The following is a 71183-nucleotide window of genomic DNA, read 5'->3' as shown; positions in this document are numbered from 1 at the left end:
GCTCTCTGCTCAGCGGGGAGCCTCTGCCTTCAGCCCGGGTCGTGATCCCAGAATCCTGGGATCCAGCCCTGAGTCGGGCTCTCTGCTCAGCAGGAAGCCTGCCTCCCCATCTCTCTCTGCCTGCCTCTCTGCCTGCTTGTGATCTCTGTCTGTCAAGTAAATGAATAAAATCATGAAAAAAAAAGACTAAGGAATGGGCTTAACCTGGAGGAAGTTCGGGCTACAAAGGAGAAAGAGGGAGGGTGTCGACTTGCTTCAGTTATTTGGGAACTAGATTTGTTCATGTGAAATAACTGAGGAAGGGAATGGAGTAGGAATGTAGTCTTCAGGACTGTTGTTCTGAGGGGCACATACACAATGAAAATGGCTTGGAAGATAGTGAGATTGAAGGGCCCATGTGACAGCCAAGTGGAGAAGATGGGCCGGCAGCAGGGTATTATGGGGCTGAGGTTCAGAAGGACAGTCTAGGGTAGGGGCCTGCTAGGGTAGAGGCACATTTTTTTAAAAAGATTTTATTCATCTATTCGACAGACAGGAGTCACAAGTAGGCAGAGAGGCAGGCAGAGAGAGAGAGAGGAGGAAGCAGGCTTCCTGCCGAGCAGAAAGCCCGACGCGAGGCTCGGTCCCAGGACCCTGGGATCATGATCCGAGCTGAAGGCAGAGGCCTTAACCCACTGAGCCACTCAGGCGCCCCTAGAGGCACATTTTCGATGAACCCTGGAGGCCACAGAAGACATGGCATCACCTAGGCAGTATGATAAGGAAGGTCAGGGAGGAGCCCTGACCAGTTCCACCAAAAGGAATTTTCTATGAAGAAGGAGCCTTAGAAGAAGAGGTTAGAGATCAGGCACCAGGAGTCACATTTGCCAAGACGCATTCTATTGCAAGGAACAGAAACTTGATCTGGGAGGGAGTGAGTATAGCAAAGAGGGAACAGGATGCCCACTAGGCTTCACCTGCTTGTACTTAAAATGGCACAAGGAGCCATTCCCAAATGATCTGTTCCCACTAAGGGCCAAGCACTATTCCAGCCACTAGCTAAAAATGCCCAGGATGTACAAAAGATGGCAAGACAGGCCTTGCCATTATCACTAGCCAAGCCACAGCTCCTCCCCTTCCACGCTTCTCTCTACCAGGGAAGGAAGGAGAGCAGGAGTTGGTTGGCCCATGGCAGAGGACTGACAGTGGAGCTTCCAAAGAAGCCCCAAAAGAGTACACAACTTTCTCCTGAGCCAGTGTCCTTTAATTTTCTCAAAGAAAGTATAGTAGTGAGAGGACCTCAGGGAGGTTGCACTGGAGGAAGGGAAAATTAAATCGAGTCTGATACTGGCATTTGAATCTGCTCTCAGTTTTAACAACGGAAAGAGAAAAGAAACTTCTGAAATCTGCCCAAGATGCTATTAATGCATGGAACAAGCCTTGCTGACATAGCTCTCTGTCAGCAAGGGCGTGGTTCGTGATACCCAAATAACTGACATTTATTTAATGCCTTTTATGTTGGACACTGTGCCCAGAAGTGTACCAAAATCATCTCAGTTCATCCTCAGGACAGCCCTATGAGATAAACAGTACGATTTTCCTCATTTTACATGTGAGGAGTCAAAGGCCCAAGGTCACGCAGCTAACAAGTGGTAGAGTTGGACTCCTAACCTCCACTTCTATTAGCTCAATTAGCCAGTAAGTGCAGAACCAGGTTGGGGGTGTTTGTGGGAACTGCACTAGTCATACCACTAGTGATACTAATATTTATTTGGGGGTTACTATGTGCCAGACACAATGCTAAGTGCGTCTGTTACTAGATGTCCTGGGAAAATCCTCTTGAGGGCCTTTTTTTCAACCATTTTGTAAGGAGACTTTCTTCCTTTGGTCAAAAGTAAATTATTGGAATTGTGCAGGCCTTAACTAGAAGAGAGGCCAATGCAACTTAAGCTTATGCTGGAGTGTGGAAAGCCACAATGGAAAGAAACCATGTAATTGGCTTTTAGCAGGATATTTCTAGAAAGATCAGATAACTTGCATTTGGGCATCCCAGCCTTGACCACATGGCTGCTTGCAAGGAGAGAGAGAACTATACATGGTCCAGATGATGACACTGACGCTCAGAGCCATGAGGTCATTTGTCCAAGGCCTCTCCACTCAGGAGTGAGTGAACCTGGAGAGCAATCCAAGGTAGCCAGAACCCTTCAGAAAAACACCTCTGCTGGGTCTCACTAACTTTCTCCAGGAGACTCAGCTGTCTGGCTCTGAAAGCCATACAAGGGCAGAGCCTTAACCCACTGAGCCACCCAGGCGCACCTAAGAGACTTTATATTCTACAGATTCTACTTCCTCCGTCAGACTGAAGGTCAAAAGTTGTCTTGAGAGGGACCTTTCTGAAGGTGCGGGGCAGGAGTAGCAGGGAAAACCTTTGGAACATGCACATGTCCAGGCTTATTCCCAGAGTCCCAAATTCTTTGAGATGAGGTTTGACTATTCACATTTTTAGCAAACGTCCCCAGAGGTTCAAGTGTACTCCAAAGATTAAGGACTGTGGCTCCTGAGTAAGGCACCAGGGTGGGGTAGGGAGTTTCAGGAGAGTAATGCAGGGGTGGGGCTGGAGCGTTGTAGGGCTGGGAAACTTCCTCGACCAGGTTTGTCAGCCTTGGGTCCTGGGGCATGAAGGTGTCAAGGATACCAAAGATAGGAAGGTAATTGAGGTATGCTATTTGAAACACATTTCATTAGAAAGTTTGACTGTTGGTGTGTTATTACTCTCAAACCGAATATCATCATTTACATTAATATGAGTTGACCCTGCAAGACTTGATTTGCAAAATTGCAGGATAATCTAGAAGTTGGAAACAAAATACAAATTCATAGAAAAAAATGCAACTTAGAAAGGTCCAAGTAGTCTTATAAACTTTTAAAAATTGAATCAGCAATTGAAAGTCCTCTGTCCCAGAGTTGGTTGATTTTACACACCATCTTGACTAGGCTACTTTCCCAAGTTACTCAATCACTCTTCTAGGTGTTGTGGAGGCATTTTATTGATGTGAGTAAAGCCATAATCAATTGACTTTAAGGGAGATTACATTGGATAATCTCGGTGGGCCTGATTTAATAACACGGAAAGGCCTTAAAAGCAGAACTGGAACTATCTAGCAGGAGCTGAAGCTGCCATTCCTAGTAAGCCCCCACCATGATGTAAACCATCCTGGTACTAAATCTCTTTATATAGCTACTACTGATTCTGTTTCTTTGGTTGAACCCTGACTAATGCACCTCCCCACAAAACAATTTTTATATGTAGTATTTTCTGTATTAAAATATTTAAAATATTTCAACTTTCCATTATGATTTTTCAACCTATACTTATTTAGAAGTATTTTGTTTAATTTCCAAACATGCCAAGATTTTCTAGCTATGTTTTTATTTTCACTGTGTACCTTATTCACATTGTTGTCAGAGGGTCACAGGTAAGCCTGGGAAATCATATGATTTCAATCCTCTTCCCTGTAGATATCTTTTGAGTTTTTCATTCATTTCCTGAAACATAGTAAATGTAGTTCTTTTATAGTATGTGTCTGATGAGGAGCGGTGTCACAGATAAGCCTGGGAAAGTGACTGACAGCTGAACTGTGGAGCTAATGTCTCTCTGTGGAACTAGGGCATGTTCCTAGGGGGTCAGTGTTCCCCACCCATGAATTACTTGCATGCTATCTTCACCAATTTTTGCCATATCTAAGTACCATATATATAATTATTTACTTAAAATGTGTTATTTAAATTGACTCTCCTTAAAACTCATATTTAACATAAAAGGCAAAGCTTATGTTGCTATTGCAAATAGAAAACTAATCATTTGTCATAAATTGAAGGTAGCCATAAAAAGAGACATTACACTAAAAAGAGAATAATACAACACATTATCTAAAATATTGTAGTTTTATGACTGCTTTAAGGCTGAGACCTGCTCTTTTATTGTGAAAATAGAAGACTTACCAAGTGTTGGAGGACCTAATGAAATGCTAGCACCACAGGGAAAGGATGGACTTTCCAATAAACATTATGTATAACATGATATTAAAAACACTTTTCTTGTCATTTTGTAATCATCACTGCAAAAATCATCAATGAAAGGGGCAAGGCCTGTGAAAATTATTTGCATGGGGGGGAATGTAACTATGCAGGGGAGAACTTGGCCATCTTTTTGACTGGGTAATCAAAATTAACATCATCTAGATGACACCCGTACAAGGACACGACATCACTTTACTGGGTACTCATATGGAAAAAAATGTCCATGGATCCTGCCATATATCACACAAAAACTTCGTTACAGGCAGATTGCAGATCTAAATGTGAAAGGTGAAACCACAAGCTTTTATTTTATTTGAATTTTTAAAGCAGGCTCCATGCCCAGTGTGGCGCCCAGTGTGGGACTTGAACCTGAGCTGAGATCAAGAGTCAGATGCTCAACCTCAATCAACTGAGGCACCCAGGCATCCAAAACAACAAAGCTTTTAAAAGAAAAACAGGAGGTTGGTAGGGAGATGGGGTAATTGGGTGATGGGCATTAAGGAGGGCACGTGATGTGATGAGTACTGGGTGTTGTATGCAACTGATGAATCACTAAATTCTACCCTGCAACTAATAATACGCTATACGGTAACTAAATTGAAATTAGAAAATGAGACATTCAGCAGAGCAGACTGAGGAAACAGTATGATAGGATGAATATTTCAAAAAATATTATATATGTTAGTAGAAAGATGCTTCTAAAGAAAGAAAGAAAGAAAACCAGGAAACTATCTCTGTGAACTTAGAGTGGCCAAAGATTTCTTAGACATGACACAGAAAGTGATAAATATAAAATAAAAATTTGATAAACTGAACTACAGGAAAACAAAGAACTTCTGTTCTTGAAAACATACTGTTGAAATGCAAGGCCACCCCAAATATTAAGGAAATCTTCACAATACAGAAATCCAACACAATACTCATCCAGCATACAACAAACAAACAGATAAACAACTACTATAAATCAACACTAAGGGTAGGCAAGCTGAAAGGAAAGCAGGCAAAAGATCTGAATGGGTGCTCGGTTTTAGTAGTTCTTAGGAAAATGCCCATTAAAGGCATAAGAGCTAACATTTAAAAGACAGAGAATACCAAGTATTTGTGTAGTGAAGTCTTCTCCCTTGCTCTGTATCTCTCATTGTGACTATAGTTGGAGCTAGGGTCTTTACAAAGGAGAGGAGATTAGGACACAGACATGCATGGAGGGAAGACCATGTGAGTCCACAGAAGAAACTGGAAGTGCTGACATCTTCCTCTTGGCCTTGTAGTCTCCAGAACCGTGAGAAACTAAATTTCCGTTGTTTAAGCCACACAGTCGATGGTAGCACTTTGTCATGGTAGCCTGAGCAAACTACTCCACACAATTTCATAAACACGTTCGACAAAAGGCACACACAAGGAATATCCATAGCAGCACTACTTATAATAGCAAGTCATGGGGTCTCCAGTGTGGAGGGACAGAAGCCAGACATGGAAGTTTCTTGATCCGGGTGCTTTTCCATGGACATGCTCTCTGTGTGAGCTGCGTTCAAGCGGGCACTTATGTATGGCACGCATATTCTTTGTAGTGTCTATTTTGCTTTACTACAAAGTTTAAAAACATAAAAGCACCCCCACCCGCCATAATCTGAAGGAATCGAAGAGAATTAACCAGGAATGGCCTGTCTTTATTTGTTATAAGTACCACTGATAGTAAGTCCCTGGTGGGACACCAAGAGGGGGAGGGCAACGGGCAGCCTTTGCCTGGCGTTCAGTGAGAGATGGCAAGAGCAGACTGCCTGGCTCATGGAGCCCCTGGCTGCTGGGCAGAGGACAAAGGGGAGCCCACATACAGGCAGGGAGACCTGGGATGAAGCTGGTTTATGTCATCCAGGTTAATCAGTGGCGTAGCTGAAGGCAGGACTCCAACCTTTGTCCCCTGGTACTGTACACCACAGCGCGCCCACTATTCATGGCGGACCCTGGTGTGGTGTGGACAGCCCAGCCCTGCCCCTTCCCACCATGCCTTGCAGGCCTTGGTCTGAAACTCTCCCCACTCTGACTTGGAATGGGTTCTTGTCTCCAGGCCTTGCAAGCAGGTACTTGCCCAGCTCAAGTACTGCTCATCTGCTGGGGTCCTGAATATAAAGGGTAAGGGGATTATTCTCCTTGGTTCTAGAAGGAAGGGGATACAGAGGCCCCGGGGGTCAAAGAAAGAGCCCCACAGGTTTATTTTGTGGAAAATCTGAAGATATATCCAAATTTTTGCAGGCTTTTGTTTAGAACTCCCATTAAGAGCATTTCAGTTATGTGGGAGAGTACCGGGGTGTGTAGTTCAGACATAGACACGGACACACACACACACACACACACACACAAAGTTGCAGAACCCCTTTGTGTCACACAGTCCTTTTCTGAAGCCCATGGAGCTGAGGAGGGTAGAGGGCCCTCCCTAATCAGTGTTCTGTGGGACAGGCATAACATGTTAACACAAGACGAGGCTCACAGCCCAGGAGTCACCAGACTGCCTGTGGCCAGATCTGGGCACAGAATGGAAATGATGTCACTAGAGCTTCACATTATTTCATCCAATTAACTGAGAGTTAATTAGCATGTCCAAAGTGCTTTGAAGCTGAGGAGCTCTGTTTATTCACGATTGGGGCGAGCGCGGCAAGCTCAGAGAAGCAGCTCAAGGAGCGCGTCATTAGAATGGGAAGATGGACAAGGCTTCTGCTTCTGTCTTGCTCTGAGGAGCTAGAGGACATTTGTGCCTCTAGCACAAATGTGTCTGTAGGAGTGTTCTGGGGCTGCCACAATCAAATGCCACACACTGCTGCTGGTTGAGGGACTAAGAAACATTTATCCTCTCACAGCTCTGGAGGCCAGAAGTCTGAAATCAAGGTGCCCGCAGCGCTGTGCTTCCTCCAGGGGGAGATCCTTCCTACGTCTTCCAGATTTCAGCCTTCAGTGTTGCCCCGGCTCGTGGTCACATCACTGCAGTCTCTCTCTCTCTCTCTCTCTCTCGCGTTCGCATACCTGTCTTCCCTGTGTCTGCGTCCCTATTTCCTCTTCTCATGAGGGCACCATCATATTGCCTTAGGGCCCACCTGAACGACTCCATATTAATGTAAATGATAAAATTCAATTGGAAAACAACAGTAGCACCACTAGAGTCTTCTGTCCAGCTCTTGACAGAAGACTTTGATTCACTCCGTCACTGAAAAAGATCAGAGGGAAACTCAAAGGCATGAAGCACTCATTGGCCACTAGAGATCAGATGGGCACTGTTATGGGTTGCATTATGTCCCCCAAAAGATGTGTCGATGTCCTAATTCCCAGGGCCTGTGAATGTGACCCAGTTTGAAAATGGGTCATTACTGTTTTCTCATTATTGCTGGGTTCCCGCTGGCTCTGTGGAGACTCCTGCTGGGGTGGGGACAGGTAGGGTCCAGGATGCCAGAGCCTGCGCTGGCACTGCAGGGGTCCCAGGGAGGTACCAAGCAGGCACTGCCTTGGAGGACTCCTTAGTGTGGAGGGAGGCAGGTATAAGAGCCAGGAATCTTGCGCGAGTACCATCAGTGGAAGAAGCCCTAGGCAAGCCCCAGTGGGAGCCTGGGAGAGAGCAGAGCAGGAGCTTCACCTGGTCTGGCCGCCCACCCAGTAGAGCGTTGTAGGACTCAGCCAGAAAAAGACGGCAGGAGGCATTCCAAGGAGAGACCCTCACACGCTGCCATTAGCAATGGCCTTCTTAGCCCATGTGAGCCCCTTTAAAGCTCCTGAACAGACTACCCGTGAAGCCCCCGGCCCAGAGGGGCTGTAAATGTTAAAGGTTATCTTGGGCCCCTCCACACTGAAAGCAGCTTCTTAGCATTCAGCGGTCTGGCCAGAACTGACTTCAGAGAAGACAGCGATCAATCAACTGTTAACAGGTAAGGACCTCGGGACACTTGGTTCTGCAGTAGCATGGTGTGCCCCCTCCTGCACAGCCTACAGTGACTTGAGGCCTTACATCTAGTCTCTGCCTCTCTCCCAGAGTCTAATCTCCCAGGCTCGGTCTCCGCACCACCTGGGCCCACGTTGGGAGCCCGTTTGATTGACCGACTATGGTTAGACGATCTCTGGGTGGCCTTACCTTAGTTTCTGAGTTCCACTTCCCTAAACACTAATCCCAGCCCCAAATACAGCACAAAGAGGCATGTCTAAATCCTGCTTCCTCTCCTACCAGGAAATGAGACCCAGTCCAGGCCTGGAGGCAGTGCTGGGACCTAACATTTGCTCGCCTGGGCCACTGGATTCTCAGACCTTTCTAAATCCGCCCTACACATCCACCCACATTTCTCAGCACCTTCTAAGCCGGCACCTCCTATTAGTGACCTCTGTACAGGTTTTGTAATCATCAGCTGGTGCCAAACTAGCCCGGTGAATTATCTGAATAGTATTTGGCAGGCAGGGCTGTAGGGATGCAGCAGTTTGCTTGAAGCCCTGGGCCTGTCAGAGATAGGCTGGAGCATTGGCACTTTACCTGGGGGCCCGCCTCTCCCTGCCGGCTTGGTGAGGGGATGCTCCTCCCTAGATTCATGATTGTTGAGCCTGTTGGGACTTGCCTGTCCTCTGGCCCCTTTCCAGCTGGAGGCCTGCCTTGTAACCAGGCCCCGATACCTTCCACAAAGACTTCAGACAGAACTCTATCTGGCCAATGCCTTAGCTAGTCATCTCACTATCTTGCCCTTGGGTTTGGATAGAGGCTCATACTTGACAGGTTCTGCTAGGCAGGAAAGAGGACCAGGAAACTCCTGCTCTGCTGAAAAGCCCAGAGCCGTGCTTTTCGACATCTCATGTACCTTATTAGCCACGGTGGCAGACTAAATAATTGCTTCCCCAAATGCCCACCTCTTGAGGAGGAGATGTCCTGATGGAAGTGGGGATTGGGGTGATGCGCTCTGAAGATGGAGGAAGGGGCCACGAGCCTTGAACTCTTTCCACCACCCAAACACAAATGCCACCATGTCACTCTTCAGAGGGCAATGAAATCCAAGCTCCTTGACCCCTGCAACCTCATCTCCCACCATTTCCTGTCACAGACCATGGTGGTTCCCTTGGCCTGGAAGCCGGAATGCCATTCCTTATCTTCTCAAGCTGGCCAAATTGGATTCACCCTGTTTTATTTATTCACTTATTTTTTGAAAGTAGCCATCCTCATGGGAGTGGGGTGGTATATTATTATGGTTTTGATGTCCATTTCTCTGATGATGAGTGATGTTGAGCATCTTTTCATGTACCTGTTGGCCTATCAGCCACTCTTAAGCAGAGTTGGCAAGCTTTTTCTGTAAGGGGGAAGGTAGTAACTATTTTAGGCTTTGTGGGTTACGCGATCTCCATTTGCAACTGGTCATCTCTGCCATTGCACCATGGATGTGGCCATAGACAGGATGTAAACCAAGGGGTGGGCTTGTGCCAGTAACATTTTATTGAACAAAGCACAGGCAAATATGATTTGACCCCAAGTCCAGTTTGTGGACATTTGCTCCCAAGGCAAAGAACACTTGGGTTATTACTTTTCTCTGTGGGTCACTTCTGTATTGCTTTGGACTTAGCAGGTGCTCAGTTAATATTTTCTGAACTGATGGTCTCCACAGAGAATTGAAGGCAGTGGTGTGTGTGTGTGTGTGTGTGTGTGTGTGTGTGTGTGTGTCCCAGCACTTACTAGAGAAGACATCTCATAAGAGTTGCAGTACAGGGAAAGGCTGAAAGGCATTCGCCCTCTTCCCCCCTTTTCTCTCCTACCCAGTTCACTCAAGGAAGTTTTCTGGGCTGAAGGATCTAATGTGAGCACACGTCCTGGGGGCTGAGTGGGTAAAAGACCTGACCGAGGGAAGGCTTTAATTTGGGTCCACTATCATTCAGGGTCTTCCATGATTGGCAGCTAGGCGGTGCTGGGGAAAAGGGGGGCACGCTGCTGATGGAAGGGTTCTAGTGTCTCTGAACAAGCCTCGTTTTTGTCTCCATTCCCAACTCTTCTTTATGCCCTTTCAGTCCTTCGTGTTGCAAAGTGTCTATTTAGAGCCTGTGTCCCTTCCTCCCCAGATGAGCCCCTTTGCTCTGTCAGCTTCATAAATCTAGATGTGTGATGTGGGGTGCACTGGCCTGAGGGATAATTCCCTTGGTCACGACTTCTCTCTTGAGTTCCCCCAGTTGGTCATTGTGTTAGTAGTTTTCTTCTCTTAATGCCCTTTCAGTCTGGTCCCTCTTACTGGGCAGAGAAACAAATCAAAAGCCCCTGGTCCTTGAGGAATGCAGTGGCTTGTTGGAGATCCAGACAGCTAAGCCAGGGACTAGTGGCAATGCAGGGCGGGCTCTGTAGGAAGCCAGAAGAGGGAGACTATGGGGATGAAGCTGTGAGGAGTAAATGATGTTGGAGATGACATGTGAAAGAAAAGGAGGCTTCAGGCCCAGCAGCGGATACCCTGAGGTGAGCTGTGCAGAGGAGAATGTAGCTGAGAAGCCATGAGGAGTTTCTAGGCTAGCCCGCCGGCGTTAGGTGGAGAGAGGAAGGCAAGGACCCCCAGACAGAACAGCTGGCCACAGCCACCTCTTGGTCCATGACCACATGCACCAGAAGATGCTAACGAAGCCTGGGATCCAGACTCTGGCCACGTCCCCCTCAGCCTGTCTCTCTTGGACCCTTCCTCAAAAGCAAGCTTCTCTACAGCTGTTGGCACTCACCCCACTGACTTGAATCTATGAGGCCACAGTCATCTTTGAAAAGCTAATTCGAGCTCCGTGCCTCTTCTGACAGAAGACACACACAGATGCCCCAAGGCTGTGTCCAGTTCCTGGGGTTCACAGGCCTCCTAATTCTACATATGAACGCCAGGCCTGGAATCTTTGCTCTAACCAGTCCCACTGGCTCTTCCCTTCTGTTGCTGCTGTTATGCTGGGATTTCAGTAGAGGCAGGTGGTTACCCACATTTCTTGAGCACCCACTCTGTGGGGACACTGGTTGACTCTGCCCTCAAGGAGCTCCAGGCCTGGCGGGGGTGGGAGAAAGTACAGGGAGGGAACACTCTAAACAAAGCAAACACTGAGAGCAATAGCCTGGGAGCCCAGAACAAGTAGATGATTTCCAATCGGGACGATTAGGGTAGATTTTTGTGGGGAAAGGGATCGGGCCACTCTGTGTTTGGGGACGTAGCAAGGAGAGGACATGGCAGGCAGCCAGGGCAACCCGAGTAAGGGGATGTCCGACAAGTCATGAGCAGTTTGGCTGGCGCAGAAGGTGTGAAACCAGTGGAAGCAGCTGGAAAGGCGGGCTTAGAACAAGCTGTGACAAAACAGCTGCAGAAGGTGTTCGAGACAGTTGGAACGCACTGAAGCGATTTTGACAGAGGAGGGACAGATCTGGTCTCTTTTGGGAAGGGCAACCTGGAGATCCACAAAGGCTGGATCAGGGGAGGCAGACAGATCAGCTTGGCTGTTCCAGTACACCTGACCCCGGCGCAGATAGGGCCAGGAGCCGAACTAGGTCAGTATCAATGGGGAGGGGAAGGGATTGAAATAAGAGACCTCCCCAATGAACACGCCGAGCTGGACGTGGACTAACCCTCAAGCCGGCAGACAACTGGCTTCCCTCCAGCCTGATTCTACAGGTGGGTGTGACGCGGAGGCGGTTGGCGGGGGGGAAGGGAGGTGCCGGCCTAGGTTACTTCTCCAGGATGTCATTTTAGGGAAGTGTGCAGCAAAGTCATCAGCCATCAGACAAGGGGCAGGTTGGAGTGGCCTGGGGACTCAGGCTGGTGAGTGGGATGAGTTCAGTCTTGCAGTGGCTGCGGCAAGGTTCTAGCTGGACTTGGTGACCTGGAGGGAGTTGGCTTCGGTGGTTTGGAACCATGGGTGGGGCCTGTACACAGAGCGGCCGGCCCACGGAGCCTCCGCCAATAGGTCTGGGCAGTCAGACTTTCTCCAAACAGATGGGGGTGACACAGGTGTGAGTCAGGAACGCAGGGCAGAGCGAGGAGCGGCCATAAAAGCTGTCTGGGGGAGGCAGGGTGTTTCCACTGCAGTATCGGCTCCAGGCTGTGCCCGTTTCTTCCCCACGGCAGCCCAGGCAGTGCCCTACAGATGTGCAGAAGGACGGGCTGAGGAACGCCTGGGTGGCTCAGTGGGTTAAGCATCTGCCTTCGGCTCGGGTCATGATTCCAGGGTCCTGGGATCGAGCCCCGCATCGGGCTCTCTGCTCAGCGGGGAGCCTGCTTCCCCTCCTCTCTCTCTGCCTGCCTCTCTGTCTCCTTGTGATCTCTGTCAAATAAATAAATAAGTAAAAAAAAATAAATAAAATCTTAAAAAATAATAATAATAAAAAAGGACTGGCTGGACGGAACAAGTGAGCAGACAAAAGGTTCCCCGAGGTAGAAGATGTGAATGGACTGGCCCATCCCTCTTAAGTAGAGGCAGCTGCTAGCATTCCCCGAAGACGGCTGGAAGGACGGAGCGGAGGGCACTTTGGTCTGCCGGCTTCGCTTTTTTAGGCCCGAGCCTGTGCTCCTCGTAGCTCTGAGAGCAGAGTGTAGCAGTCCCATGGCCTGGCCTCCTCGGAGGGAATCAAGCAGTGAGCGCGGAGTCCTTCTACTTCCTGGCCGCACCATCATCACCCAGACCTTTGTCACTTCCTATCTGATCGCCCAAGCTCCCACACAGGGTGGCCACAATACGTTTCTTGATGTTTGCCCTCTACTGTGTAAAGCGTCAGTACTCTCCCATGCCTACAGGAGACAGTTTAGTCCTCTTGGCTCGGCAGCCCTCAGCCCCGCGTATCCGTTCAGCCAAGCCAAACTTCCACTGCTCCACGCCCCCCTTCCCCAAGCCCGGCTGGTCACTCCTGTGCTTCTCTGGACCCGAGGAAGAAACTGTAATAAGCCTCTGACTCTGAACCCGACCTTTCAGCCTGAAGTGCCACCTACTGACTCAGTCCGATTCAGCGCTGTCATCTCCTCGTTGCAAGCATCTTTGACGGTTTTGCCTGGAGGCCGTAGCTCCCCTCCTCAAGCTTAGACCACCTTGTCTCAAGTATCTCATTTTCGGTCTGGTGTTACAGGGGCCTGTGAACATACCTTGGGCTCCTCAATTCTAAGTACCTTAAGGGCAAAGACCCTGTCTGACTTTTCTAGCTGTGCACCCCTGCCCCGTCCGCTTAGCACAGCAGCCCCCAGGCAGGTGTGATGCTGGTCACACACCTCACGGCACGTACAGTATCTTCACTTTCTTCCAGTTTCCCCGGCTGCCTCGCCACCCCTAGGCAATGGCAGAGAAGAGAACAGAAGTCTTTCACATTACATTTCCATCAGTCTGGGAAGAAACCGGGTTCTTTTATTTATTTCTTTTCAGCGTAACAGTATTCATTGTTTTTGCACCACACCCAGTGCTCCATGCAATCCGTGCCCTCTCCAATACCCACCACCTGGTTCCCCCAACTTCCCACCCCCCGTGAAACCAGGTTCTGTAAGCAGAACGTCACCAGAAAATAGAGAACACCGCATCTTGTGTGCTTTGCCTCTTGGAAACTGGCCTGAAGGGGTCTATGAGCATGAGCTGCAGAGAAATTGTCCTTTCTGCATCATCTCATGGGCTTTCTGCCCAAACGCCAGTGGCTCACTGTCACCCAGCCCCATGCCCCATGTTAGAAGAGCTACACAGCAGAAACGGCAAGCCACTAGGGCACACTACCTTGCAACTAAAAGGGACAACGGGTCTCTGCTGATAAAGAGATGTGTGGGGGTACCTGCGTGACTCAATCGGTTAAACGTCTGCCTTTGGCTCAGGACATGATCCTGAGGTCCTGGGATCGAGCCCCACATCGGGCTCCCTGCTCAGCAGAGAGTCTGCTTCCTCCTTTGCCTGCCACTAGCCCTGCTTGAGCTCTCCCTCCCTCTTGCACCTGCTGGCAAATAAGTGGATAAAATCTTTCAAAAAAAAAACGGAGAGACGTGTCCACGAAAGAGTGTTTTATGAAAGAACAATGGAGGCAGGCACACCAGCGGCACTGGGCAGAGAACACGGAAGCAGAGGACGAGGTGGCCAACCAGCGGTCATTTCCGCTAGGGCCTGATGGGGTGAGGGGTGACAATTATTTAAGCTTTTAAAAAGTGTTTGCTTTACATTCTGCATCTCTCTGAAAGTTTCACCATGTGTTTGAAACTCCTGCTTTTCTTCTGTGGCTTCTACTCTAGTACTGCGTTGCACGGAAGTAAATCTAGTTTCCCAACATCGATTAGCAAATGGATTGTTTTTTCCCTACAGCTTCGATTACATAGAAGGACGCTGGAATGCTAAGTAACCTGGCGGGTGTGTGGAGGGGGGCGACAGGGAGAGAACACCAAATGGCAGAATATGAAGCTGCCTGCTTTAAGAAATTCCAGTCCAATCTGACAACGGGGGAAATGCCAGCTGTTTCCTCCACCCTTGAAGGATGTTAGTTTGTGGGTCCACAGAGGAGTTGGCGGCTGGGGAATGCACTGAGACGGGCCCAGTCTCCGGGCTGCATCAGTCGACCTTCCGCAGGTAACGAAAACTCTGCACGGTCCTTTCTATGGCGTCATCCATGCTAACCAGTGGCCGGTAGCCCATGAGCCGTTTGGCTCTCTCACAGCTGTAGTAGTGGAATGTGCCGGCCAGTGCGACACGCATCGGTGTGAAAGTGGGCTGGAGCTGGATGACGGGACGCATCACCATCACCAGGAGGGCCAGCAAGAGGGCCAGGTAGTAGGCCACCCAGTAGGGGATGTGGTACTTGGGGGCCTCGTAGTTGAGGCCTGTCAGGATGCGGGACAGGAATGTCCAGAAAGGGATGGGTTCGTCATTGGTGATGTGAAATGCCTGGAGAGAGAACCAGAAGTTAGGAAATGCTCCCTAGCTGGGGAGGTGGGCAGACCACACTTGGAACTCGGAGCGCAGGCCTAAGCTGATGACTCAGCCTGGGACCGGTATTTTGGGAAGCTAGTGGCCTCTCCCCACCGGCCCACCCAGCATCTCTGATCTGCGAACGTCAGCCAGCGGCAGAGAGGTTTTTCTGATTGGGAGCTATGGGTAGACATAAGGTGTAGACAGGAAAGGTGAGTTTTCTCTGTGGGGCAGGATTTTTAGGTGAAGCTTCGATTGCACTCAGGAAGGTATGTTTGTTAATTTAATTTAATAATCATGTTAATCGTGGTGAAACTCCTTTTCTTGAAATGCAACAAGAGGTCACACACCATTTCTCAACTGTGCTGTATTTGGTCTGAAACATAAAGCCATACACTCACCGCCCCCCACCACCCTAAGTGTCACAGGAGTGGGAAAACAGCAGAGGCCCAGGAAAAAAGTAAGACCCAAAGAGGGGGGTCCAAAGGTAAATGTGGGAAACAAGGAAGGGGGGGAGCCTATGAGTGGGAGGAGAGGGTGAGCGGGCCCTACTGTGCTCTCCCCTCTCCTCATGAGAGCCTCTTCCCGACATGTCTGTCCTGTGCTCCAGGTGCCAGACGCCAGGAGACTGAGATACATCCACCCCACCCCACCCCCCGGAGGGGCGAGAGGCATGAGCAAGTGTGGGCAGTGGGGGAGAAAACGTGAGATTTCCAGAATGACAAGGAGGGAAGGGGAGTAGCAAGCAAAATGTACATGGGACCCTGCTGGAGCGGTCACGTCCACAGCGGGCATCCAGGTCACGTGGCCTGGAGAACTAGGCCCCGAACGCTCGGTCAATCCTGGTTCATCGGCTCTGGAATTCACCACACTCCCGCCCACGGGGCATCAGCCTGGGACCGAGGGGGTCCTAAAGCAGATCGGCCAGGATGCAGAAGCATGAAGGCGATCAGCCAATGAACCCAATCGCAGGGACACACAGTCTGAAGACAGACAACCATGCTTGGGGCGGGAGGAGCAGGTGCCTTACCTTCCCACTCCCAGCTGCATCTCGGGAGAGGTGCTCTGCAGCCAGGATGTGTCCATGTACCACGTTCTCCACAAAGGTGAAGTCCACCAAATTCTCCCCGTTTCTGTGGGCAGATGGGGCATGGTTAAGGGACCAGGAATCCTGGGGCCCTCAGAGGGAGATGTAAGGGCCGAGCGACGAGTCTGAAAGCCCGGTCCCCTGCCTGCCCACCCTGGCACTCCCTGCTCTAGACTTCTATCTGAGCTGTAAATCATCTTCAGCTCCCCCTGGACACGCAGGGCCAAGGGCTTGCTTTGGCCTCACACTATCCTACCATCTTTTTCTAATCCCGCAAAGCAAGAAGACAGGGCAGCAGGGGGGCAAAGCTACAGGCAGGGAGGCAAGGTGGCAAGGCAAAAAAGAAAGGAAGCAAAGAGGTACTGGGGAAACAGCCACGTGCTGCCAGCACCCACAAAGGCCTCGCCACCCACACTTTCCTGGAGAAGGAATGTGAACACCTCTACCGGCCTTCCTAGATCCAAGGAGAGCTGAAAGGCTGGCCCTTGCCCCTGTGCCAGTTTCCCCCCACACCCCGGGCCTATTTCCTCAATTTTCAAAAAGGGACACACATATTTTCTCAGGCTACGTGATGAGGTACTAAGTTGAACAGTGTCCTACCCAAATTCGTGTCTCCCTAGAACTTCTGGATGTGACCTTATTTGGGAATACGGTTTCAGAAATACTGTCTCTGAAGATGTGACCAAGTTAAGGGGGAGTCACACTGGGGCAGAGAACGCCCTAAATCCAACGGCGGGTATCTTTGTAAGAGGCAAATTTGGACACAGACACACAGGACAGATGGCTCATGTGCGGCCAGAGGCAGAGAGGAGAGGGACTTGTCTACAAGCTAAGGAACAGCAAAGACTGCTGGGAGGAAGGCCTGGAGCAGATCTTCCCCCGTTTCCAGAAGGTACCAACGCTGCCGACACCTTCATTTCAGACTTCTTGCCTCCAGAACTGAGAAAGCATTAATCTCTGTCGTTTTAAGCCCCTCAGTTTGTGGTCATTTGTTCAGGGCAGCCCCAGGAAACCCACACAGAGGGCAGCAGAGAAGGCAGCATTAGAGAAGAGCTAACCAAACAAGACTGATCTTTGTCAGGGGTCAGGGAGAAGACCAACTGCGGGCCAACTTACCCAATCATGAACTTCATCTTGCCCTTCCTGGCTGCCTCGATGAGGATGGGCACCAACTGGGGGTCCCTTGGGCCAAAAATGCCATGAGGGCGAATGGCCATGGTTAAGAAATTCCCCTCGGGATCATTGGCACCCAGGACTTCCTGTAAAGGAGCAGAAGGGACATGTCAGGGGACACAGAGGCTGACTTCTGCTCTGGTATAATTTGGGGCTACTTCTCTATCCCATCCACCGACGGGAGACACAGCTGGGTCGAAACCAGTATGATCAGGGGCCCCTGGCTGGCTCAGCCAGTAGAGCATGTGACTGTCGATCTCAGGGTTTTGAGTTCCAGCCCCACATCGGTCACAGAGCCTACTTAAAACAACAACAACAACAACGTCATCAAAGAGAAAGGCCTGGGTTTGGGTTCAAAAACTAAAATGCACAAATGCAGTCAGGAGAAGATGAGCCTTGGCCGCAGTCTGTGGAAAAGATCTGAGGCTTCCAGAGCCTCTGCCCTTCTTGCCTTAAGTCCCATGTGCTCGTTCCCACCAGTCCTGAGATTTTCTGGTCAGTTCTGAGTACCACCCCCTAGGAAGGGACTCTGATGAACCCAAGTGGGCCAGGAAGAAGGGGCTGAGAAGGTAAAGGGTCTGGGAGAAACAGGTCAAGTCTTTAAGATGTGTCCTGTGAGGCTCAGTGGACAAACCAGAACTTAAGGGGTTCAAGTACAAAGAGGTTTTGCCTCAAAAGTAACAAAACATCCTGAATGATTTGTTATGTTATTGGTCAAAATGGTGACCATGACAGTTCCTACCTAGATGGGACTGTGCACTTATGACAAGACGTATGTCACTTGACTCGGGAACTATGTGCTTGATAAGGACACTTACTGTAAGGCCTCACCTAGGATTTCTACTCTATGGTGGCAAAATTCCTGTGCACATTTTGGTTCCAGTGACGTTAAGCTACTTGACTGAGTTTACCATCAGGCACCCAAAGTCAATGCAAGTGAGACACTGATGGGCTGAGAGCCACGGCTGTCCCTGGCAGCTCCTGAGCACAGGAGGTGGGAGTCTCGGTGCCTGGATGAGAGTACGCGGGGCCCGGCAACAGCCTCGGTGCTTCCGGGTTAAGTCCTCGCAGGTGGGAGCTCTGGAAAGCTCCCTGTGCTCCCAGGAGCAGGCTGGCAGAACCTGGAGACGGGACTCGGACTTACAAAAGGCCAGGCTTCCGCCCCTGGACTGGGGAGGCCCTTGTGCCTGCGCACAGACGAGTTCTCCGGAACTTCCTGACCTGGAGTGACAGCAAACAGATGGGAAGCAACTAGCTCTCGGGTGGCTCAGAGGAATTCATGCCAACAAGCGCTAAGCTCCAGCTCCACGTGGGACGTGCTGCCAACACCTGGGAGAGGCACTCGCAGCTTCCCCAGCTAAGGCAAGCGGTCTGTGGCCCACGAGCATCCATGACCTTCAAGTGAGTCTGTCCTTACAGTAATATTCTCCTTGGACGCTAGTGCTGGGGCTAGCTGCTCTCCGCGGCCCTGCGGCCCTGGTGCCCATTACTCAATGCATTCTCAGTGTGGGAACCTGTACTTTCCCCAGTACTTTTCCTTAAAATAAAGCAAGATGCTTTCATGGCTTAATTTAAATAAGGGAGGGGGGCAAGAGTGCCCCTAGGAAGGTGTGTTCAAATGAAAACACTTGCGTGTTAAGCCCAAGTTCTGCCTGTGTGCTCGGGGTCATCATAAATTGCCTCTGATTTCTATGGCAACTGCTGACCTTGCATGGCCTAGAGGCTGTGTGGGTCCGGGTCCCTCCCAGCGACACGGCCTCAAGATGCAACTGAACCCCTGTGCTCAGCTGTCCTCCGGCATAACCTGCTGCTGCCGACAGTGTCCCCCTTACGGGCTCCTTGTGAAGCTTAAACGAGGTACTTCCTGTACAATACTCAGAGCCCTGTCTGGTCACATTAAACTATTGGCATTGTTTTTAAAGTTGAATTTCAGCCCCTAAGTTCACTTCCCAAGTTAGGTATGCAGGCTTGAGAACACTAACGGCATAAATACTTTTCTTAAAAATCTAAACCATCCAGACGTTCGTGGAACTTGCTTGTCACTCAACCAGTTCTCGGGTACATACTCTCTCCTGTAAGATTTTTGTCTCCGTGTAATAGTCAATGGGTCTCACAGCGTAAGGGAGGTCTTCAGTTCCATTCTTGATGTTGACACCCTCAAAAATGACACTGGCACTGCTGGTTAAAATGAGTTTCTGTTAGAAAAGAAAGGAAGATTTAAAAAATACAAGTAAGAAATGATCACTATTTCAAGAAGCTGATGGTCGTACATGAAAGAAAATCAAATGGCCCAGTTTGTAACTGAAGAAATGATTTATTGCTTTTCGGGCCTTCTTAGAATAATTCAAAGCTCACCTTTTTCTGTAGCTACGTGGATTTGACACACATTCTATTACACTCTAAAACAGTGGATTTCACCTTTTTTGTCTGCTATCACTACTGAGAGATGGTACAGACTTCCATTATTTGTGGTATCTCAGTATGGGAATGATTCCCCAAGGGAGAAGGATAGCCCACATACTCCGAGGGTCATGTCTGTCTGAAAGAGATGCTTTGTGATTCTAAGGCCAACCCTGGCATGTCAGCACATGAACACATGCCCACTTGAGGGCGCCTGGGTGGCCCAGAGGGATAAGCCTCTGCCTCTGGCTTCAGGTCATGTTCTCAGGGTCCCTGAATCGAGCTGGGCATTGGGCTCTCTGCTCAGCAGGGAGCCTGCTTTCCCCCCCTCCACCTGCTGCTCTGCCTACTTGTGCTCTCTCTCTTCGTCAAATAAATAAATAAAATCTTTTAAAAAAAAACCCCAAAACCCCAAAGTTATTCTCCTCTGCCATTATTATTTTTAGTAGTCTCATTTATACATATTGATTTCTTACAAGGGTCTCAGCTTCCTGCTCTTTGGTTAAGGGCAGCGCCCAATACTGAACACCATTAGCTCGAATCACAGCTTTACCACTTTTATTCGACATTGTACTGAAGTCCTAGCAGGCACGGTGGGTTAAGACAAACAAGGAATAATTTGAAAAGAAGACACAAAACTATCACCATTCACAGATGTTGGAAATGTCTACGTAGAAAACATTATGAACATATAGAAAACTTTACAGTTAGAGTTCAGCGGTACTGGGGAGTACAAAATCAATATACAAAAACCAACTGTGTTTCTGTGCATTAGCAATTAAAAATGTAATATGAAAGATATTACTTCAATAACCAAAAATTAGGTTCAGAGGGATAAACTTGACAGAGGATGTGTAAAACCCTTCTAAAGTAAAGGGTGAAAGTATTAAAAGGCATTCACGAGAAAGAGATGATGTGTCTATGGATACAGAGACGCAGTATCGGCAAGGTATCCGCGCTCTCCCAAACTGCCTTTAAATTTGATGCAGTTACGGTAATGATTCCAAGAGGAACTTGACAGGCTGGTTTTACAATTTAGATGGACAAGCAGAGAGCTAAGAACAGCCGGGCAGATTCTGAAGAACACGGCTGGGGGTGGCTTGTCCTAGCGGTTCCTGAGATTCATCCTACGGCTTGCTTGGGAGCGCAGAGCGCGGTGGCAGGGGCTCGGCGGAGGCGGAGGCCGACCCGGCGGCAGAGAGCGCCGCAACAGACCCGTGCAAGGCGCCGGCGCCTGCCGTGTGCAAGACGGGGCGCTGGGCGGGAGGAAAGGATGGATCACGGGACAAATGGTGCCAAACAACAAAAATTCAATCGGTACCTCAGACCATACAGAAACACAAATTCCTGGTGGATTAAAGATTAAATGTGCAAAGTAACACTTTAAACCTTTGGGGAAAAAACCCCAAATCAAATAATCTTTTGATTTCAGTCTTTTTTTTTTATTTTTTATTTTTATTTTTTCCAATTTATTTATTTTCAGAAAAACAGTATTCATTATTTTTTCACCACACCCAGTGCTCCATGCAAGCTGTGCCCTCTATAATACCCACCACCTGGTACCCCAACCTCCCACCCCCCCGCCACTTCAAACCCCTCAGATTGTTTTTCAGAGTCCATAGTCTCTCATGGTTCATCTCAGTCTTATCAAATGTTTCCTAAATACAACATGAGAGCCATTTTTTTTCCTTTTTCTTTTCATTCGAGAGAGAGAGAGGGAGGGAGGGATAGAGGGAGCACGAGATGGTTAAGTCTCAAAAACATAACATTGGGGGAAGAAAGCAAGTTGCAGGAAGATAGAGTCAAGATATCATTTCTATAAAGTTTTTAATTTTATAGAAACTGATAACTTATATCGTGGCTGCACCTGGAGCAAAACAGCAATGATAAATCCGGATTCAGAACACTGGTTCCCCAGGGGTGGGCAAGGACAGCAAAGGCCTCGAGAATGGACACACACGGAACGTCAATCCCACTGGTGACGTTACTGAAATGCTGTGATGACTATATGGGTGCTATGTCATTCCTGAATCTTTTCTGGGTAACAAGGTTATTCCATTTAAAAAACAGCAGCCAGGAAATTCCAAAGCTCTAGTTACACAAGCATGGTGTAGACTAAGGAGGCCGGGATTTGCCATCAGAGGGTCTGATCCGAGTCCCACCTCTTTCATTTACTAGCAAAGGGCTATTTCCTCACCTCTTAAGTGACATTAGTAGCTCCCGGTTACCTATCAAGGAGCAAATCAGGTGACAACTGCAGGGCAAAGTTTCTTGCCATTTGCAAAGCATAAGGGGTGGTTTTGACCCTGATCCTTCCTTTCCAGGGCACTGAGCCTTGAAGAGCTTCTTCCTCAGATGTTCTTGCTGGGCCGGCTGATGATGCCGGGGGCCCCATAAGGGTGAGCCTGAGAACCCACATTTGTAACAAAGCACAAGGTAGAAATTTATAGCTCCTCAGGTCTGAGTTATAACAGGTTTCTACTGGTGAAAAGTAAATAGTTTGAAAAGAGAGGCAAAGTCTGGGAAACAGTATGGCAGTTCCTTGAAAGGTTAAACACAGAATTACTGTGTGACCCAGGAATTCCACTTCCGGGTCTCTACCCAAAAGAACTGCGAGCAGAGACGGGAGCAGGTACTGTCACAGCCACGCTCCTGGCAGCACGATGCACGATCCTTTCTCCAAAGTGGAGACAACCCAAGGGTCTACTGGTGGATGAATGGCTAAACAAAATGCGGTCTATCCACGCAATGAAGTATTCAGAGACACGGTACGACATGGATGAACCTAGAACACATCATACTGAGTGAAATAAGTTAGACAGAAAGGTACAGATACCATGGATGAGTCCACTTCTTTGACATCTCTAGATTCATGGAAACAGAATATAGGACGGTAGGTACCAAGGGCTTGGAGAGGAGGGGGTGGGGAGCTGATGCTTAATGGGGATGGAGATTCAGTTTGAGAAGATGAAAGTTCAGGAGGATGATGGGGATGTTTGCACAGCAATAAGAATGCACTTCATGCCACTGAGCTCTAAATTACAAAATGGTTAAGGGGTGCCTGGGGGGCTCAGTTGGTTCCCTCCCTCTGCCACTCCCCCTGCCTGTGCTCTCCCACTCTTTCTGTCAAATAAGGAAATAAATAAAATCTTTTAAAAAATAGTTAAAATGGTAAATTGTATGACATTTATTTAACCACAATAAAAATTAAAAGCAATATCCACACTTTTATGGCTCTTTAACCAAAGACTAATAAGCCTTAGGGTCCTCAAATGGTCTATTGACATGCAGCTCACGTTGGCCCAGCAGCAAATAGGACTCAGTTTCTAGAATCTGCATAACACTTTAGGAAGCAAGCCTGGCTAGGCCCAGGGAGAGAGAGAATGAGAAGAATCCTGGCTCCCACACTTAGGAAGGGCCATGACATGCTCCTGACGGCACTCACTCCGCTTTCCCCTTACCTGAACCCCAGCCGCTTTGCAAGTTTCAATGACATTCTTGGTGCCAATGTAATTCACTCTATAAAAGAGTTCCTTGTTGTTACTGGATGGTGGGGGTGATGCACAGTGGAAAACTGTGCTTACACCTTTCAGAGCTGGGTACAGATCCTGGAAAAGCAAACAAAGACAAAAAAAAAAATCACTCCCGCTTTAGACAAGTAAACAGCCTCCTCACATTCCCACTGTCCAATCTGTGGCATGTAGGTGTCTTGCCCTTTTATAATTCTGTAATTAACATGAAAATACATCTCATTGTAATTAACATGAAAATACATCTCATTGTAAAAGAGTCAAACAAAGTACCTAGGATGGAAACCATGTTGTCCCTTCAATGGCCTCTCTCCATTGACTGGTCCCCAGTAAAAACTGGGTTAGGGCTTTAGAAACCTGTGGGATCCAGAAGAAGGTAATACCTGTACCTCTGTGCACCATGGGGGTGGGGGTGTGTGACAATACAGGACACCTGGGGGTAAAAGTCTTGGGAAAATAGATACAAATTATGAATCACATGAAAAAGTTCCATACCATGAAAGACAGTGCAAATAGCCAATACAGGGAGTATCCCTTTCTGTGAAAATAGATATAGAACAGCAAGCTGAAAGGGAATGAAAACTCGTCCATTTGATTTACTGCTAAAAGGAACCAAAACTCCTGGGATCAATGGCTGATTGCAGATCTGGGTCAGGAAATAGACAAGAAAAGCCAGGAACACCTTGTCAACTCAGAAAGTAAGGAAACTAGCCAAGACCCTTGGGGTCCTGTCGAACTCAAGAGTCAACTTGAAGAGGCTCTCACTGTCCCAAGAAAGGACAATTTGATCGCCAGTAAGAATAAGAATTCATTCTATAAACTAATGAGTAAAGGGAAGGCCAAGCAAAGAACTGAATCAATAAAGAAAGACAGCATATCACCATATTCTGAAACGTTCATTTGGTAATAAGATCTAAGAATGACCATCAATAGATTAACATTACTAAAAGAAAGACAATCATGAATTATGTGCCTAGATTCAATGATTATTAATATTTTTCCATAATTGTCTTTGTGTAGATCATGGACATACGATTTTTTTTTAACCATTAGAGAGTGAGTTGCAGGCAATGTACCACTTTGCCTCTAAGCTCTTCACTATGTATCTTCTAACAACAAAGACATTTTCCTAAATACTGCTAAATAATGATCACATAAAAGAAAGGTTACAGGATAGGACACTCTTTTCCAATAATCAGTCTATATACAAATTTCCCCCATTGTCCCAATAATGTCCTTTAAAGGCATTTTTATATTTCGATCCAGGATCCAGTCACAGATCATATTACATTTAGTCCTCCTATCTCTTCTGTCTCTTTGAATCTGGAACATTCAGTGATGATTCTTGCCTGGAACAATTATTAACATACTGGTTGCAAAATGGTAAAATCCCAATTTTTACTTTTATTAGTTGATACTCCTCTGTAATGTAGATGTTCCCCTTTCTCTATATAACTTTTCTTTTTAGCATTTCCATGGACACATGGATTCTTATTTTATTCAATGCATTACAATCCACTACTATTGTCTTTTGCGAGGCTTAAAACATCCCGAATTTGGCCAGTAGGGGTTCTTGAAGTTGGTTCTTGCATTCTTTTGATCCGTTCCCATTAGTTTTTGAACACGTTTTAAAAAAAGTAGGCTCCATGTTCAGAATGGAGCTCAATGTAGGGCTTGAAATCACAGCCCTGAGATCAAGACCTGAGCTGAGATCAAGAGTCAGACACTTAATGGACTGGGCCACCCAGGTGTCCCTGAGCACTTTCTAATTCTGTCTTAAGAAAACGTTTCAGGCTCACTTGGACCACCCCCACTCAGAGTCCTGAATGGGAGCCCTGTTTTCTTTTATGGGCAATTGTGTCTAGCAATGAAAATCTGAGCATTAGATATGCTGATTGCTATTGGTGCTCCAGAAGAAAAAATGGAACCAGAGTCATATCCAGCTTTTAGTCCACTAGAAATATAGTAATACAAGGCACAGCTGTGACTTTAAATTTAGTAGGACCCACATCAAAAGTAAAAAGAAACAGATGAAAATAATTATAACATATTTTAATATAAGATTATCCAAAATAGGGACGCCTGGGTGGCGCAGTTGGTTAAACGACTGCCTCCGGCTCAGGGCGTGATCCTGGAGTCCCGGGATCGAGTCCCGCATCAGGCTACCAGCTCCATGGGGAGTCTGCTTCTCCCTCTGACCTTCTCCTCGCTCATGCTCTCTCTCACTGTCTCTCTCTCTCAAATAAATAAAATAAAATCTTAAAAAAAAAAAAGATTATCCAAAATATTATCACTTCGACATGTAATCGATAGAAAAATCATTTATGAGTTATCTGTATTCCCTTTTTCTATTCGGAGTCTGCTTTACTGGACAGTGCAGTCCTAGGTCTTCCAGTTTGGAGGGAACACTAGGGGACAGAGGGACATAGCAAACAAAACCATGGGGATGCAATCTGCGAAATCTAGTCCCTGGGAAATGTTGTGGGACAATAAGCACAGTTTTAACTAAACATCGGTTATTCGACAAACAAAATGGGAAGGGGAACTTATAGAAGAGACTTAACTAGGCCAATCAACTTCAATGTTTTCACCTTTTTGGCTCCTTATTTGGAAAAAAAATCTACATAAAAATTCTTATTAGACATTCAGGGATATTTGAACACAGGCTGGAGATAAAGGAATTGTCAGAGTGTTTTAGGTGTAGTCATGGAATTGTGTTTTTAAAAAGGCTCCTTTAAGGAGCACTTGGGTGGCTTAGTCGGTTAAGCGACTGCCTTCAGCTCAGGTCACGATCCCGGGGTCCTGGGATCGAGTCCCGCATTGGGGTCCCTGTTCTATGGGGAGTCTGCTTCTCCCTCTGCCTCTGCCCCCCGTCTCTCATGAATAAATAAATATTTTAAAAACGCAAAAAAAAAAGGGTTCCTTTAAGTCCTGCAAAAAGTGGGGGGGCACATGGGTACAGTCCGTTAAGCGTCAGACTCTTGGTTTTGGCTCAGGTCTCATCTTGGGGTCAGAAGATCAAGCTCCCTGGGCTCCACGCTCAGTGTGGAGTCTGCCTGAGATTCTCTCCCTCTGCCGCTCCCCCACTCATGCTCTTTCCTCCTCAAATTAATAAGTAAATCTTTAAAAAGGCTTCTTATCTTTTAGAGACAAATACTGAAATATTTCTAGAAAAAATGATAATGGTGCCTGGGGTTGGCTTCAAAATAATCTGAGGGAGGCGTGGGGATATAGGTGAAGCAAGACTGTCCATGAGTGGACACAAAACAGGAAACCTATAAAATATTACAAAGACAGAAAGTGAAAGAACATCTGAGGGAGAAACTAACAGACATGGAGCTTATAATGAAGACTCTACTGTATGTCCGGTAAGGCTTCCAGAAACAAAAAGAGAGAACGGAGGTATAGTCAATATTTGAAGAATTTTCCAGAAATGAGGAAAGGCATGAGTCCTCAGATTTTTAAGGCCCACTAGCTGTTGAGTAGGTTTTAAATATAAAACTAAAACTTAGACCTAGACATATTCTCTACAAAACACATGGGATAAAAAAGAAAATCCTAAAAGGCACGAGAGGAAAACCCAGCTGAACCTCAAAGGAATGATGATCAGATTGAGCGCCGGGAGGAATAATTATGAACCTAAAATTCCGCCCCTTCCCAGCAAATCAGCATTTATGAGAGAGGGTGAAATAAAGACATTCTCAGGCACATGAGGATTCAGCTCAGTGCCCAGATATTCAGTGACTGATGCTAAAGAAAATGCTTCAGGAAGAAGAAGAAGGAACCTGCAGTACTGATGAATGAACTCAAGAATATGGCACAAAACCCAAGTGGTAACTTTCACACCCATTTCTGAATGTCCTTCACCCTCTTCATGGCCTCCTGAGTTTGGACTTCATGATCCATCGTTGCAGTCTCGGCCTTGCCCATGTCTGTCTTCACCAAGCTGATCTGGCAAACTCCGGCCCTGGTTAAGAGCGACTCTCCTTGTCTCTGCAGGTGCCCGAGAGCAACACACCGTGGCAGCGGGTCTCGCTTTGAGTTTGCATTTACAACGAATCTGTAAACAAATACTAGCAACACCATCACAGGAGCAGTTCGGAGGGAAGCTGAAGTTTGCTATGGAGCTTCATGTCCTTTGAGGGGACCCAGCAGTGATCCGAAGAGACAATATCCCCGCCTTCATGGAGCTCATCTTCTGTGGGGGCGGTGGGCAGAGAAACCAGGGTACATCAGACACAGGGTGCATCAGGTAGTACCAAGTGTCATACAGAAAGCTAAGGTAGAATAAAGGTGATCTGGAGAGACTTAAACAAATTTAGGGAGCAAGCTGTGTGGCTCACAAAGAGCACTCCTGGTGGAAAGAGCAGTGAGTACGAAGGTCCTGAGGCAGAAACGCAGTTGGTGAGTTTGAGGAGTAGGAAAGATGCCAGTGCGCCTGGAGCACTGAGTGAGTATAGGACAAGGTGAGGCCAGAGAGGGAGTGAGGCAGATCATGCCGGGCCTCGAAGGTGATGATAAGGGCCTATACGTCTGCGCTAAACAGAACCGGACCACTGGAGGCTTCTGAACAGAGAGGGGCATCACGACTTGACTCACGCATTAACCAGGTGGTGGCTGGGGCCAGCACGGTAACAAAGGAAGGAGTGAGAAGTCGCTGGACCGAGAGTTCAGTAGACACAATCTGCTGATGAATGGGATGGAGGGTACAAGAGAAAGGAATCAAGGGTAAATCTAATGTTTTTGGCCAAAGCAACTGGAAGGACAGAGTGGGCCATTTCCCGAGACGGACAGGACTTTATAGTAGGTTCGCTGTAGTGGGGGCGGCGACTTGCAGCAGGGAACCAGGAGCTGAACTGTGAACTGTGAACACGGCAAGTACAAATGTCTCTTATGTATCCACACAGAGATGTGCAGCAGGCAGCCGGACGGACACGAGTCCAGCAGATCTACAGGCTGCAGATCCCAAGCTGGAGTACTTTGTCTGTGAGCAGGGGACGGAGGGCTTCGCTTGGACACCGAGTGTGCTCAGAGAAGGAAGGAGATGTAAGCAGTGAGCTCTGGAGCCTGCTACATTCAGATATTACAGAGCTAATGAGGCAGAACGGCAGGAGGAGAAATGGCCAAGTGGGGTGTCCTAGGCTTGGCCACTGGATTTGGTTGCCTCCAAGTCCTTGGTGGCTGTGACAGGGGTTGCTGGTGACAACCTCACGGGAGTGCTTGCAACACACAGTGGAGGGAAGCAATCACAGGCGGCAAACGGCGCTTTGAGCTCTCCTGTGACATGGAGAGAAGTGGGAGCACACATCAGGGCATTCTGCTTTCTTAAGACGGGTGATTCTGCAACGTGTCTCTGTGTTGTTGGCTACGAGGGGCTGGAGAAGGACCCGTTGCTGATGCGGGAGAAGAAGAAGACCAGAATCCCCAGGGGGGGCTGGCTAAAGGCCGTGGTCAGTAGAAAGAGGCAGAAACCTTATATTTTGTTTTTAAAGATTTTATTCATTTATGTGACAGACAGAGATCACCAGTAAACAGAGAGGCAGGCAGAGAGAGAGAGGAGCGGACGGAGAGGGGGTGCAAGGCGCCAGCTTTTGCTTTGTCTTCAGCCAGCCTCGTGCTCCCTCATCCCGCTGAGCCACCTAGGTGCCCCAGAAACCTTGTATTTTCTTCTCCATCCCTGTTCAGCTGCCCAGAGGCTCCCAGGGAGGAGGGAGAATCAGATTGAAACACGGCTGGGGTTACGCCGAGGAAGTTACCCCATCCGACACTGGTCTAGGTCCTGTTGCAAAGGTATCTCACAGCTGGGGCTGACACCCGTCATCAGCTGACTCTAAGGACCGGAGAGGATCCTCCGGACTCTGGGTGGGCTTCATCTACTCACTCAAAGGCCTTAAGAGCAAACCCCGAGGTTTCTGTAAGAAGAAAGTCTGCCTCAGGACGGAAGCAGCACGTCTCGCCCGAGTCTCCTGCCTGCTGGCTCGCCCTGCAAATTTGTCTTGCCAGCCCCACAAACACACGAGCCAATTTCTTTCACTAAATCTCATTCACTCCCCCCCCCCCAGCCACTTCCTCTCTGTCCACATACACACGCACCGTAGCGGCTGTTTCTCTGGAGCGCCCTGACTGACGATAGAGACGAGAAAGAGGCAAGGCGGCTAAGTGTTAAGCAAGACAGCGAGTCAGTCATGGACTTCAAGGCAGTGAGGACACAAACGGGGTGAAGGGCAGTGGCAAGGAGCCCGACGTCTGGGCGTGCTTCCCGAACTGGTACAGTGCAGGTATTAGAGGGCCCGAACGAGAGAGACAGTAGATCTCAAGTGAGATCGTGGAGAGGACACATTTACTGGTGACAACAGGCTCTGGGGTGGGGGATGACAACAGGCCTGGAGGCCAAGAAGAGGGAAGGAGAGGAGGCCAAGGAGAGGTGAGGCGAGGGTACTGGCAGGGTCATGTGTGTGAAGACTGAGCTCATCACCGATTAAGATAAGGCTGACCTCAGCCAGGAACTAAAATCACTAAGAAATGAGAAGGAGCCACCTGGGAAAGTTGGGAAAGGGAGCAGGTGCCCATAGAGGACTGTCCCAGGGAAGGACACTGGGGTATGTACAGTCTGCAGGCATCCCCCACACAGCCAGAGGGACCTCAGGGCAGTGAGGAAGTGGCAATGACAGACAAGGAAGACTTCTACCCCATCTCCAGGCAGTGTGGGAGGGAAAACAGCCTGGAGGGGAAGCCCTATCTTAAAATTCAAAGTAACAAAACCACAGCAAAGGATGCCAAAGCCAAGAAAAAAAGATCACTGATGGGCTAAGGGAAGCTATCTGTGACACAGCATTCCAGATAGAAAGGAATTACAGAGCCATAAGAAAAACAAAGTAAGCCAAACACAAATGGACAAAGGTCACTGACAGGCAACCTCACAGACCATCAACAAAGAGCCAGAGCCTGGCATCCTGAACAGGAAGGGCACATGCCTGTAAGCCTCACCTAGGTACCATTCCCCTTTCAGAAGGGTGACACCAGAAAGTCTAACTACATCAAATGTTGGCAAAGACGTACAATAATGGCGATCCTACCTACCACGCTGCTGGTGTGAATGGAAAATTGGCATAGCAGCTTTGCTGGGCAATAGGGCAACATCTAATAAAATTCAAAATGTTAATACCCTTATGACACAGATAAAGCTTGCAAACGTGACGCTCCGTGAAAGAAGCCAGTCACAAAAGGACAGATAGTGCATCAATGCACTTAGATAGGCACCTCCAGAGAGACGGGAGAGGAGTGTTTGCCGGTGGCTGGGAGCGCAGTAGAGGACAAGGGGAACGATTGCTAATGGGCCTGGGATTTTCTTCTCGGTTGACGAAAATGTTCTGGAATGAGACAGAAGCGACTGTCACACAACTCTGTGAATACACTAACAACCACTGAGTTGTATATTTTAAAAATGTTATATTTACAGAATGTGAAGCAAATCTCAATTTAAAAAACTCCTGAGGGACGCCTGGGTGGCTCAGTTGGTTGAGCGGCTGCCTTCGGCTCGGGTCATGATCCCGGCGTCCTGGGATCGAGTCCCACATCGGGCTCCTTGCTCGGCGGGGAGCCTGCTTCTCCCTCTGTCTCTGCCTCTGCCTGCCATTCTGTCTGCCTGTGCTCGCTCTCTCTCCCTCTCTCTCTCTGACAAATAAATAAAAAAAAATCTTTAAAAAAAAAACAAAAAACAAAAAAACCAAAAAAACCCTCCTGAAACCCAGCAATTGCACTTCTGGGCATTAGAGGGGACCCTTGAACAGTCTGAACTGCACGGATCCCCTTATATGTAGTTTTTACATAAATACAGTACAGTACCATAAATGTATTTTCTCTTCCTTATGGTTTTCTTTTTCAAATTTTTGTTTCAATTCCCTTCCTCATGTTTTTCTTCATAACATTTTCGTTTCTGTAGTTTACCTTCTTGTAAGAATACAGTATATAACACATACAACACACAAAATGTGTGCTAATTGACTGTTTATGTTATCAGCAAGGCTTCTGGCCAAGAGATTATTGGGGACTCCCCAAGCTTTTGGGGAGTCAAAAGTTGTACACAGATTTACAACTGCATGGGGGTCCATGCCCTGACCCATGTTGTCCCAAGGCCAACGGAATACTCTGGAACAGCAAGAGGCACGCTATAGCTGGCGGACAACTTTGTTTGCAAATGAAGGTGTCCTGGCCCATGGCCACACCCACTCATTTATGTGCCGAGCTTGGCTGCTTTCCCAGTACCACGGCAGAGTCCAGTTGTACTGACCCAACGTGGGTTAGCTTCTTTCCTGTAACTTCAAAATTTTTCAAAAACATGTTTGTTTGTTTTTTTAAACAATGTGGCTGACTGTGAGTCGGGCAAGCCTGTAGTTTCCTGCTGGGGGCCTGTGGAGCCCTGACAAGGCTGGGTGGTGCCTTACCTGTTGGCTGCAGAGGTCTCCCAGGAAGAACCGCACCCGGGGATTGTCGAACCCCTGCCGCATATCAAACACATTGACAGTGTAGCCTCTTGCGAGCAACTGCTCCACCATGTGCTGCCCCAGGAATCCAGAACCTCCAATAACTGTGCACTTAGTGGCCTGCGGAAAGAAGGGGTGGTCGGTGGTACGTGAGCACTGGAAGCTGCAAAGCGCGTCCAGGTGTTTGAACTTCTGGAGCTCTATTGCCAGTGGTGCCCTCATCTCCGGGGGTCAGTTAAGAAGGAGAGAGAGAGAGCAAATGAAAGCAAGACAGATGTGGCTGGACTGGATGATCTCATGCATGCACGCCGCACATTTAACGAAAGGAGCAGGAGGCATCTCCGGAAAGAATGAAACTACCAATGATCAAAACTGGACAATACAAAAAACCTCAAAGCTATAGCTTCTTGCTCCTAATAACTGATCCCTGGGCACTTCTAAGGCATAAGAAACAGAACCAAAACAGAACAACATGCCACCCACTCAAAGGACAATGTCCACTTAAACCATCAGAGAGAAGAAAGCAAAGTCTCTATGCTCACGGGACAAAGCGCCTTTCCCTCCCTAACCAGTCCAGGTCTGGGCTGCATGACTTCAGGCTTGATGCCTACCCACTCCCTGCCTTAGTATATCCAAGACTGTTGCTGTCTGGTAGGATCTCCTGAGGGGTTGCAGGGAGGATCAGCAAACTGTTAATCAGCCAGGCCCAGGACTTTGTTTTCCCTCTCTGAGCCCTGAGCAAGTTGAGGTATCAGGAAGAGCTGTGGGGTTTGCATTTCAGCTTTTGCAACTTGTGCCCTTTCTTAGTTCCATTCCAATTCTGCTAACTGGGGATAATGGAAGGACAGAGCACCAGATGCGGGCACTTCAATACTCTGACACCGGGGAGGCGGTGGAAAACTGCGTCTGCTGCATGCTGATTGAGCCGGCTCCAAGTGTCTCTGAAGGCACACCTTGGGGGTCTTTTGGAAACCATATCTGGGCTTCCTGAAGATGACAAATCCCCATTCTCTCTCCATAAGCTCATCAGAGCTGGGAATGTGGAAACGGAAGACATTAAAGATGTGGTCCATATATACAATGGAATATTACTCAGCCATCAGAAAGGATGAATCCCCAACATTTGCATCAACATGGACAGGACTGGAAGAGATCATGCTGAATGAAATAAGTCAAGCAGAGAGAGTCAATTATCATATGGTTTCCCTTACTTGTGGAGCATAACAAATAGCATGGAGGACATGGGGAGATAGAGAGAAGGGAGTTGGGGGAAATTGGAGGGGGGGAGGAACCATGACAGACTGTGGACTCTGAGAAACAAATTCTGGGTTTTAGAGGGGAGGGGGTTGGGGGCTGGGTGAGCCTAGTGGAGGGTATGAGGGAGGGCACGGATTGCATGGAGCACTGGGTATGGTGCATAAACAATGAATCTTGGAACATGAAAAAAATAAAATTAAGGTTTTTTTTTTTTAAAAAAGAAATTCTGCTCCTGATTAGAAAACAATCAACCAACCCCTCTATTTATTTCTTTACTGGAGTCCCTTGGGCCACCTGGAGATGGCTCTGGAGCTTTGGCATCATTGGTTCGGGCCTGCATAATCTACTGACAATAACCAGCCTTGCCATTCCACCCCCCCCCCCAAATGATCTCCTGAACCCATTTCTGTCTAGGTTTTGTTTTGATTACTCCCATATACATGTCATCATACCATAGTAAATAATTTGCACTCTGACTCAAATTTTGACTTTCTGCAGGACACAAACTATGCAATTCCATTTGATCCTCATGTGGGCTACCCCTTCTCCTTTCCTCAAGTCATCTGTACAGGAAAATGTAGTTTTTTTAGATAACGCCAAGCCTCCCTGCTCCCCAAACTGATTTTTCACGGTTTACTAAAAGTTTGCCTGAATCCAAAGGTGTTCACACTAGACATGTTTTGATAGCATCCCAAAGGATTTCAGATTATTTTGGTTATATTATCTGGCATCTCTAGTTACAGTTGTTTCAAAGTTTGATGGTCTAATTTTTAAAAAATCAAATAATCTTTCTATTATGTCCAGTGTAATTTCATTTCATGATTTTAAATGTGGACAATTCTTTTTTTAAAAAAGATTTATTTATCTGAGAGAGAAGGAGAGAGCATGTGCATGTGGAGGGAGGGGAGAGACTTTTGTAATGATGGGGACTTAACTGGCATTTATCTCAGAGAAGTCAGGTATGCAATGGGGCAATGGCTCCAATCACACCTGTAATACTACATGGTTAGAGATCGTGTGAGATAACTACTTGCTTTTTACCGCCACGAACGACGATGCAGAGGAAGTGGGCACAGAGGACAAGAAGGAATGTGTTCTAACCACTCCAAACTGAAATCAGGTAGTGAGACACAAGAATGGGTTACTCAGAGAAATTACAAACTCAACATCTTGCAAAGAGTTTTAAGAATAGAAAAGAAAGCCATCCGAATGATTTCAATTGCACTATGATCTTGAGCTAAGAGAATGGTTTAGGCCCCTGGGTTTCTTTAACCTGTTCTGTTTTTCCTTCATCGCTAGCAGTGGGCCTCTTTTCAGAAGTCTTACATAGAATATATTGTAAGGTAAGATGAAAGTATTCTTTTTATTTTAATAGTTCAAATTTATAACGTCTACTTCTTATCAAGTCAGCCAGTGACAAAGAACGCCATTGATACAACCACTGGAATCTACATTTCTTTGGCAACTAGACTCTCACATTAGCCTTCAACTAACAGAGGCATGTTAGAGGCTTTATTCTGGGCTACGTGCGAAGAACAGGATGACCTGGTAGTCCAGGGCACCTCCTGGGCGTCTATAATTTATTAACATTCGATACAAACACATTTTACCTCAGTGTGATTTCATTTCTGAAGTGTTAGCATTCATTAAAAGTGAGTCAAAGAGTCAAAGCCAACATCTGCAGATCTACACAAAGAACCTCCACGGGGGCCTAACAATTCCTTCAAGTCTTTTCTGACACTTGCTCAAATCACAGCATCACGAACAAAGAAATGGATGTTGAAACCACTACGTTCTGACATTGTTACACAGCAGTAAGTAACTGGTACCTTAAATAAATATATATGTATCTTATATAAAAAGTCAACACTGATTGATTAAATAAACATACCAAATACAATTTTTGACCCACAGCTAGTATCAATGGTTTGCTGGTAGTGTATGTGTGCTTGACCTTCCCCTTACCTGGTTTTGGCTAGTCTTTATCATGTCGTACTTACATTGGGAATGTCTTCTGTCCAATGTGTCCGTGTGATGTGGTCTCTCATTGGCTCATCAAATGCTTGGTCCATTTCAGCTCCGAATATGGTTATGCTTGTGATGGAAGTTTTCTATTCATAAAGACACATTTAGAGACATTCATGTTACAAGACTGAAATATCTTTTAGATGTTCGTGTTTTTGTGGATGCCATTCCCGTCGAGTTTTCACAAAGAGCTGAACCACTGCTGTTGCTTTTAAAGGAAGCCCTCTGCTTCCCACTCCTGGATGGGCTTCCCTCTGATGCAAGGGTGTAACTGGGCCCGTAACTCACCATACACCTGGATTAGAGGCCGAGTGAAAAGTGAGTTAAATGACTTCATTCATCATTTACAACAAAAGGAACACCTGTGGCACTGTAGCTTTCCCCACGGCACTCACGTGCTCCAGACGTCCTGTTCGTCTGTACTGACCATGACGCCGAGGTGGTACGGTGGCAAAACGCACAGACCTTAGGAGTCCCGGGCTCTGGTGCCAGCCCTGCTACAAACTAGACACGACCTGTCTCCTTGCTGCTGCTGAGTGTCCCCTAAACGGACGACGTGCTCCTCCCCATGACGCTAGGGCAGGGGCTGCTGGGAAGGCGAGAGTGTAACAGGAGACAGAGCTCTTCCTCTCGGTGAGATGAAAGCCACCCTGACAAGGTGTGGAAGGACCCAGTGTCTGCGACCATCAAAAACCCGCAGGAAGTGGCCCCAGCATGGTGAGCACCGAGCACCTCGCGACCGGGAGACAGTGAAGTCTATCGGCTGACAAAGACACACACCGCCAAACAGAGGCGTGGTTTCTAGGAGAAGCTTTTGCGATAGCCCTTAGGGTCTGCTCCTCTCTGCACGCGCCCACAACGCTGACGTGCAAACCAAGAGCAGTGCTCAGTCTGCGTTAGATGTGTTCGGTCTTACACCTGTTTTCTTTATAGTGGTCCATGTACTTAAGTCATGGATTTCCTAACATCTGGAGATGGTGAAATCTGTCACAAAGAAAACAATCGAACTGCCTGCAAAAAGCCATATGCAGAGAACACTCCCTGGTGAGAAGATGGCTGCCGGGCAGGCACCGCCGGGATCTCGAAGACCATGACTGCTCCGGTCCAATTCCATGCCGCTAGTTACTTACATACATACATACATACATACATACATACATACATACAGACACACACACACACACACACACGTCCTTGTAGGAAATGATTTTGTGGGTGGATGAAATGGCCTTGAAATGGGTATTATGAACCTCTATGTCCCAAGAGAACCATTTTAGGCAAACATATCTCTGAAATCATAATGGAAGTTATCAGGAAAATGTATTTCAAAACTTCACTTTTCATGACCTTTCCAGATGCACAGCAGACCCCCTCTGTTCCCTACCAGGCAGACACCCCTCTAAAATGCAGGAGCTTCCCTGAGGGCCAGTGGGTTGCTCCAGTGCTCTGCTCACAATACCCACTATTTCCCAGATACCTGAAGAAGCGGGAGGAAACAAGAGGGCAGCTGGTCTTTGCAGTAACATGGCCGTGAGCCAAAGAGTGCCTGGAGCCATCAGAAGCTAGAAGAGGCAAGGAAGTTTCCTTCCTTGGTGCCTTCAGAGGGAGCATGGCTCTGTAGACACCTTCATTTCAGACCTCTGGCCTCCAGAACTGGGAGAGAAGAAATTTCTGCTGTTTTAAGCTACTGGGTTTGTGGCTGTTTGTTACAGAAGCCATAGGAAATCAAAACAAGTATTCTTTCAGTTCTGAAATCCAAATAGCACAGCTGCCAATCCCATAATCCTCTGTACTGTTAGAAAAGCCAGAAGCCTTTAAGCCTGTTTCCCACTTGATCTCTAGGGAAAGATCTGGGAGATAAAAGAAAGCATTTTGCTGCCATGATCCATACCGTTCAAACAGCGCTCACTCAATCCTCAGCAAACCAACCCCCTGTAGAAGCAAAAACAAAATCAAATCTACTTTGTCTCAAATTATATACAAATCACTTTAAAGTCTGTAAACACTATGAGCCAGTTCAGAATGTTGGTGATACTTTAGTTGTCTTTAGGGACTAGGGTACCAAAGACTAGCTCAGAAAATGAGTCAGATTCCACTGATGATCCCCCCCCAACCTAAACCCCCATTTGATATACTCTCAGATTAAAATGAACACCAAGAACAGCTCTGATCGAACAGACATTTCTTCAAAAAAGATATACTTTACAGATGGCCAATGGGCAGACGAGACGATGTTCCGTATCACTAATGATTAGGGAAATGCAAATCAAAGCCACAATGATACCACCTCACACCCATTAGGATGGCAATTATAAAAAAAACAAAACGAGTAAACAGAAATTGATAAGTGTGGGTGAAGCTGTGGAGAAACTGGAACTCTTGCGCACTGCTGTTGGGAATGTGAGAGACAGCATATGGTTCCTCAAAAAATGAAACATAGAATCACCATAGGACCAAGGAATTCAATGTCTGGGTATACAGCCCCCAAAACTGAAAGTGGGAATTTGAACAGATGATTGTACACCCCTGTTCACTGGCACCACTGCTCACAAGAGCCCAAAGGTAGAAGTGACCCAAGGGTCCATCAGTGGATAAATAGATAAACAAAATGCAGTATTATTCTGCCTTAAAAAGGAAGCAAATTCTGGCAACTACGTAAGGGGAGGAAACATCTACAAACCATATATCTAATAAGGGTTTTTAAAAAATGGGCTAAGGACTTGAATAGTCAAAGAAGACATACAAATGGCCAACAGGTACATGAAAAAATGCTCAGTGTCACTAATCATTAGGGAAATGCAAATCAAAACCATAATGAGGTATCACTTCACTCCTGTTCACTCACAATGGCTGTTATCAAAAAGTCAAAAGAGATGGGGCGCCTGAGTGGCTCAGTGGGTTAAAGCCTCTGCCTTTGGCTCAGGTCATGATCTCAGGGTCCTGGGATTGAGCCCCGCATTGTGCTCTCTGCTCAGTGGGGAGCCTGCTTCGTCCCCTCTCTCTCGGCCTGCCTCTCTGCCTGCTTGTGATCTCTGTCTGTCAAATAAATAAATAAATAAAAGTTTTTTTTTTAAAAAAAAAGTCAAAAGAGAAGTGTGGGTGAGGATGTGAAGAAATTGGAAGCCTTGCACAGTGCTGGATGGAATGCAAAATGGTACAGCTCCTATGGAAAATGTTATAAAAGAGCCTCACAAAATTAAAAATATAACTACCATATGATACAGTAATTCTACTCCTGGGTATAGATCCAAAAGAACTAAACCAGGATCTGAAGAGATAAACAGTAGCCCTCCTTTGCTCATTACAGCACTATTCACAATGGTCAAGATGGAAACAACCTAAATATTCCTCGACAGATGAAGAGATAAAGGAAATGTGGCCCAACCACACAATGGAATACTACTCAGCCTTAAAAAGGAAGGACATTCTATAATATGCAATGACATGGATGAACTCTGAAGACATTATGCTGAGTGAAATAAGCCAGTCACAAAAGGATAAGTACTACACGATTCTACTTATATGAGGTATTTATAAGAGTTAAATTTAAACACAAAGAAAGTACAATGGTGGGTGCCCGGAGCTGGGAGGAGAGGGGAATTGGGGAGTAAGTGTTTGGCAGGTACAGTTTCAGTTCCACAAGATGAAGAATTCTGGACACGGATGGTGATAAAATGTACTTGATGCCACCCACTGTCCTCTAGAAATGGGCTCAGAACAGCTCTGATTGGGAAACATAAGACCCCAAAGAGCAACATGGATTGTTAAGATTCACATATCAGAAGCCTCAAGTCTGTCTCCTTTACAAAGTTATGTCTTTGAACCCATTAAAAACCAGTATGTATGCCCGCCATACACATTGGGACAAAGCCTTGAACTAAAAAAAAAAAATCTAGGAAGAGACCAAGCGAGCCCAGTCTCCTCCCTCCTGCTGAGGCAAGGTCCCAACAACTGTTCTGGAGGCAAAAGGAAGAGAGAGCCTGTCCACTTCAAACCAGACAGAAAGACAAGTGTTTTCTCCTTTGAAAACATGGGAGAGCAGCTTCTTTGTCAAGATGAAATTCAGAGCAATTCGGAAGAACCCTGCCTGCTGTCCTCCATGGAGTCAGAGCTGGAAGCTAAGATGCGGCGAGCCGCAAGTTAACCACTCTAGTCTGTGGACAGAAAATGCCTGTGTGCACAAGAAAACTGCAAACAGGAATCAAGGCAAAATGTTCTTCCTTAAAGGACTCAATTAGCGCAATCTTGTCCTTTCACAGATCTGAGGTATCTGGCTGTTTCTGTCAGTCATTCGTCTCCCTGCTTGTCTATTTTTTAGGACACAGAAAGGCCTTGGCTTTGAATTTGAGGTGGCCCCTGAGAAAACCATCAGCACGCTTGCAAGCTTTGTCTTATGGTGATCCCTCCACCTGGTGTATCTTCTCTCCTTGGTGAGTTCCTTAAATAAGTCTGGCTCACTCACTGAATGCTGGCCACCGCCAAGCAGGACCTGCACAGGACACAGGAAGCCCACGATGTAGTATGGGAGACAGACTCAGCGGAACACCGTGGAAGCGCTTCTGAGCTCTGATGAAGGTACACCTGGAGCAAGGGGGCTGCCCACGGTGAGCCCTAGGCCAAGTTCTCAAGGCCCTGGAGGAGTGAGTCAAACAGGGCTTGGGTGTCCTGAAAGACATTCCATGGCCAGGGATGGAAGGGACAAGATGATGACACAGAGCCAGCATATTCTGGCAACTGTGACAAGCTGTGTCACAGCGAGTGTGAAGCAAGACTGGGAACAAGGTTGAGAACAAAAAGGGGCTGTGTGTCAGGTTAAGGGGTTACACCAAGAGGATATGGGGGAGCTCCAGGAAGTTGCAGGCAGGGTGAGTGTTAAGATCAGAAGCATCACTCTGGCTGGAGTGTGGAGAAGGGATCTGACCCAAGTCTAAGGCTTTGGGCGTGCCCGGAAGGGGAAAGAGCCGATCAAAAAGCTGCCAGATGTCAAGTCCTTTCAAATCTAAATATATGAGGCCATTAAGATCCCCAAAGCAAGGAGAAACCCAGGCTTAGAGAGGTCAGCACACTTGGCGAAAGTCATGCTGATGTTACACAGCCAAGGCAGCACTTGGGATGGTTTTCTCTGCTCTGCCAGGCTACCACCCCACACGCGGACTGGGAAGCAGGGTATGGCGAGACGCCATGTCCAAGGACTGGCAGAGGCAAAACTGGGCCCGAGGCTCAGATGCCAGGCTGAGTGTGGACTTTACTCAGTAGTCCCGGGAAAGAAGGGCAAAGGGTCAGCAAACACTTTCACTTAATGGATGCTAATATATTGCATGCCTTTCTCAGCCTGAGAAACTTATGCTGTCCCCTGCCTCCCTAAATAATGCCCCAATGCCCAGAAGGGCTGGGAACCCTCTTACCTTGGGCTAGCTGCAGAGGGCAGATCCTGGATCTCGAGCTCCCCTGCTTCGGCCCATACCCTTGCACACCCTCCTTGTAATCCGCCAAGCATGCATGCAACCAGGAGCTGGTTCTTTGACAAGATCGACACAATTAATAAACTTCCGGCAAGACTCATCGATAACAGAGAGGACCCAAGTAAGCAGAATCACTAATGAAAGAGGAGAAATGACAACCGACATCAGAGAAATACAAAAAATTATAATAGAATATTATGAAAACCTGTGTACCAACAAACTGGACAACTCAGAAGAAACGGGTAAATTCCTAGAAACATATAACCTACCAAAACGAAGCAGGAAAAATTAGAAAATTGGAACAGACCAATTACCAGCAATGACATTCAATCAGCAATCAAAAAACTCTGAACAAGCAAAAATCCAAGACCAGAGAGCTTCATAAGGTAGATCTGACCTACTCTTTTCAAGTTATTCCAAAAGATACAAGGAGAAGGAAAACTGCTAAATTCATTCTATGAGGTCAGTGTCACCCTGATGCCAAAACCAGATAAAGACAGCACAGAAAAAGAGAACAGGCTAGTATCTCTCACAAATGTAGAAGCAACAAATCCTAAATAAAACCTTAGCAAACCAAATTGAACAATACATTAAAAAAAAATCATACACCACCATCAAGTGGGATTTATTCCTGGGACGCAAGGGTGGTTCCGTATTTGCAAATCAATCAACACGACAGATCACATGAATAAGAGAAAGGATAAAAACCATATGATGATTTCAACAGATGTAGAAAAAGCATCTGACAAAGTACAACACCCATTCATGATTAAAGAAAAAAAAAAACCCTCAACAAAGTAGGTCTAGAGGAAACATGCCTCAATATATTAAGGGCCTTATATGGAAAACACACAGCTAACATCATAGTCAATGGGGAAAAACTGATAGCTTTTCTCCTAAGGTCAGGAACAAGAAGACAAGGATGTCCAGTCTTGTCACTTTAGTCAACATATTACTCGAAGTCCTAGCCACAGCAATTAGACAACAGAAAGAAGAAAGAGGCATCCAAATTGGCAAGGAAGAGCTAAAACTTTCACTGTTTACAGATGACATTCTACATATAGAAAACCCTATAAAGAGTCCACCCCAAAACTATGAGAACTGATAAATGAATTCAATAATGTCACAGGATACAATATTAATGTACAGAAATCTGTTGCATTTCTACGTACCAATAATGAAGCAACAGAAAGAGAAATTAATGAAACAATCCCATTTACAATTGCACCAAAACAATCCACTATCTAGGAATATACTTACACAAAAAGGTGAAAGATCGGGGCGCCTGGGTGGCTCAGTGGATTAAAGCCTCTGCTTTCGGCTCAGCTCATGATCCCAGGGTCCTGGGATAGAGCCCCACGTCGGGCTCTCTGCTCAGCAGGGAGCCTGCTTCCTCCTCTCTCTCTCTGCTTGCCTCTCTGCCTACTTGTGATCTCTGTCTGTCCAATAAATAATAAATACAATCTTTAAAAAAAAAGAAAAGAAATCTGTAGATGGTTATATGCATATACTGTGCAAAAAGGTGAAAGATCCGTACTCTGAAAACTGTAGAAAGTGATGAAAGAAATTCAAGATGACGCAAAAAATGGAAAGACTTTCCATTTTGATGGGTGGGAAAAACAAATATTATTAAAATGTCCATACTACCCAAAAGCAATCTACACATTTAATGCAATCGCGATCAAACAACCAACAGCATTTCTCACAGAACTAGAACGAACAATTTTAAAATTTGTGTGGAATGACAAAAGACTTCGAGTAGCCAAAACAATCTTGAAAATAAACAAACAAAACCGGAGGTATCGTAATCCCAGATTTTGTTACATTACAAAATGGTAGTAATTAAAACAGTATGGTACTGGTATTAAAATAGGCCACACAGATCCATAAAACATAATCGAATACCCAGAAATAAACCCACAACTATGTGGTCGATTGCTCTATGACAAAGCAGGAAAGAATGTCCAGTGGGAAAAAGATAGTCTCTTCAACAAATGGTGATGGGAAAACTGGACAGCCACACGCAGCAGAATGAAACTGGAGCACTTTCTCATAATATGCACAACAATAAACTTGAACTTTGGATTAAAGATGTAAATGTGAGACCTGAAACCCTAAAAATCCTTGAGGAGAGCACAGGCAGTAATCTTTTTGACACGGCCTACAGCAAATTTTTCTGGTAGGTCTCCTGAGGCAAGGGTAATAAAAGCAAAAATAAACTTGGGACTACATCAAAATAAAAAGGTTCTGACTGGCAAAGGAAATAATCAACAAAACTAAAAGGCAACCTACGGAATGGGAGAAGATATCTGCAAATGACACATCGGATAAAGGGCTCATATTCAAATATATAAAGAACTGTACAACACAACCTCCAAAAATCCGCAAATAATCTAATTAAAATGTGGGCTGAAGACAAGAACAGACATTTCTGTAAAGAAGACATCCAAATGTGCAACGGACACACGAAAATATCCTGAACATCACCTGTCATCAGGGAAATGCAAAAATCAAAACTACAATAAGGGATCACCTCAGCTTCCAGAATGGCTAAACTCAACAGCACAAGAAACGGGTGTTGGCGAGGATGTGGAGGAAGGGGAACACTCTCGCGGTAGTGGTGGGAATGCAAGCTGGTGCAGCCACTGTGGAAAACCGTATGGACATTCCTCAAAAGATTAAAACTACAGGGGTGCCTGGGTGGCTCAGTCGTTAGGCGTCTTCCTTCGGCTCAGGTTACGATTCGAGAATCCTGGGATCAAGCCCTGCATCGGGCTCCCTGTTCAGTAGGGAGTCTGCGTCCCTTCCTCTCTCTCTCCCTTTCTCATCTTGTGTGTCTGTCAAATAAATAAAATGTTGAAAGAAAAATTAAAACTAGAACTACCCTATGATCCAATAATTGCGCTACTGGGTATTTACCCAAAGAACAAAAATAAAAATTCAGAGGGATACATGCACACTGATGTTTATAGCATTATTTATGATAGATATGGAAATAGTCCAAGTGTGCAGTAACTGATGAATGGATAAAGAAGACATGGTCTATGTACACTCTGGAATATTACTCAACCATCAAAAGGAATGAAATCTTGCCATTTCCAATGACATGGGTGTAGCCAGAGAATATTATGCTAAGTGAAATATAGGAGAGAAAGACAAATATCATATGATTTCAGTCATATGTGGGATTTAAGAAACAAAACTAGTGAACATGGGAGGGGGGCAAAAAGAGAGGTATACCAACAAACAGGCTCTTAACTAGAGAGAAAACAGTGATGGTCACCAGAGGGGAAGCAGGCGAGGGGATGAGTTACACAGGTGATAGGGAGTAAAGAGTGCAGTTATCATGATGGAAAAAAAAAAAACCCACAATAAAATAAAGTAAAAAAATAAAAACAGAAAACCTCTCAGTTCCAAAACTCTTGTGTGACTTTGCTCACAACATTGTCTCGGCCGAGTGTTTAGGGTTAAAACTCTGTGACATGCCCGTTCCCTTCTCTGGGTCTCGGATGCCCCTTGAGCACAGTCTCACGCAAGGTCACGGTCTTCTCCGGCCCCTCGGTCCCTAATTCAGAAAGTCTCGACCGATAGGCCCCACCCAGTCCCCTACTCTCCCACCCAGCAGCCGTTAGAAAGGCAGCCTCCAAGGATGAGGTCGCGATCCTTACCCGTCCGTAGGTGACGCCCTGCGCGACTTCGGCGTTCGCACCGAAAGACCTCCGGCCTTGGCGGCCACCTTTTTCTCCCCGCCCGCATGAGCAGAGGATCTGCCGAGATGCCTCCGCCGAGAGGATTGGCTCAGCTCGGTGCCAGCTCAACCAATCGGTGCTCAGAACATGATCCTGCCCAATGAAGCCAGGTCTCTGCAGGGAGCGCGCAGCCCCCGAGCCCCGCGCCTGGCGCTTGTCCGGTTAGACCCGCCCACCACAGCCCTACGCCAATGGGGAGCGGCGCCCCGCGCGCGGGACGGTGGGAACAGCGCCGAATCAGTGTGTACGTCGGTTGCCGTAACAACGGCCCGCGGAGTCCATCGGCAATGGTGAGTGGGGGCCGCCCTCTGGTGCCCCGCGCCCAGAGGCTGAGCTCTTCCCAGGCCTCAGCTGGCCCTGGCAGCTCTCCGGCGCCGTTCTCGGCTTTGGAGTGACCCTACTTCCTCTGAGCTCTTTCCCGGAAGGGTAGGGTAGAGACGCTGGCCGTCCACCTGGGCCTGTGATTGTCCGCTGCCTCCCCTTCATCCACTCTGCGCCCACCCATCCCTCGGGCTCCCCTGGCCTTCCCCTGCCAGCCCCCTCGGTGACCGCCCTTGGTCAAAGAATACTCGGGTTACCCGCATGCTCAGACCCTTCAGACCCTCCTGCGGGCCGCCTTGCGCTACCGAAGTTTACCCACAGAACCGGGGGAGGTTTATTATGTTTGTTAACGTGCATTCTAAATAAGTACAGGGACAATTGGGAGACGTTTAAGCTTCTTGAAGGAGGCACAGATGTGTCGAGTGGATTGAGTTTTATTATTCGGTATTGGCAGAATATATACCTTAGCTACGTAGTAATATTTGGCGAGATGTAGAAGTAATCACAAAGTCGGAGTACATAGAAAGAAGTGGAATACTGCAAGCGGGTGTTATAAGGACATATCCAGAATTAGGGTCCCCCAACTCAAGGGTAGCTGATTATCTGTACAGTTATCCACAGCTCCTTGGCTGGATCTCTTTGGAGATGATTTTCAATAAAAGATGTCCAAAGGAACAAAGGGTCTCCTTGCTTCTAGAAACAACAGGAAAGAAGAGGGAAGGATAGATGTGCATGGAAAGAGTCATTGTTCTTTCCAGTAAAGCATTGCACTTTCTGTTAAGCAAAGCTTTGGAATTGCTTGGTGTAAATATTGTTAAAACACTTTGTAATTATTTTATGTAAATATGGATTGTATCACATAATATTGTGCTTCAATGTTTGTAAAATATCTAAAGGCCTCTAACTTTAAGAAGGCAAGCATGGCATCGTCTGCCCAGCGAAAAAGGATGAGTCCTAAGCCAGAGCTCACTGAAGAGCAGAAGCAGGAAATCCGGGAAGCTTTTGACCTCTTTGATGCGGATGGGACTGGGACCATAGATGTTAAGGAACTTAAGGCAAGCCCTTTACATTCCCACTGTGCTGCCTTGTCTTTCCTCTACTTCTTCATCTTCTTTCCCTGTCACTGTTCTCCCCCTTTTGCCCTCTTATCCCTGCAAAAAGTATCAGCGGACGATGTACTATGCTGTTTTCGGTCTTTACTTACCTCAAGTGTTATAAAATGAAATTGAGCACAGATATCAATCTGCATAATGTTGTAGTATTTCCCAATCATTTCAACTTGATTGTGCCAGATGCTGGCTTGATACTCTCCGTGCTCTCATTTTTGCTCCTGCAAGGGTTAGTTGTGTCTATTGAGATGGTCCTGTTTTCATTGTAGGTGGCGATGAGGGCTCTGGGCTTTGAACCCAAGAAAGAAGAGATCAAGAAAATGATAAGTGAAATTGATAAGGAAGGGACGGGAAAAATGAACTTCAGTGACTTTTTGACTGTGATGACTCAGAAAATGGTAAGTTAGCTGGGATAACTAGCATATTTTCCATGCATAGTAGTGAACAAATTTGAATCTAGGTATAAAAATGTCTTCACTAAAGAAAACGTGATACAGACTGGAGGGTTCAGCTGAGAAAGTATAGTACTGATGACTGACAGGATGCTTACATTCTACTTGGTTTTCTTCAAGGCCGCAGAATCACAGGAAAAGTCAGCTTACCCTCTGTAAACTCATAAGAGTATGAGCGCTGTCACTCTTGTGATTATTTTTCTCCAACTGATATGTCACTGTGACACGCACAAGCAGGAAATGCTATAAACGCCAGCAATATTGCACTGCCTGACAAGATGAAATGCCTATACTTTAAAGGTCAAAATTCTGTTCTCTCTCGTTTATTCTGCGAAGCTTTAGCCTGAGGACAGGTTACCTCGACAGCTGTGTTTTTTCCTGCACCGGGAATTGGCCATTCAGCACTTTCACTCATTGTCTAGTCCCTCAGATGTCACCATTTTACAGGATCCAACGGGTCAAGAAAGACAACGTGACCTGAAAAAGCCACTTCACTCCCCCGCATGTCACCGCCCCGCCCAGGCTGTGTGTTTATGCGCCCCATGAGCCATTGCTCCTTCATTGCCTTTCTGGCTCCTGTCTTGTGTGGCTCAGCTGCTTGACTCGCCTGCGGAAAAGTAGCTCCACGTGTGTCTCAGGTCACGGGACTGTTCCCGTGATAATTCTGTTGCTTTGAAAACATCTAATCCTACCTGTATTTTGTGTGTGTGTACTAATTTAAGAGATCAGGAAGCTTAACTTTCTGTACCTAGTAAAGCCGTTCCCACATTGAAGGTGGGTTCCCCGACTGCTCTTATTAGAGGGGTTCTCTCTATCTCCAGCTACTTTTCAGGAATTTCTGGAGTTTGAGTTCTTGGAGATTTTTCTTTCTTCCTCTTAGAGTACTTGGGATCCCAGGAACTCTCTGCAGTCCCACAACAAGTTAAATGGCCCTCTCTGTCCTCCCTGCATCTCCCTACCCCTGCCAAGAGGGTCCCTTCCACCAGCTTAAGCGGTGTATTTTCCCCTAGCTTTAACTCTACCCTCTACTCCTATTTCTCTTTGGTTTGTACAGAAGGAATGTTTTAAGTCAATCCTTTATATTTCTTTTTTTTTTTATAATAACATCACTGACTTTGTGCTCTTCTACCTGGGATGATGTTCGATCTCCGGTGAGCTAAGACTTCTGTGACGAAGGCTATCATCAAGACCGTGTGAAGGGGTGAGGTGGCAGTGGGGCGGTCGCATGACTGATTGCCCCTGTGTTTTCTGATTTACTTGTTAAGTCTGAAAAAGATACCAAAGAAGAAATTCTGAAAGCCTTCAAGCTCTTTGATGATGATGAAACTGGGAAGATATCATTCAAAAATCTAAAGCGCGTGGCCAAGGAGTTGGGTGAGAACCTCACCGATGAGGAGTTGCAGGTTTGTAAGGCATCAGACTGGACTTCAATTCCTGCTTGGAGCCCCCGAGTTTTATTTTCTCTGATGTGAGCCCTAGTGTGAAGGGAAAGTGGTGTTCCCTCACCCCTCTGTTGACCACTTAATTTCTCCTTTGATAGTGTGACAAACCTATGGGCCCCACTCCCAGAAAAATGCACACAGATACATTCTTACTATTTTAGGTTTTAGGAATTCCCCTGGTCAGGATGATCTTCAGGTTCCCTTCTAGATGACATGTGTGACAAAGTATTGCTTGATTTTTAAATAACTTTTTGGTAGCCAAGCTGTTACAAAAAGTGCATTATTTGCATTGGGTGGACCGCAACCATCTATTCATGTGACATTATAAAGACCTACTGCTCAGTCATAATTTAGTTACATTTATGAATTAATCTAAGCTGATTCTTCATTATCCTGCAGGAAATGATCGATGAGGCTGATCGAGACGGAGATGGAGAAGTCAACGAGCAGGAGTTCCTGCGCATCATGAAAAAGACCAGCCTTTACTGAGATCAGTCTCTTCTTTTCATGTTGTGTGAAACCTGGGTTTTGAGAACATAAACTATTTTCTCCTACTCACCTCCCTGTATGACTTCAGTAACAATCTTGGATCTCTTTTAGGTACCTGAAAGTGTTCTTTGACATTTAAGTTCTTTGTAAGGTGATCTGCTGATTGCTTCAATTCCTCAGAGCAGAACAAGAGCACATTAGGGTGGTGAAAAGGGTCTTAAAGCTTTCACCCACCTGCACTCCTGCCTTTTAATCACCTCACTCGTTCATGCATTTCCACACTGATGCCACCACAGAATGACTTCTTAGACAAGCACATGTTGTACCCATGCCACCAGAAGCAAGGGGCATCTCCTTGATGTTTCTAGTTATAACTGACAGCTGAGTACAGCTTTCTCTTTTATAAAACCCAGTGAACCTACTCACGTGCATTTGGATGTGTATTTGTGCTATTTGCTTTGTCTTAAAAATAAAGCCTTTCTTATTTTAAGCTTCTGTTCTCTAGGGATGAGTTCTTTGGCCTTGACTGTGAGTTCATCTTCTAAACCACTGTGTCGAAGGCAGCCTGGTAGGTCCCCAAGTCCTTCCCAGCCCACGGGCAGGAAATGAAACCAACCTTTACTATTAAATTGTTTCTTGCCTTGGGAATTTGTCAGGGTTAAAAGTAGCAGAATTTCCATTTATCTACAGCTAAATGCTGCCTTAACAAGAGTTTGGGCAAAGTATAAGGCTGAGAGTCCTATTGGTAATTTGTACTTGGACAAATTGGGGACACTATGACAGTAGGTTATACTCAGCCAGCCTGTGGTCAGTGTCTCAGACCTCAGTGTTAGGTTGGGCTGAGTGACCTTGCCCAGCCTCCTCTGGGCCCTGCATGGCATGGCCTATAAGAGAAGCCCTGGCAGATAAAATTAAAGTCTTTGCCCCAGACTGGGTGAGGAACAGGAAGGGTCAAGGGGAAATGGAAAACCTGTAGAGGGAGAGAATAGGTTTTAAACTCTGAGGACATCCTAATCCCAGGGTGGGGTTGTCTGATACAGATAGCAAAGAGAACACCTAATCCATTTGAATTTCAGATCAGTTTTTTTAGTATAAGTATATCCCATTTGGACTTTTTGTTATTTATCCACTGTTGATCTGAAATTTAACTTGACTTGGGTTTTCTGTATTTCACGTGGTACCCTTACATGGGGAGCAGGTAAAGAGGTACTGCTCTGGGCCTCATCCCTGGGCACTGGCACCCTGAAGGACTTGGGAACCCTCCAGACATGTCTGCAGAGGGATCATTCCCTGAGAAACACTGGGGTGTGGTAGGGGGGAGCCTAGAGTAGTAGCGTCAGACCTGGGTTCTCTCATGGGCTCCACCACTTTCTGGCTGGGTAATCGGGGACAAACTCCCTCAAGTGCCTTAGGTTCCTTGTCTGCATAGTGGGGAGAAGAGTTGTGCTTAAGTCAGAGTCACTGAGGACCCAAGGCAGACTCACACAAAGGGCCAAGAAGGAATTTCAAAACTGTTTGTTTTCAGTCTCATTTCCTTGGTGTCATTGTCACGTGGCTTTGTTAGGTGTGGGTTAGGGTTAGGTCTGTGAGGCTTTATGTTTATTGTTCCCCAGAGCTGAGTTGACAGCATTTACCTGGAGGGTTTGACCTTTTTCATATTGCTGTTTTCTAATAAGAGGCACATGATCTGATAAAAGACATACAATATTGGAAAGGAGTGAGAAGACTGGGCCCTACTTCCCATTTTACTGTTAACTGTCACCCTGGAAACATTCTTATCTCCTGCTCCTTAATGTTCTCACAAATGAAATAGAGTGAGGGATATTGGGGGAAGGGAGAGTGATAAGTAATCTGTTATCCTTAAGGTTAAAAACAAGCATAAGGTACTCACATTGGTGCCTGCCAGCCATTTTAAAATAGGTTTGCCATTGCTCAGTGGAAGGGTTTGGGACAGAGGGAGCAGCACAGATCAGTGGCTGTGGGACTGGAACAGAGAGTCACATGGGGGTCAAGAATATGGGGAGAGGGTCAGCTGGGACTGCTTCATGCGGAGGCAGAGAAGAGAGCTGCAAGGGGGCAGGGCAATGTGGATGGAGAGAGGGCTGGGGTCAGTTTATGAAGGGCTGGACCAGATCGTTGAAGGGACTGGAGGGGATAGGGAAGAAATGGTAGGGGAGGTCGGTGATGGTGCAGATGATGTCAAGAGTTGTAGAGCAGGTGTCGGATAATGGGGAGGGAGGGGGCAGAGTCAGCTCAGGTTGGGTTGGACCAAGAAGTGTAAGGGAGGTGGCAGGGGGTGGGGACAGAGAAGTAGAAGTTTCTGTGAGGCCAGACCAGGGAAAGGTCAGAGTACTTAGGTAAGATGTGGAGGGTGGAGGATGGACAGGGAGGGAGAGTCCGACTACTCTGCCTACTCAGTTCACAGGGAGGATCTACAGAGCTGGGGTGGAATGGAGGACGTTGGGAACGGAGAAAGGGAGCAAGAGTCTACTAGAGAGATGTATGGAGAGTAGGGCGGTGGGAGAGATCAGTTCAGCTGGGGAAGAATTAGAAAGATCACGGAGAGCGAGAAGGGGTTGGGAAGTGGAGGGACCACAGCCAGGCCATGAGGTCAGGAAAGAGTGATTCAGGTTGGGGGGAGAGAGAGAGGGAGCAAGGGCTAGTTTCTATATAGATAGCCCAGGCCTCTAGAGGCTTGGAGGCTTGGGGGGAGCAGAGGTCCATGCATGTGGGGCCGGAGGAGGAAGCTGCAGGGGAGTGCAGGTGGGAAACGACATAGCACAGAGATTGGTTCAGGAGCGGGGTGGGGGGTGGGGGAGAGGGAAGAGAAGGGAAGCGGGGGAAGAAATTCCTTCGTGTGGAGTTAAGGAGAAGGAGAGCAGAGGTTAGTTCACGTGAGGGTGGAGTAGGGAAGTGCAGGAGAGTGTGGTAGGGTGGAGAGCAAGAGACAGCATTTCATGTTGAGCTGCATATCAGCAAGGAGAGGCAGCTGACGTTGGCTGATGTCCGACTGACCAGGGAGAGTCTTAGGGAGGTGGCAGGGATGTGGCTATGCCTTCATATGGAGCCGGGACAGAGAGGTGTAGGGGTGTAGGAGTGAGGATGGAGAGGGAGCTGGGGTCAGTTCCTATGACGATGCAGCAGAGAGATCCAGGGACATGGTTAGGGGAGGGATGGAAAAGGAGCAGTCAGTTCCTGTTGGGCCTCGTGGGCCTCCCTAGTAACTCAGGGATATAATGAACTTTCTTGAAAGGACCTTCTGGTGGAATAGTCTTTTCTTTGCTCCGACGTGTTCCAACTGCTAGAACAGCTGCTCTAACTGACAGCCGTAGTCAGGCTCCATAGAAGTAAAAGCTGTCTCAGAAAGGTGTTGAAAGAAAGGAGGTAGCTCAATCCCTGTCTTTCACACATGGAATTGATGCTGGAGCCAGGAGGCTGACAGGGCATTAAAGGGCAGAGACCTACATTCGCTGCCCTGTTCATCTTTTATCAGATTTTATTTTATTTTATTATTTTATTTATTAAAGATTTTATTTATTTATTTGACAGAGAGAGAGCGCGAGAGAGGGAACACAAGCGGGGGGAAAAGCAGAGGGAGAAGCCGACTCTCCGATGAGCACAGAGCCCAATGCAGGACTCCATCCCAGGATCCTGGGATCGTGACCTGAACTGAAGGCAGAGGCTTAACCGACCAAGCCACTCGGGTGCCCCTTCTGTCAGATTTTAAATGCTTGTTTTTGTCACACTTTCAAATACTAAGAGTTTTGGCAGCCGGCTCAGAGGGAATAACACACTCGAAGCAGCACTTTACCGACGTTTACAGCTCTGCCGCGCCTGCACAGTCCTCTCACTATACACCGAAATGTCCCTTGGACTAGAACTGCTCACTCTCTCACAGAGCCAGTTCCTCCACTGGTGCTCCCTTTTTCTGAGTCCTCCCTGGCCGCTGTGCTGTAGCAAGTGGCTCCCTTCTTCGCTCCCTTCTTCGCTCCACGTCTCAGGACCCGCTCAGCTCAACATCCAGAGGTCACTGGACCGTTGCACATGTTCATCTGCAGCAGAAGTGGTCAGTCTGCATTGATCCCAGCTGCGAAGGAGGAACACCACTGACCCTCTCCTCCCCTTTTCAGCTCTGAAGCTACCACCTCAACCCAGCTCTGGACTGGTGTAGTAGCCTTCTCTCCTGGCTGTCCTGGGACCTGGGATCTCTGCGATGCTGCGCCTGCCACTGTCCAGACTTCCTCACAACTATTCATTCCTTGGAGTCCCTGGGATACAATAACCTCACCACTTGCCTGGACTTCCTGGCCTCTCGCCTCTCTTCCCTCCAGCCTTTTAGAGCTTGAAAAATCAATCATCTCGAAGGAATATGCCAACAAAAGAGGATTTATTTTCTTTCAGAAAGTTGCTCTTTTCCTTCCTTGCACTGACTAAAAGGCTTTTTACTTAACTGTTTTCAGCAGTTTTTGAAAGCTTCGATACATTTTCGGCTTTAGCCTCCCTGAGATTTTTCTTTGGGATCCACATCATTGTTTTCTTTTTTTTTTTTTTTTTTTGAGTGCATTATTGGATGTGTTCTCTCCTTCTATCTTTTACATTTATTTATTTATTCATTCATTTAGCCAATACTTAAGAAGCACCCAGCCCTTGACCCAGGTCCTGAAGTGAAAGAAATACAGTTGCTAGCTTCATAGGATTTATACTCTAGTGAATGATTGAGGGAGTGCTCTTTTAGACAGGGTGGTGAGGGAAGATCTCTCTGTGGAGATGACTTTCTAGCAAAGACCTGAAGCCATGTGGAAATCTGGATAAAGACTACCAGGCAGAGAAAATACCAAGTGCAAAGTCCCTGAGGTAGCAGCAAGCTTAGTGTGAGTAAGAAACGAATGAGGAGGCTCATGCAGCTGCAGCAAAGTAATGGCAAATTGCAGAAGGAGGCAGGGGTTGGGTAAGTCAAGGCCTTGTAAACCCCAAAAGTAAGGGTTATGTTGTGTGGGTGATGGGGTCTATATATCTTTGCACAGTATGAACCCGTTTAGAGGTCTCCCTGCATAGCTACATGGCTGACTGTACCTTTTTATTTTTAGATTTTTTTTTATTTGACAGACAGAGATCACAAGTAGGCAGAGAGGCAAGCAGAACACCTGATGTGGGGCTCGATCCCAGGACCCTGAGATCATGACCTGAGCCGAAGGCAGAGGCTTTAACCCACTGAGCCACCCAGGTGCTCTGACTTAGAACTTTAAAAAATAATTTTATTTATTTATTTGTCAGAGAGAAAGAGAGCACAGACAGGGGGAGGAGCAGAGGCAGGAGAAGCAGGCTCCCTTCTAAGTAAGGAGCCCAATTCAGGACTTGATCCCAAGACCCTGGCATCATGACATGAGCCGAAGGCAGATGCTTCACTGAGTCACTCAGACATCCCATGACTTAGTATTTTTTAAAAATCTGGATTATTTGAGGTTAAGAAATTTCTGGGACAAATTTTGCTCTGAAATGTGAAGCGATGAAGTCATATTTTTCCTTTTTAGAATTCCCAATTTGCAGCAGCCACATTCCCTTCTAGAGTCTCTAACAGTGGGATCACAAATTATGCTCTGTGCTATTTTGCTTCCTGTCTTTTTGCCAGGTCCTCAAAATGTCATTATTATTTTCTCCCATGTTCTGGTTATTTTCTCGCCCCACAGCCAATCCTTTCTAGCTGGTCAGGTTTAATAGATCGTTCTAGGGACTGTGGCTTATTAACTCCCAGACCTAGGGGTTCTCAAGCTCCTTGATCCTTGATGGGCATGGAAAATTATTACCCCATTTTACATATAAAGCAACTGAGATTCAGGAAGGTCAAACGTGAAAGCCAAGACTCAAACTCAGAGTTTCTGACTCTAAAACTCATGTTCTTTCTACTCTAGCGCTCTTCTCTCTAAGAAAACTTGCTTCTTATTTCAATGAGTTTAAACACTTTCAAGCAGTAACTGGTTGGTTTATCCTATTCTCTTTCTCTCTGGATTGGCTTACATCATTTCTATCTTAATTTCTCCCTTGGTATTTTGATTGTCTAACCCTAAGCCATAGGATAATTACTTAAATGTGCCACAGCTTCCTGGTATAGATTTAGACCCCCAAAGAGGTTCACATGACCAGTGCAATGATTAAGTTTCTGTATCAACCTGACTGGGTTATGGGGTATAAAACATTAGGCATTTCTCTGAGGTCTTTTGGCTGAGAGTAACATTTAAATCTATAGACTGAGGAAAGCAGATTGCTTTCTAATTGCTTTCTAATGTGGGTAGGCCTCATCTAATTCGTAGAAGGTATGAATTTAACAAAAAGGTTGACCCTTCCCCCAGTAACAGAGAAAGACTTCCTCCTTCGAACTGCAACATTGGCTTTTTCTTGCCTTGGAACTCAAAATGAAATGTCAGCTCTTCTTGGCTCTTGATCCTGCCAACCTTCAGACTGGAACTGCACCATTGTTTCTTCTGGTTCTTAGACCTTTACACTCAGATTGAAACTTACATCATTGTCTTTCTTGGGCCTCCAACTTGATGATTTATCCTGAAAATCTCTATAATCGTGTGAGCCAATTCCTTATAATCTATCCATCCATGAAACTATCCATCCATCCATCCATCTCTGTCTCTAGATAGACAGATAGATAGATATATAGAAAAATAGATAGATATAATTATATGTATATGTACAAGTATAATGTATTGATTCTGTTTCTCTGGAGAACTCCAACTAATATAACCAGCAGAGGGCAATCTCCTATCAAACACTGCCTGTTTCCCATTTGAAACTCAGACAACTGTTTTCTTCCAAGGGGAGAAAACCTTTATAATTCTTTTTTCCCCCCTCCAGACAAAAGAAGGTAACTTCAGAGAGCGAAAGGAGCATAAAGAACCGTTGGTGTATGTGATAGGAAAAGGTCATTCCCAGAACAGGTCTGAGGCCTCCTGGGAAATGCATTCTGCATGAAATAGACACCAAAGTTCTGCTGGAAATTATAATTATAATCAGTGGGATAAGCTATAGGGCAAGATTTCACAGGTAGAAGTTCTCTAACAGAAAGAACAATGGAATGAGTAGGAAGAAGGATGGAAACTGACCTTACTGACATAGATTATGTGTATACATTATGTATAATCTTACATTTGTACCTATGTAAGAATGTAAATTCAGAAAACAAGGTCTGGAAGGAGGCACACCAAACTTTTAATACTGGTTTTCTCTGGAAAGAGGAAGGTTCTTGGAAGGGGCTAGAGTGAAGTGGATTTCTTCCTTTTATTTTCTGCTGGGTTTGAATCTCTTCAAGATTGTATTGATGTATGAATTATACTTTTAAGATGTTATTAAATAACACTTCACACATATTAGGGTGGCCATTCTAAAAAAAAAAGCCATAGAATAAGTGTTGGTGAGGATGTAGAGGCATGGGAACCCTGACACATTGTTGGTGGGAATGTAACATGGTGCAACACTTTGAGAAACAGTTTGGTGGTTTCTCAGGATCAACACTGAACTATCATATAACCCAACAATTTCACTCTTAGATATATTACCAAAATAATTAAAAGAAGGGACTTGGAAAGATATTTGCACACCCATGTTCATAATAACATTATTCATGGCCAAAAGGTGGAAACTCAGGAGTCCATACACAGATGAATTGATAAACACAATGTGGTATATACACAATGGAATATTATTCAGTTATAAAGAAAAGGTAAGTTTTTATATGTGCTGGGGCTCCTGGGTGGCTAGGTTGGTTATACTTAATGTCACCGAATTGTACACTTATGAGTGGCTTCTAGGGAGTGCAGAGGGGTGGCCTCAGTTTTATGGATGATGTAGTTGAGTGAAGCAGCAAGTGTCGAAGAAGTTTCTCACCATTGGAATATAATAATGAGATGTGAGAATTCACTATCACCTAATCATCTATTAAGATTTAATGCAATCTTAGAACCTAGCACAGGGTTGGTGTACCATAGATAGTCAATAAATATGTGTTGAATAAATGAATGAATTTCTGTGTCTTGCTAATAATCTACTTTAAAAAACAGTTTCTATACTATAATTTTGGGTACCACAGTCAGTTATTTGATCCACAATGAGAAGTACAAGCCTGGAATTCACATGCCTGGTTGTCATTAGCATAGAAATAGTATATTAGTTGGGGGAGGTTAACTGCTATATCAAACAATCTCTATATCTCAGTGGGCTGACTCAAGAAAGGATTATTTTTCACTAGGGTTGTACTACAAAATCAGTAACGGTGGGTTAGAGTGCGGGTTGGGCTCAACTCCACACAGACGATTAGGGACCCAGTTTCCTTCTGTGTAGTAGCTCCACAGACCCTAGGCACTACAAGACCTCCACTGGCTTCTTTGCACCTGGTTGGCAGATGAGTGAAGACGGAGATCTCAGAGGACCATGTGTGAGGTTTGAGTGGCCAGATCAGAAAATGTCATATATCTCTTTTTCCTATACCCTTTGGTCAGAACTCAGTCACATGACTGCACTGAACACAAGGGATTCTGGAAAATGTGGTCTAGCTCCAAGTAAAGGAGGAAAATGAAATGGTGTTTGATGAACATGTAGCATCACCTATGTCATAAATAATATAAATGTGGAAAGCACTCCTGTGGTAACTGCATATCAAGCATGCTGAGGGAAATTTGCCCAGGACCAGAGTCCCAGGAGCTTCAGTGTTTAGGAAATGGGAAGGCGGGGGGGCAAAGCAAAAAGACTGAAAATAAGGAAAGTGACTACAAGAATGTCACCAAGCAAGGGGAAGGAATGTCAAGAGACAGATCTTAGAAAGAGCAATGTCTGTGGAAATCAGACTGTGGTGGCTTAAGAGTGCAATGCGGGTGAGAAAGTAGACTACTGTAGAAGAGTAAGAGAGAAGGGTAGTAGCTGGTGGTCATGCAGAAGTGGCATGGGGGGTTGTTTTGCTTCGTTTTGTTTTTTAGTGGGAGAGACTTGAAAATGTTTGACTGTTTAAAGGCAAGGAACCACAGTAAATAAATACAGAGTGGTCTGAGGCAAAGAACAAATACATGACTACTAGAACAGAAGAAATGGTTTCAAATCAGACTTCAGTGTACATGGTGATTTGGTTTATGTCAGTCAGGAAAGGTGTAAAGTGACAGGCTGTCTCTGATGCACCTGTGAATGTGGTCATCCGTGTGTATACTTTTATTTTTCCAAGAAAGGACTAAGGCAGCTTGAAAAGATACATTCTGGTGGCAAAATAAATTTTTAAGGAGGGAAGAAAATGACGTGGTGGGACGATGACCTGAAACATGCATTTAGGTTTTATAAGTGAACATCTTTTTAACACTGACTGCTTTAAATATCAGTGCTGAACGGATTTGAGATGTCTTGATCAATTTGTGCTGTGAACCGTTAGATAATTCCATTTATGTAACTTGCTCTGCAATGTCACTTTTCAGGCAGAGACTTAAATTTATTCTGGATGTTGCTAGGAGAATCACGCAGTCCCTGCTCTTTGCCCTGTGTATTGTGCAACAGTCTTTGACCACAAGCAATAAAACCTGACATGAACGTTAGACAGGCACTGACTGTTCTGGCCTCAGAAACAGCTTCAAAGTCAGACAAGAAGCTCATTTTCATTTCTCTATAATCGTATCTTGTTCTTGATCCCAGTGGCACCCTATAAGCCATCCCATTTACTCTGAACTCTTTCTCCCAAGCTGTTTGGATACTGCTAAGGCTTCACATATCCCTTTGTCTACAATGTCCTCTTATTTCTCCTCTCCCCACAGCAGACTCATTCTGAGCCTACAAGATCTAGTTTACTTGTCACATGCTTTAGGAGATTTTTTTCGTGACTGGCCTGGGCCGGATCTGTGCTCCCCCAACCCCTGTCCTCTCCATCATAGCTCGGGTCCTACTAGATTAACGAGATCACCACTCCACTGACTTTGTGCTTCAACTCTGCATCCTTTGGGCCCCATACCTAGCATGGTCAGAGCTGGCATACCATATGTGGAAAGACATTGTAGCAGAGAGGTAAGGATTTCTATTAAAATCACAACTACCATTTTGACCTTGGTGATACTTACATGGATGTGTACCCTTGTCATATTTCTCATCAAGATTTACACTTACAATCTGCGCGGTTTATTAGATGTAAATTACACCTTGACAAAACGCTGTTAACCTAGAACAAAAATTAAACACTGTATTTTTTTATTTGTCAGAGGGAGAGAGTGTAAGCACAAGCAGGGGGAGCTAGCTACAGGCAGAGGCAGAAGGAGAAGCAGACTCCCCACTGAGCTAGGAGCCTGATGCAGGACTCAAGCTTTATACTTACCATCTGTGCAGTTTACTGAGTATAAAGTATACCTTGATAAAGCACTGTTAACCTAGAAAAAATGTTTAAAGATTGTATTTATTTATTTGACAGAGAGAGAGAGAGGGAGAGAGAAAAAGGGAGAAAGAGCACATGTGAGCACAAGCAGCGGGAGCAACAGGCAGAGGCAGAGGGGGAAGCAGACTCCCCACTGAGCAGGGAGCCCAATGCAGGACTCCATCCCAGGACCCTGGGATCATGACCTGAGCTGAAAGCAGATGCTTTACCGACTGAGCCACCCAGGTACCCCCAGAATTTGTTTTAATAAAAAAGAAGATTTTGGGGATAAATGTTACCGGTTGGCATTGTGGGAAGGTGGTGTTTTCACCTTTGCCATAATCCATTGTTAAAAAAAAAATAAAAAAGAAGAAAAATTTCCTTAACTACTTGCAGTTGTTTTTCCTTTCCAGCGGAATGACACACTTTTCTCTGAGTAGATAGTTCTTTGCTTAGGGAGATACTTGACTGCCTTGGGGATGAAAGGAGAAAGTCAAAGAGAGAACTTAATTGCTCTCCACATGAAGGCAGCAGAATCTGGGATTTCCTAGTGCAGCCACTTTGACACTAAAGAAAGTTGGCCCCTAGTGCTGAAGGGCTTAGGGACTGTTTCATGACATCTATGGAAGGCCTTGTATATCTACTCTTTTGTTTGGTCCTCAGGACCAATGTCAATACGTCTTCAGAGTCTTTCTGTGAAATAAACCAACCAGGCTGACCATCTCAGACTGGGGCATGGGTGCCAATCATCGAGAAGCTTTGAGATATTGGAACCCTAGGCAGAAATATGCTGGTCATGGGTCCCAGGGCAGGAGAACTGTTTCAGAAGTTCTTGAGCCCACAGATATAACAGAGGGACAGGTATGCCCTGGAAAATGCTCTAGATGTTCAGAATTGGGTGAGCTGGGGTGCAGTTCATCCAGGCTGGCTGAGTTGTAAATCCAGGCTTGTGAGTGGGTGGGTGGGTGGTACTAAACTAAACTGGAGTCCTGGCATAGCTGCCAGGTAGCTTGTATGACCCAGAGAAAGATACTTAAACTTCGAGTTTTGAGTCTCTTCTCTATAAGATATTCACAGTCTTTACCTCACAGGACTGGAAGCACTGAAGGGTGTTGTATTAGTCTGCTTGGGCTGTCATAACCACGTACCACAGACTGGGTGCTTAAACAACAGAAACATATTGTCTCCCAGTTTTGGAGGTTGGAAATCTGAGGTCCAAGTGTCAGCAGGGTTGGTTCCTTCTGAAGGCTTTCTCCATGGCTTGTAGATGGTCTTCTTCTCTCTGCGTCCTCACATGCTCTTCTTTCTATATTTGTGTCTTAATCTCCTTTTCTTATAAGGACACCAATCAGATTTGATTAGAGCGTACCTATAGGACCTCATTTAACTTTAATTACCCCTTTAAAATCCCTGTATCTAAATATAGTCACATTTTGAGGTGCTGTTGTTGAGAGATCAACATAGAAATTTTAGGAGGATACAACTCAGCAGAGAACAGGTAATCACCCCAGAGTCTGGTGTGCAGGAAGTCTCACTAAATATGTGTATAATTTTGCGTGGGGATTTTCTGGTTGCTGTACGATTAGTGCCTAAGGGACAAAGAGATGGGACAAGTCCACTCTCCAAAGAATCAGGGCAATAGGAAGCAGACATACTCTTCAGGGCTTTCTAAGACATGGACAGAATCAGTACTGCTACCACCTCTCCCCGACCCCTTCCACAGACTTGCCACCACATCAATCCTTATTCCAATCGTGTCTTTTTAATGCTGGCAGTCTTCTCTACTAGACTGGAGCTCCCCAAACCTCTGTTTTCTCCAGTTCTCTATTCAACCCCCAGAACAACTGAGGGGACCATGACTCTGGCCATTCCTATTTTCCTGCCAAGTGGATATCAGAAATGCCTTCTCATACTGAAGGCATTTTTGGGTTAAGTCCCTCCAGCTGCTGGTGTCTGAAAACAGCTAAGGGCAAATACAGTGGCCCCTAAGGGGTGCTTTCTGACACATGAACTTAGGCTCATTATATCTGCTCCCTATTGGTCAATTTTCTGCCTTGTAAATTATAACTATGACTGGCTACACAATTTGTGGAACCCAATACAAGATAAAAATCCAGGGTTTCTTGTTCAACAGTTGAATTTCAAGGTTACAACAGAGCATTATATCAACCATTCAGTGCTCTTCTAAGCATGGGCCCTGTGGGATTGCCAAGGTTACAGACCCATGAGGGAGGCTGGTGTTAGTTCTAACCTTGGGCTTTCTCTTGAAACCAGACAGGTGTGTGCTGCATGATAATCTTAGGGAAAGTGCTTTACAAACAGCCAAGTGCTGGACTTGAAGACTGTAAATCTTCCCAAAGCCCAGCGTCTTCCACTTCCTGAAATCTGCTGGGCTCATTTGGACTTTGCTAATTGGTTTGCTTACTGCACAGCACTCTCTCCTTATTCTCCTCTTAAGACCTCTCACCCAGTGTGCATCCCCCATTCACTTGGCTATGGGCCAGGATGACCTAAAATGATTAGAATCAAGGGAGAGCATCCATTCCTTAGGACTAAGATCCACAGATGTTCTCACATCTCTGCCCTCAGTCTAGAGAAGTCTTCCTTATGGGGCAGCCTAGGAAATCCCAGCGTTCCCTAGCAACAAGACTGAACCAGAGCTGTTGCTAGGGAAACCCTGGGATTTCCATAGCTACCAAGAGCACAGTGAGCATCTCTGCTTCCACAGCTGAATATATCCGGTGTCAGCAGAAGAGGGGGAAGGGGAGTTAATGTTTTGCTGCCAGGGAAGGCAGGACTCGTTCCTCTGAATTTCATTATCTGCACGAAGAGGGGCAAACAGGTCACAGTGTGTAGGACCTCCTCAAGGCTGACAAGTGGATGGTCTCTCCCACTACAAATAGACTTCTGAGAAATGGCTGGGGAACTTTTCTGTGTAGAGTTGTGCAGTCTCCTGGGCTTCCACAACGTCTGGTGCCCCTGGCACAGAAATAACTATACTATTTTGCATCTACACATTTGTGTGCTCTCCTACTCCCAACATCTGAGATCTTTCCAAGGCTGTGTCATGGGTTGCTCTGTCCCCAGGGGCCAACACAGGGCAGGGTTTCCTAACCTCCTTGCTCATCTGGGGAAGTCTGTGGGGGCTCTTCTCAGAATGTTTTTGAATGCATGAAACAAAATAGGTAGGATTACAAAGGAAAGAAGTTTTATTGAAATACGGTTATAAACACATCTTTTAAATCATAGTCTTGATATTATAAAATATATATGCATCTTTATTGATGCATTGTATGATAAGAATGAATGGCAGGTCTAATAATTCCTGTAATTTAAAAGTAGTAACAAGTGTAAAGGATATTTGAAGAGACCTGCTTCCACAGTAACATGATATGAAAATATCACGGATTTCTCTTGGTGACAAAGTTAGAGGTACTGCTTATCTTCCTGTCATTGGTTGCTTACATTCATTATTCATAATGCTAAATTTTAGTGAAAATTGTGATGTGAAGTGTGTAAACCTGGCGATTCACAGACCTGTACCCCTGGGGCTAATAATACACTATATGTTAATAAAAAATAAAAAATAAATAAATAAAAGGAGTTAGTGAAAATAAAGAACTTTCTTCCTCCTTCTAAGTTCTTTGTAGGTTGTGGCTCTGTGTTTGGACATTGCACACTCTATGAATGAATGGGCAATGAATGAATGAATGAATGATGAAATAATACTAGCTGAATAACTTGCCATGTTCTTTGAGAAAGTTAGTATCTCAAGAGGAAGGGCCTTGTTCACTCACCCTATCCCTTGTTGCTTCTTTCTTTAAGAGCTGAGGAATTTCAATAAGTGATCTTGTAACAAGTGGGTATCTATATGAAGAAGAATGAAATTGGACCATCATCTGATACCATATGCAAAAATTAACTCAAAATGGATCAAAGACCTAAACATATATGCTTAGAGCATAAAACTTTTTGAAGAAAACATAGTGGAGAAACTTCATGATACTGTATGTGAGAATGATTTCTTGGATATGACACTAAAAGCACAGGCAACAAAAGAACAAGTAGACAAATTGGACCACATCAAAATTAAAAACTTCTGTGCATCAAAAGACACAACAAACAGACTGAAAAAGCAACACATTCAATGGGGAGAACGTATTTGCAAATCATATGTGTGATTAGGGGTTAATGTTCAGAATACATAAAGAATTTTTACAACCAAACAACAACAAAACAAACAGTCTGGTTAAAAATGGGCAAAGGACTTGAATAGACATTTCTCCAAGGCAGATATGGAAATGACAATAAACACATGAAAAGGTGCTCAAAATCACTAATGATTAGGGAATTGCAAATCAAAACCACAATGAATACCACTTCACACCTATTAGGATGGCTTCTATAAAAACCACCACCACCACCAACAAATAACAAGTGTCAGCAATAATGTGGAGAACTATCACATTCATCCAGCAATTACACTTCAAGTATATACCCCAAAGAACTGAAAGTAGGTTTTTTTTTTTTAAAGATGTTATTTATTTGACACACACAGAGAGAGATCACAAGTAGGCAGAGAGACAGGCACGGAGAGAGAGGGAAGCAGGCTCCCTGCCGAGCAAAGAGCCCAATGCGGGGCTCAATCCCAGGACCCTGAGATCATGACCTGAGCTGAAAGCAGACGCTTAACCCACCACGCCACCCAGGCGCCCCTGAAAGTAGGGTTTTGAAGAGACATTTGTTCACTCATGTTCTTAACATTATTCACAATAGGCAAGAGGTGAAAACAAAGCAAATGTTCATTGATGGATGAATGGATAAACAGAATGTGATATATACATATGCAATGGAATATTATTCAGTCTCAAAAAAGAAGGAAATTTTGAGACATACTACAACATGAGGACATTATGGTAAGTGAAATAAATCAGTCATAGGAAGACAAATACTGTATGATTGCACTTACATGAGAAGTCAAATTTATTCATTTATTTATTTTTAAATAATTCTTTTAAAAAAGATTTTCTTTTATTTGTCAGAGAGAGAGAGAGGGTGAGAGAGCACATGCAGGGGGGAGAAGCTGGCTCCCCGCTGAGCAGGAAGGCCGATGCAGGACAGGAGTCAAATTTATTGAGGCACAAAATAGACTGGTAGTTTCCAGGGGCTGGAGGAGGAGAGGGAGATGGGGAATTAGTGTTTAATGGAATAAAATTTTAGTTTTGAAGATGAATGGTGGTGATGGCTGCATAACAATGCGAATGCACTTAATGCCACTCAACTGCACACTCAAAGATGATTAAGATGGCAAATTTTATGTTATATGTATTTTACCATGATGATTAAAAAGATCTGAGGGAAAAGAGGAGGCAGCCTCTTGGTTTCAAAATGCTTTGTGTGGGAAAAAGCTGCCCATGGATCCTGGCAGGGGACTAGCAGGCAATCAACAACCTTCATGCATGGTCCTGCAACCAGAGAATGATTGAGCTAGTGTTTGGGATAAACGAATGGCCCAATCCAACTGCTTTGCAGAATGTTGGAGAAGGATGCCTGTTTCAAGGAATACTGTAACAAGGACTCTCTGGGGGGCCCCGAGGGAGGTACTAGTAGCTCTCAGCTCTCAGGCCTCCCAGCCTTCTCACTTTCCATCTCCTGGAAACCCAAGCAGCTATAGTGGCTTCTTAGCCAAACACCTGGGGAAGGAAAGCCAAAGGAGGTGTTGCTCCACAATCTCATTATTGTGTCATCAGTGGGGTGGGTACCTGGTAAGTCTGAATCCTGCACAGGATGGCCCTCATAGGCCATATAGGCTCAAGGGCACAAAGGCAATGTCCATTGGGGGCCCCAGCATAGCAGATAAGATCTCCATTTGAGGGGTGTGGAGACACAAGGCCTGAGATTGCAGCCAAGTGGAGAGAGTGGCAGGAGGCAAGACTGGATAAGGGGCTAGCATCCTTGTTGTGCAGGACGCTGTGAGTCATGGAAAGGAGTTGAGACTTTATTCTGAGGAAAGTAGTGTGGGTAGGAGTGTGGGTAGGATTTGAGGCAGTTTCAGAGATCAGACCCCATAGCACTAGGGAGATCTTTGTAATGACGGAATAATTCTGTATCCTGATTGTGGTGGTGGATGCGGAAATCTATGGTTGTGATATATTGACAGAACAATACTAATACATTGTATCAGTGTCAGTTTCTTGATTTTGTACCCCTGGGTAAAACTGGATAAAGGGCACATAGGACCTCTCTGTACTATCTTTGCAGTTTCCTTGAACCTATAATTACCTCAAAAAAAAAAAAAACCTAATAAGTGAATGTAGACTTCCATTAAAAAAATCATTTTTAAAAATTTCTATTAACATTTTAAATTAACATATAATGTATTATTTGTTTCGAGGGTACAGGTCTGTGATTCACCAGCCTTACACAATTCACAGCACTCACCAAAGCACATAACTTCCCAATGTCCATCACCCGGCCACCTCAACCCTCCCACTCCCTTCCCTTGTTTCCTGAGATTGAGTCTCTTATGGTTCGTCTCCCTCTTCGGTTTTGTTTTGTTTCATGTTTCCCTCCCCTCCCCTATTATCCTTTGTCTTGTTTCTCAAATTCCTCATGTCAGTGAGATCATATGAGAAATGCCTTTCTCTGACTGACTTATTTCGCTCAGCATAACACCCTCCAGTTCCATCCATGTTGTTGCAAATGGCATGACTTCATTTTTTTGATGGCTGCACATATATTATACCACATCTTCTTTATCCATTCATCTGTTGATGGACATCTAGGCTCTTTCCATAGTTTGTTATTGTGGACATTGCTGCTATAAACATTCGGGTGCACTTGTCCCTTTGGATTGCTACATTTGAATCTTTAGGGTAAATACCCAATAGTGCAATTGCTGTGTCATAAGGTAGCTCTACTTTTAACTTTTTAAAAAAGATTTTATTTATTTATTTGACAGACAGAGATCTCAAGTAGGCAGAGAGGCAGGCGGGGGGGGGGTGGGAGGAGCAGGCTCCCTGTTGAGCAGAGATCCTGATGCTGGGCTCCATCCCAGGACCCTGGGATCATGACCTGAGGCGAAGGCAGAGGCTTTAACCCACTGAGCCACCCAGGCGCCCCTATTTTCAACTTTTTAAGAAACCTCTATACTGCTTTCCAGAGTGTCTGCACTAGCTTGCATTCCCGGCAACACTGTAGGAGGGTTCCCTTTTTTCCACATCCTTGCCAACATCTGTCGTTTCCTGGCTTGTTAATTTTGGCCTTTCTGACAGGTGTGAGGTGGTATCTCACTCTGGTTTTAATTTGTATTTCCCTGATGCCAAGTGGTGTTGAGCACTTTTTCATGTGTCTGTTGGTGATTTGGATGTCTTCTTTGCAGAAATGTCTGTTCATGTCTACTGCCCATTTCTTGATTGGATTATTTGTTCTTTGGGTGTTGAGTTTGATAAGTTCTTTGTAGATTTTGGATACTAGCCCTTTATCTGATATGTCATTTGCAAATATCTTCTCCCATTCTGTCAGTTGTCTTTTGGTTTTGTTGACCGTTTCCTTTGCTATGCAAAAGCTTTTTATCTTGATGAAATTTCAATAGTTCATTTTTGCCTTTGTTTCCCTTAACTTCAGTGATGTTTCTAGGAAGAAGTTGCTGTGGCTGAGGTCAAAGAGGTTGTTGTCTGTGTTCTCCTCAAGGATTTTGATGGATTCCTGTCTCACATTGAAGTCTTTCATCCATTTTGAGTCTATTTTTGTGTGTGGTGTAAGGAAATGGTCCAGTTTCATTCTTCTGCCTGTGTCTGTCCAATTTTCCCAACACCATTTGTTGATGAGACTGTCTTTTTTTCACATTGGATATTCTTCCCTGATTTGTTGAAGATTAGTTGACCATAGAGTTTAAGGGCCATTTCTGGGCTCTCTATTCTGTTCCGTTGATCTGTGTGTCTGTTTTTGTGCCAGTACCATACTGTCTTGATGATTATAGCTTTGTAATAGAGTTTGAAGTCTGGAATTGTGATGCCACCAGTTTGGGTTTCCTTTTTCAACATTCCTCTGGCTATTCAGGGACTTTTCTGTTCCATACAAATTTTAGAATTATTTGTTCCATTTCTTTGAAAAAAGCCGGTGGTATTTTGATAGGGATTGCATTAAGTGAGTACATTGCTCTAGGTAGCATAGACATTTTCACAATATTTGTTCTTCCAATCCATGAGCATGGAACATTTTTCCATTTCTTTGTGTCTTCCTCAATTTCTTTCATGAGTACTTTATAGTTTTCTGAGTACAGATTCTTGGCCTCTTTGGTTAGGTTTACTCCTAGGTATCTTATGGTTTTGGGTGCAATTGTAAAGAGGATTGACTCCTTAATTTCTTTTTCTTCTGTCTTGTTGTTGGTGTATAGAAATGCAACTTTCTGTTGATTTCTGTGCATTGATTTTATATCCTGACACTTTACTGAATTCCTGTATGAGTTCTAGCAGTTTTGGGGTGAAGTCTTTTGGGTTTTCCTCATAAAGTATCATGTTATCTGCAAAGAGTGAGAGTTTGGTTTCTTCTTTGCCGATTCAGATGCCTTTTATTTTTATTTATTTATTTATTTTTTGTTGTCTGATTGCTGAGTCTAGGACTTTTAGTACTATGTTGAATAGCAGTGGTGATAGTGGACAACCCTGCTGTATTCCTCACCTTGGAGGAAAAGCTCTCAGTTTTTCCCCATTGAGAATGGTATTTGCGGTGGGTTGTTCATAGATGGCTTTGATGATATTGACGTATGTGCCCTCTATCCCTACACTTTGAAGAGTTTTGATCAAGAACAGATGCTGTACTTTGTCAAATGCTTTTTCTGCATCTATTGAGAGTATCGTGTACAACATATATTTTCTTAATATTCTGAAAACCTTCCTCATGAAAACAACTAAAGTGTCAAGTAAGTAAACCAAAGCTTCTTTTTTTAAAAAAGAAATATTTATTTATTTTTGGGAGAGAGAGGGATGGGAGGGGCAAAAGGTGAGTGAGAGAGAATCCTCAAGCGGACTCTTTGCTGAGTGTGGAGCTCAATGCAGAGCTTGATCCCAGGACCTTGAGATCCCAGGCCAAAATCAAGAGTCAGCCAACTCAGCCATCCAGGTACTCTAGTAAATCAAAGCTTCTTAATGCAACAATTTTTGGCATTCAAGTATGGAATTGACAGAAGCCATAAATGAAATGGTAGTGGGAAACTGGGAAGTGAGAAAGTTTCAAAGTCAGCTTTCATCCCTTGGGTTTCTGGAAAAATCTTGGAAGCCTGGAGCTTCTATCTTGATAGAAGCACATAAGATGGAAAGTGCATAGGATGGGAGATAAATTCTAGAGCCTGCTCAAAGTAGGATGTTTAGTGGGAGATTAATAGGAGGCTTAATAGTAGGTCCCCTGCTTAGGAACTCACTACAGTATCAGTAAAAGGATAAACAGTAATATGTCTGCCAGAGATATAGAATGGTAAGGAAATATACTTGCTGCTTTGGCAATGGGTAGTGGAAAAACTTGTATCTTGAAAAATTGTATTTTTAAATTATATATTTTATAAGGTACTGGTACCCAGAGTACATAAAGAGTTTGGGGCACCTGTGTGGCTGAGTCCATTAGGCATCTGCCTTCAGCTCAGATCATGATCCCAGCATCCTGGGATTGAGCCCTGCATTGGACTCCTCGCTCAGTGGAGAGCCTGCTTCTCTCTCTTCTTCTGCCCCTCCCCGACGTATGTGTGCTCTCATTCTCTCTCTCTAAATAAACAGAACAAAAGAAAAAGAAAAATACATAAAAAAGAAATCTTACAACTCAAAAATAAAAGGAAAAATACTGCCATTTAAAACATGGGCAAAATATTTAAATAGATATTTCTCCAAAGAATATGTAGGGATGAAAAAAAAAAAAAAAGAATATGTAGGGATGACTAATAATGACATGAAAAGAAGCTCGATTGTTGATTATTAGTAAAATGCAAATCAAAACTACAATTAGATACCACTTCACACCCACTTGGATGACTAGAATCTAAAAGGCAGGTAATGACAATTGTTGGCAGGGGTGTGGAGAAATGGGGACACTCGTGCCCTGCTGATAGGAATATGAAAGGGTGCAACCACTGTGGAAAACAGTTTGGCAGTTGTTCAAATAGGTAAACATTGAGTCATTGTTTGACCCAACAATTCTACTCCTGGGTATATAACTAAGGGAATTGAAAATAAATGTTCACATAAAAAGCTGAATGTGCGTACTTTCAGTAGCATTATTCACAATACCCGGAAGTTGGAATCAACCCAAATACTCATCAGTGGGTGAATAGATAAACACTATGTGGCATATCTATACAATGGAGTATTACTTGACCATACAAAATGAAGTGATGATACAAGCTATAACATGGACAAAGCTCTTGAAAACATGCTAAGTGAAAGAATACAGACATGAAAGATCACATTTATCTGGAAGGTCTGTAATAGGCAAAATAGAAACAGAAAATAGACTCATTAAGTGTCTGTGGCTGGGGGTGTGGGATTGGGAGAAGAAATGAGGAGTGAATACTAATGGATACAGGGTTTCTATTGGGTTGATGGGAATGTTCTGAAGTTGACTGTAGTGATAGTTGTATAACTGTGAACATGCTAAAAACCACTAAACTGTATAATTTAAATGGGTGAATTTCATAGTATGTAAATTATATCTCAATAAAGCTGTTTTTTTATAAAAGGGCAAGTAGAAGCGTAGTTATGAGCAATATGATGAGATTTTTGTAATGTAGTGGATGGCTGGGAATATTAGAAACCTTTCATAAACAGCTGACATTTGTGTTTACTGAATCCATTACTAATTTGAGTAAATGTTACATAACCCCTTTGATAGCCGAATTCTATGTTAGCAGGTCTACCTTTCTCCCATGTCTGACAAAGCAAGCAGGAACCTTGGTGGCAGCTCTGTCTCCACATACCCCCAGGGCACACACAGGTGAAGAGACTGAGACACAGAGAAGGGATTGCACTTGTAATTTAGTAAGTCAGTGGCAGAGCAGTGACTAGAATGTGAATTTCCTAACCCCTTGTCTAAGGCTTCTGTCACTGGACAGTTTTTCATTAACCTTACTTTCTTCTGTTTCCCCTTCTTTTCTGTCCACCAACAACTGCCGCCCCCACAATAAGTCCTGTCAATTATTTGCTTTGTGAATTTATAAGTAATTTATTTTCCTTCCATTTCTTCCTTCCTCCCTTTTCTCCTTCCTCCTTACCTCCCTTTCTTCTTTCCTCCCTCCCTTTCCTTCCTGTTTAAAAAAACAAAAACAAAAAACAACAAGATTGCTATTTTCTCAGGGAGTGATTTTACTGGTTCTTTATAGTCTACTGTGATCAAGGCCTGACTCTCCCTTTAATCCACATCATTCCTCAAAGTCTCAAGTTCATCCTCTAGGTTTTACTTTACAAGCACCATAGGGAGTGAGGATTGCATACTTGGCAGGAGATAGGGGAAAGTCAGGCAAGATTGCGAGTGCGAGAGGGTTGGGACAATTACTATTCCACACAGATCGGAGGCTCTGCACCTTCTAACTGAGTGTCTTGGTTTCTTAATCTTATTTCTTCCTCTCCTCAGTGCTGAGTGTCTTGACATTCAAAGTGGGAAGTATGCATTTAAATCATTCTGTCTGGTGCTTGCACCCAAGACTGCTATTTATTTCTCCTTGATAGTCTATTAAAAATAGTGTATTTTGTATTTAAAGCTTTTGTTTCTGATTATTTAGAGGGTGACTCATGTCTAGCTGTTGGATGAAGGGAGAGAAGCCTTCAGGAACATGGGATGTGGGTAGGGGGTGCGGAGAAACTCATCCATTAATGCCTGAAGTCTTGTTGCATTTCAGATAGTCCTAAGAAGGCAAATGGGCCTTAGTTAGGGGTTGGTGCCCTGAAGGATGATATTGTACGAAAAGTAATGTTTTCTCCAACTTGGGGGCGTGTGTTCTTTTTAGAGAAACACGTCTGGACCGACTGTCTAGTTTTGGCTTTTCTGCTCTCTCTCTGATTTTCAGAGATCCTTACTTTCACCTTTGCAGCACTTTCAGAATGCTATTAAATCAGTTTTATGTATTTGAAATACAATCACAGCAGAGACTATCAGCTCCCCTCTTTCATACAAAGGGATTGCTTTTCATTTCCTTCCTTGATGCTTCTGTATGGTTGGTCTATTTCTGAAGTCAATATTCAACCTAGAGATTAGGTGTACTCTTACTTCCTCTTTTACCATTTTTCTCTTTCCACTACTTTGCCTGGAAGCTGACTAAAGCGGAGGTTGTGGCTGCAATAGGTCCAGAATGGATGGGAATGGAACATCCCAGGGACTTTCCTCCCTCCAACTTCTAGTAGTCTTCTTGGGCATTAGGCAGAGTTTAGCACACAGTGGGAACTGGATACAATTGCACTTAGTCTCCTCGCTGGGGCAAACACTTATCATGACTCTGACCTCTACCTCCTGGGGCCAAAGGGCTTAGGCTGCGTGGGCAGGTCTCTGTCTCACCAGTCCATGGTCTTTTTTTTTTTTTTTAAGATTTATTTATTTATTTGACAGAGAGAGAGAGAGAGAGGGTTTGTGAGTGAGCACACAAGCAGGCAGAGCAGCAGGCAGAGGGAGAAACAGGCTCCCTGCTGAGCAAGGACCCCCCCCCCACAAGGTGCGGCTCCATCCCAGGACCCTGGGATCATGACATGAGCCAAAGGCAGATGCTTAACCAACTGAGCTACCCAGGCATCCCAGTCCATGGTCTTTTCAGAGGGTGAGGCACTTGGCATTGTGGCACCTGGAAGAACTACTAGAGATAGTGAAAACCTCTAGTCAGCTTAGGAAGGTATGGAGCTCATTTTCTGAGTTCGCACTTGGT

The 71183-nt window shown here is 45.4% G+C and overlaps 2 protein-coding genes across 4 annotated transcripts; one reads left to right on the top strand and one right to left on the bottom strand.

Moving 5' to 3' along the window:
• Window positions 1-14021: 14021 nt before the first annotated feature.
• On the bottom strand, window positions 14022-44123 carry NSDHL (NAD(P) dependent steroid dehydrogenase-like). 3 transcript variants are annotated; one of them, XM_044235673.1, is made up of 8 exons: window positions 44017-44123; window positions 34862-34972; window positions 31566-31724; window positions 23053-23199; window positions 19258-19386; window positions 17135-17277; window positions 15962-16064; window positions 14022-14907 (listed from the first exon to the last, which is right to left on the bottom strand). In XM_044235673.1, the coding sequence occupies exons 2-8, from the start codon at window positions 34931-34933 to the stop codon at window positions 14575-14577; spliced, it is 1086 nt and encodes a 361-aa protein (XP_044091608.1). In that variant the 5' UTR covers window positions 34934-34972; window positions 44017-44123; the 3' UTR covers window positions 14022-14574. The 3 variants fall into 3 exon arrangements, with proteins under 3 accessions (XP_044091608.1, XP_044091610.1, XP_044091609.1); XM_044235675.1 differs by having other exon boundaries at window positions 19306-19386; XM_044235674.1 differs by lacking the exon at window positions 44017-44123 and adding an exon at window positions 41609-41640.
• A 150-nt stretch (window positions 44124-44273) lies between these two features.
• Window positions 44274-48400, top strand: CETN2 (centrin 2). Its single transcript, XM_044235676.1, has 5 exons — window positions 44274-44387; window positions 45315-45473; window positions 45797-45925; window positions 47245-47382; window positions 47821-48400. The coding sequence occupies exons 1-5, from the start codon at window positions 44289-44291 to the stop codon at window positions 47908-47910; spliced, it is 615 nt and encodes a 204-aa protein (XP_044091611.1). The 5' UTR covers window positions 44274-44288; the 3' UTR covers window positions 47911-48400.
• The last annotated feature ends 22783 nt before the right edge of the window (window positions 48401-71183 follow it).

Source organism: Neovison vison, chromosome X (genome assembly GCF_020171115.1).
Source record: "Neovison vison isolate M4711 chromosome X, ASM_NN_V1, whole genome shotgun sequence".
NCBI lineage: Eukaryota > Metazoa > Chordata > Mammalia > Carnivora > Mustelidae > Neogale > Neogale vison.
Note: the sequence above shows the minus strand (reverse complement) of the source record. Positions and strands in the feature narration are given on the sequence as shown.

What these genes read in the sequence shown, in the direction of transcription:
- CETN2 (XM_044235676.1), top strand. Translation starts at nt 44,289, where the DNA reads ATGGGGAGCGGCGCCCCGCGCGCGGGACGGTGGGAACAGCGCCGAATC. An exon ending in TAGATGTTAAGGAACTTAAG is followed by an intron (nt 45,474 to 45,796) that starts GCAAGCCCTTTA and finishes TTTTCATTGTAG; the next exon opens with GTGGCGATGAGGGCTCTGGG. An exon ending in TCACCGATGAGGAGTTGCAG is followed by an intron (nt 47,383 to 47,820) that starts GTTTGTAAGGCA and finishes ATTATCCTGCAG; the next exon opens with GAAATGATCGATGAGGCTGA.
- NSDHL (XM_044235673.1), bottom strand. Translation starts at nt 34,933, where the DNA reads ATGGACCAAGCATTTGATGAGCCAATGAGAGACCACATCACACGGACA. An exon ending in GGACAGAAGACATTCCCAAT is followed by an intron (nt 31,725 to 34,861) that starts GTAAGTACGACA and finishes TTCTTTCCGCAG; the next exon opens with GCCACTAAGTGCACAGTTAT. An exon ending in GAGACCTCTGCAGCCAACAG is followed by an intron (nt 23,200 to 31,565) that starts GTAAGGCACCAC and finishes TTGCTTTTCCAG; the next exon opens with GATCTGTACCCAGCTCTGAA.